The 72,089-nt window shown below is 39.6% G+C and overlaps 1 non-coding gene across 1 annotated transcript; it reads left to right on the top strand.

The window, feature by feature from the left end:
* Positions 1 to 28,511: 28,511 nt before the first annotated feature.
* LOC141636557 (small nucleolar RNA R71) lies at positions 28,512 to 28,617 on the top strand. The gene has a single exon (XR_012541163.1). It is a non-coding gene; the product is annotated as a small nucleolar RNA R71 (small nucleolar RNA).
* The last annotated feature ends 43,472 nt before the right edge of the window (positions 28,618 to 72,089 follow it).

Raw genomic sequence — 72,089 nt, 5'->3', positions numbered from 1 at the left:
AAAGAAAAGTCGACTTGGGCTTCCTCTTATACAAGTATCATTAAGAAAGAGGGACCACCAGTGCACAACACCAAGCATTATCATTGTATCTGGAACCATCGATTCTATATCCTCATGATTCAGGTAACTGGCCTCACCCCAAGTGACAAGATTATCCCTTCAAAACCGAATAAACAGGCAAAATAAGAGTCACATGAATATATTTTTGAAGAACAAAAAGCAGTATAATATATTAAACAGAAAGCCCAAATTTTTTACAAAAAAAACAACAAGCTCTTACCCTTGCGAAAAATTATGATCATTCAAGAAGCGATGAGTCGCAACCTCTTTCCGCTTCAATAGCATTGGGTTGAAAACATGTCCCATCGTTATCATTGATTTTGACAGACAACTAGCTCGGGAGCCACGGGACCACAATCATAGCCGCATCCTAAATTTCGAGGCACTGACAGACAAAAGTAGCTCCTCATGTGCGCGAGTGCGCAAATAACTTGTACGAGATAGTAGGAGCATTCAACCCAAAGCAACGCCATTGTCCTCCGGGACAGCCTCACCAACAACGAAGTACCGGCCTCGACACAACCTCGAATCCTGTTTATCGATTTATCTATCTCGACGCGTGCCCCAAGCAACAAGTCGCATGACAAGACATCACCACATCCGCTACCTCCTCTTCTGCAGTCACGAATGCTTCACTTTGCCAATTTGATTGGAATGCGAGTGTCATTACGCAATGGAATGTCGGCACGGTACGTGCCGTCACCTCCGTCTCGGGCAAACAAGCATCGAGTCTTTGGAATTTGATTTTTGAACCTCTACCGGTGGACACTCAACAGTATTAGCCACCTCCTCTGGCGGATTATCAACAAGATAGTCTTCAACTTGAATGTTAACGTCCTCCACATCATTGTTAACATCCTCCACGTCAATGGTAATATCCCCAACATCAACTACTTTCTCACCGACATCAGCTGGCTCTCCATAACGAAACTGAATGTCAGCACAGATATCCGTCGTAATAGAATCTAAACCGAGTGGTGACAATTGTGGAGTCCCCACCTTTGCACTTTGTTGAATGACGGGACTATGTTCAACACCCTTCTTTTCAGCTACACCCTTCTTTTCAGATATAGTCGGCTGCACATCCAAATGACCCGACACTCCTCATAGAATTGAGAAAACAGGTTAAATGATGGGGTTCAATGATGACATCTTCATGTCTAGCTTTTTTGGAAAATTTGGTTCTTGAGAACAGTTGATCGCGATTTATTGGCCGCTTGCATAGCCAATACATGCTTTACCCGTTCGTCACGGATAACTTGATCCGTGAAGAAAGATGGGGTGGCAACCAAATTCTCTGACCCTTCACAACCAACTTTTTCTGAGTGTTTGTTTGTGCTTTCTTTAGCAGCTCGTCGGGTTACTTGGCTGGGCAACTTAGCAGAAGGTGCTTGACCCATAGCCTGCTGGGTCTTCTTCATCATCTTCGACTTTATAAGTTCCGCCCGTTCCAAGTATCGGCGGCATAAAATCTGAGAGTCCCTCTCATTAAGCAGTATAAGATGATGAACATCCTGTGAACATAAAATCCCAAAATTTTACTTAAAACAGTACAATAATAGTAGAATAACAGAAGAATAATAGTACACCAACAGCAGAATACATAACAGTGGATTAATAGTAGAATGACAGTGCAGTAATAAAATAACAAAGGAATAACAGTACACTAACAACAGAATAAATAACAGTGAAGTAGTAGTAGAATAACAGTAGAATAACAGTGGAGTAACACTTGGAATGAAAATTAGAATAACAGTGGAATGACAGTAGGAAAACTGAGGAATAACAGTGGAATAATGGTAAAATAATAGCAGTATGACAACTAATGCTTGAGGACAATAACAGAATAACATTTTAGAATGATTCGTTTTAAAACAATCAAACAGGTGCTTACGTCGACCGCTGCGGACTGTACTTGCTCATCCGAAAGAATATCATCAGGTAGATCCAGAACAAGACATCGACGTTGAGTACGTTGACCAGAGCCAACGATGTTTGGGCGAGACAATGGGAAAGCAACGTCACGAACGCTCCCCGTGCCCGAGCACCAACGGTGACTCACGCTGCAACCTCTCATTGAAAGACTTAAAATCCCAATGTTTAATGAGCGCGCTCATTATTCACCCGATCACCGCTAAAGAAGTAACGGTGAAAATAGGTGATAGCCAATGACACTACACTACAACGAATATTTTTCCTCCCGATAAGGGCTTCACGCATAGAAGTCACCAAGTCCGATAAGACAAATGACACCAATTAAGTTCCTTGATCCTAGAAACATCTTCCACAACGCTTAGAAGTCTAAGATCAAGCACATAACCCGACACGGGAGCAAGGAAACACGACATGGCAAGCAGAACAAAAGTCTTCTTAAACTCATCGTCTGCAACCAAAGACTCTAGCAGGGTCTCCTGAACTTTGTTAAGTGGTATCCCACTTTTGTTATTGGCGATACCATACTTCTTACGCCAAGCACGCTTCAAAGCTTCTCCTTCAGCGTCGTAGAACCAGGAAACCCAAGTAATAACCAAATCCACTTTCGCACGAATTTGGTAAACCAAACACATCGTGCACATCATCTGCAGTCAACTCGAACTTCTCTGTTTTGAGATATTTCAAAATACTTCCCACTCCTAAAAGCATATATAAACTCCTGGAACATGGTATGGGGGAGGGAAGAAAGCTTCAACTCAAGTAAACCCCTGAATCCCATTTCCCTAATGCCTCCTTCTGCTCCTCGGTGAGGGCTTCAATAACTTTGTAAAGAAAAGGGCCCGGACAGCGACTAGTAAATGGATCGGCATGCGCACAAAAGGGGAAAAAATATACAATGCATTAAAACATTTAAGATAACATGAGCAAAAGCAGCAGAATAATAGCAAAATAACAGGAGAGCATCAAAAAATAACACGAAAAGTAACATATTAATAGCTAAATAACAGCAAAATAAAAGTAGAATAACAGTAGTACATACAGTGGGATATTTCCTGCAGCAACTCCAGGCTGAGGTTGGTTGCTACTTACCACAATTCCCTTCTCATGCTTAACTTTGCCGGCCAACTTACTACTAGTCTTGGGTGGACTAGACGACAACTTCGCAAGTTGGGTCTCGGCCTTTCGTTTGGTTTTTTTTTGTGGGTGGTTCGGTTGTACATATTTCTTGACTACGAGTACTCCTTCTCTGAGAAGCAGTGCTCTTTGATGGAGATGTGACACGGGATTTGGATGGAGACGGACCCGGAGAATTTGATGATGACGGTTGAGTAGACTTTGATGAAGCGGTGGATTTGATTCTTAACTTCATTTTCTGCTTGACTATCCAGAAAATAAAGATAAGGATCACTTTCAATGATAAATAGGTATTCAGCTAGACTTTTTTAATAATGACGCCAGAATGAGAGTACCGTAACAGCAGAATAACAGAACACTAACAATTAGCAAAATAAATAACAGCAGCGAAAACACAAAAAGAACATGATGGATGTGTAAACAAAAACACGAAAGAGAATCAAAAGAAAAGCCTCTTTGAATAAAGAGTCAAACACAGTTTCAAAATTACATACGGCCTACATAAGCCTTCATAAAAACAAAATAACGTACTAAATTACATCCAGGGAAGGTTTCGAATTACATAAAACCCAAAATACATTCTAACCGAGGAAGAACCAAAATGTACTTCCAAAAATACAGGATTATAACGTAAAAAGTCACTCAACGTCAACAACATCGACTGACTTGTAATACAATTCGTGAGCAAGATCATAAGCAGAAGGATAATCCCTGAGTGAGTCAAAGTACTCGTGAATTAGCCTGATCCGTTCAGATACAGGTCCATTAAGGATCTTGTCATAATCGTATATATACTGGCAAGCATGCAACACCGCCTTTCCTGGCTCACTTGCAAGCATATAGCACTTGCATCGTTTGGAAACTACTGTCGAGCCCCTTGACAAAATCTTAAAACCTTGACTGTGACTTGTTGTTAGAACTTTCATATATTCGGCGTGAACACCGGGCGTACTTTTATGAAATAGGAACATTTGTGACCATTTCTTACAAACAAGAGACATATTGCTCTTGTCCAAATTAGTCTCTACAAAATCGAAAACTCTTTCCATTAGGTCCTGGCTATTTAAAACTGCCGACATTGATTGATTACGACGACGAACTCGTACATTAACTTCAAAGCACTTCTCACTCCCATCTTCCAAAGACCATCCCAATTTTTTTTTTCTTTTCAGTAGCGAACTCTCTAGCAAATAACAATTTATCTTCATTCACTATATTTATTGCCCATCCCTCACAAACTAAGTCCATTAGTGATGCTGAAACCTACAAACAAACAAAGACAAACAAACAAAACCACTAGAATAACAAAGCAGAATAACGGGAAAGCAATAACAGAAAATTAAACACGGGGAAAAACACTACAATGATGAAGAAGAGTAGCGCCGCAATGACACCATAGGACCGATATAACGAGCGGAATAAGGAAATCTTGAAAAAGCGAAGACAACACGAACAAACACAAAAACCCTAGAAAAACACATTAAACAATTAAACACATGACAAATAACTTGACATCAAACTAAGCGATAGAATAACAGCGGAGTAACACAAAAACTAAAGTCTGTAGAGAACAATAGTAAAGTTCTCAACACAACGCGTCACATAGAATATGCGAATGACTTCAAAACTATAGAAAACTGCAGAAACGACTAAGAACATGCAAATCGTTCGGGGAAAAAATCAGAAACTCAAAAATGCAAAGCATAATATTACAATGAAAAAACTGCATAAACGCAATAACGACATAAGTACTCGATTAAGTAAACCTAGCGATAATTACACTGAAAAACGAATAAAAAACCATACAAAAGCATGAAATAAAACAAAATAACAAAATAAAAGAGGAAAATGACATGAAATTACCTTCAATAGAAAGGAAGATGATGAACGGCGAAGATAAAACAGGAGAAAAACGCGAAGAAGACGAAGCGGTTGAAGAAGAATAACACAATAATAATAGCGAGATAGAGAAACGCTGCGGTTGTGATGATTATATAAACGGTTTGCAGTAATGTCGATAATTAATTAGAGAGAGAAATCGTTAGAGAGTAAATGAGGGAAAGAAGAGAGAGAGAGAAAAAGGAAAAAAAAAGAGAAAACAAACTAAATAACAATGCTTTTATATGACAACTAAGATTAATCTTGGCCACTCATCTCTAATTTAAACTAATGGCTGAGATTCACCCAACTCACAACTCACCATAAGAACCAAAAACACCAAATCCAATCTCTCTCTCTCTCTCTCTCTATATATATATATATATATATATATATATATATATATATATATATATATATATATATATATATATATATATATATATATATATATATAGTGCTAGTATTGGTGCTCGGCCCCGCCCGGGCTACCTCTATTTAGCATTAAAATTTATTTTTAATTAAATAAAACTACGTTAAAGTTGCATAACTTATAAATTTATCATTAATATATTTTTCTATGACATATCTTAAAATTACGATAAAATAAATTTTGAGACAAATTCGCTACTTCCGTTATTAATATTTTACTTAAATCGATTGATTAGCTAATTTTTCATATATAATTTCTTTTTTATTAGTATTGTTACTTTTATTACATTCGTTATTACTACTGTTACTTTCACAACTCCCATCGTAATTATTGTTACTTTCACTACTGTCGCAATATTATTGATAATTTCACTACTCGTGTTGTTACTTCTATTACTTTCACTACTCCCGCTCGCTGCTAATATTGTTACTTTGACTATTCAAATGAGTGATTACTATCATATTACTTTAGCCAATGTTACTAAAATTCTTTTCACTACTAACAGAATTACTTATACTATTTAAGGCATGCAATTGTTGGAATATGTGTCCTCCGACAATAATGCGTTCACAACTGTTGATCATGATGATCACATGTTTAAATCTCATTTTAAGAATACATGTGGGATGTAATATTTTACAGTCAACTGGTCCACACATATCGGTAATGATTGGCTGACTAGAGTTTGACATTACTGTCGTGCGACGGTGGTGATCAGTTGATCCCCTTAGGTCATACCTAAAGGGTGACACTCTTAATTGATTATTTAATTGATCGTATGTCGATACGGGTTAATTAAATTGCTTAAAATTGACGGACGATTTTGTGAGTATTATTGACGTGTCTTATTATAATTCGATTAAATAAGATACGGTCTAAGTAATCAAATTGTTTTATTACTTAGATAAAATTATTGTTTATGAAACAACTGAAACTGAAACTGAATGAATAATTTATTATAAATACAAGACGTTGTGATTTATAATTGATAAACCGTTTTGGCACAAGTAATTATGAATTACTAAGTCGATTTTGTACATGACGTATTTTTATTAATACGTTGATTTTTAATATGTTAAAAATACATTACAATTACACATGACTAGTAACATGTGACAATTGACAAATGACAAATATAAAATGGACCTCCCATTTTATATAAGTGCCGAAAATGGAGGGAGTATTAGGTTTAAATTGTGTTAATTATTTTTAAGTGGAAAACATGATGATTTCAACCTAATATAGTCATGCATACCTATTCTTTCTTGGGTAGAATAACAAGCTCATGCATTGGCTCTACTCTCCCTATGCCAACCAGTTTTTGGAGGTGTAAAATGCCAATGGTTTTTCTCTTAATTATTCACTACTTCACAATATAATTTCTAGTGTAAGAAATTATTTATACTCTCTCTACATCTTATGAAAAATTAGAGAAATAAAATCTCCAAAATCTTCCTCTCTTGGCCGAATAACAAGAGATCAAAACAAATATTTTGGGTCATTTTTAGTAAGATTAATATTGTTCTAGATCTAATAATATTAGTCTTTTAAGAGGTTACCTTGGGTATAAACTTTTGGGAGGGATTCTAGTTTGGATCCTTTTGTTCATCCATTATTAGGAAAGCTCAAGAACAAGTGAGAAGGAGAACTCATTTGTGCCCTAATATCCGAAACCTCAATGTAAGAACTGAAAATTTCTTCTCTACTCTTGTTTAAGTTTGCATGCATAAGATCTAGTTTTAATTTTATGACTAAATTAAAGTGTGACATATATGAATATGTAAATTAATGAGATTAATGATTTCTAACAAGTGGTATCAGAGCGTCTTAGGTTGTTTGCATGCAAATCGGTTTATAGTTTTTCCGAGTTATATGATTAACATACAAAACTAATTAATTTGGTTTTATGAAGATAAACCTAAAAATAACCTTGCATGTTAAAAGTTTCTGGTCCTAAGTGATTTTTAGGACATTTTGGTTTATTTATGGATTTTATTGTTCAATTTATATAATATTGACATTAAAATGTGATTCATATGATAAAAATGTCATTTTTGGACGAAAAATAGCTAAACTTCGATTTTTTCAGTGGTTTTTGGATATGTTTTCACATATATTATCCACTGATGGCCTGTAAATTTTCATTATAAAATGAGTTGTTTTGCTCATAATATGGATTTTTCAAGTTAAAATCGTATTTAAATGGGTAAATAGGTTAATATGAGTTATATTTCGAATCTGGTCATGGAAATTTAGTATGTTGTCACATGCAATTTTACAAGATGTGTGTAAAATATTTCGCTATAATGAAGTCTTTATTCATGATTTATGAATTTTTGATGAAAAATCACATAAATAGTGACTAAAATTAGTAATAATGCTAAAACATACTTCATGACTAAAGGAAAAACGTCACATGTTCCATTTTATCATATATTTCAGATCTAAAAGTGAAAAGTTGGTGAATATAATTTTTCTCATATTTTTTTAGGGTCAAACTTGTTAAAACCGATAAACCGCAACATTGTTTTTCTCGATAAATTTTCGAAATTTTTAACCTAAGTTTTGAACATTATGAGTGTCATGATAATTTTTTCCAGAATGTTCATGAGTTTAAATTTCAAATTTCAAATTTATTTGAAATTTTTATAATTTAATTTGAAGTTTATAGCATTTTTGGTATTTTTAGGTCCATTTATGAACAATATTAAGAAATCAAGTTCAATTATTGTCAAATGTTAGTGGAGACTAATTTTGAGTCCTAAGATATTTAGGGTAATTAACTTGTACATAAATATGAATTTATGTAATTATTGTGATTTTAAAAGGTTAAATCACGCAAATCCGTAAAAAGCGATTAATATACGATATTGGCTCTTAAAGGCGATTTAGCATAAAATTTGTCATGCTCATACATATTATAATGCCGCATTTTATTTATGATTGTCATATTTTAATTTTATGTAATTTTTGAATTATGTAATTTTACTTAGTATGGCCTTAGTTTTAATTGATATTGCCCGAAATGTATGTGAATATCGATTCGGTTGTAATTATTGTGATCTCGTATCACCGTTTTGTAATTTAGTAGATTTATTTTTATTTTTAGTTACAAATGTATAATAGGAAATTATGTAATTTATTATGTAATTTATTTATTCCGGCGTACCTTGAAGACGGTGCCACTCGAGAAGGCGATCCATCAAAGAAAGTGTTGCCTTGAAATGTGTGACAAGACCGAAGCTCAAGGGACCAAAGGAGTTGGTTTCCAAATTTGTAATAGTTTATTAGATTTACTATTTTAGGAAGGCCATACTAGGATTTTATTTTTATGCTTTGCATTTTATTTATATGTTGCATGCATTGCTAAATCGCCATAACTAAACATGCATTTTAAATCGAGTTTATCGACCGTGTCAATTACAATTATCGTAGTTTACCGATTTAGTTCACTTAAAACGTGATAGATAATAAATTGACATGACCTCTCGCTTAAATAAACAGTTGAGACTTAGCCTTACCAAAAAGTAGAAACCATGAAAACCTATTTCGTGAGGGAGTGCACTCGGCCTTACCGGGGTACAAACCTTGCTACGTAGGGGAAGTGGGTGATAAATGTCTATCCACCGAATTTATGTTAATAAAGTGTATTTCGGTACACCGTGCCCTAAGTTAATATGAATTTGGATCATGGACACATTTATTCGAAATTTGAATTGAACTTAACGAAAGTATTCACGACGATTTCCGGATGTGTTTCGGGCTAGAGATAAATATTAATGTAATTTTATCGACCAAGAGTTCTAAAAGTAGAATCGATTAAAGAGTTAATCCACCGAGTTATGTTAATAAAGGGTATTTCGGCACACCGTACCTCAAGTTAATATGAATTTGGATCTTGGAATCATTTATCAAGTTGGGTAGAGGTCACTTGATAAATGCAATAAAACTTGTTTAAATTAAAAAAATTTACGAGTGTTATTATTATTTTAAAACGACAAATGTTTTATTCCTTCTATTTTTGTTTTGTAGACCACTTTTATTTCTCATAACAAATGGCCGCACCAAACACCAACGCCGCACCTCTCACTAATGTTTCATGGCTCCGATCCTTCATGGATCGTTGTAAACTTGAAAAGAATGGGTCAAATTTCTCTGATTGGGATGCCCAACTCAAATTAGCCGCCCAAGGTGACGACAAGCTTCGTTACCTCACCGAGGCCTCTCCACCCGAACCTAATGCTAGGTCGAGTGCCGCCACTAGGGAAGCATATGAGGCTTACTACAAAGAGTCCACTGCTATGAAAAATGTGTTGATTTTGGCTATGGAGGCGGATCTCCAAAGGCTCGCCTTCAAAATGGGCACCGCTTATGAAATCTATTCCAAACTTCTGACAATGTTTTCGCAAGCACCGAGGATCGTCCAATATGAGGCGGCTTCGGCATTCTTTGATCTCGATTTTGAGGAGGGCCAAAAGGTTAGCCCTCACGTGCTCAAATTGTTGGAGCTAGTCGAGACATTGAAACTTCAAAAGGTTGAAATCCCCAAAGAGCTCATTGTAGATAGGATTCTACACTCCTTATCCAAAGTCAAAGCGTATGTTCAATTCCGGGTGAATTTTAACATGCAAGACAAGGACGTGTCTCTTGAAGAGTTGCACAAGTTACTTGTGCAAGCCGAAAGAGACATGGGGCTAAATGTTAACCCACCTAAGGATGTGCTTAATATAAGCACTAAGTGCAAGGGGAAGTTCAAGAAGAATGGGAAAAAGGGTAAGAGGCAACCTCCCATGTCCACCAAGGATAAGACTTTTGAAGCTAGCACTTCCAAGACCAAGAAGGGTCCTCTTGATAAATGCCATTATTGTAATGGTGTTGGACATTGGAAGAGGAATTGTTCCAAGTATCTTGGTGACATAAAAGCTGGAAAGATCACTCCAGTAGGTAAATAACTATCCTTTCTTTTATGTTTCTAATTCAACTATGGTATTTTGATACAAAGTTGTGATAATGTATCCCCTTTTTATTTTAAATAGGGCCTCCTCCAAGCAAAGACAAGGGAAAGGAGAAGCAAGCTTGAGAAATCATGAAGGAGTTAGGAGTAGCTACCGATGAAGCTTGGCTTTTATTATTGTCTTTATTTTAATATGAATTTTAGAACTATTTTGATTTCCGTGTTCGACATGGAAATGGTTGATCCTTTCTAAACAATGGTTGTATTTTGGATTATGGTGGCTTGACTTGCAACCCAAGTCACCCCTTTTATCGTATTTGTTTGTTCTAAAATTCGTCTTTATATGCTTGCATATAGAAACATATGATCATCTACTTAAAGTGATCTAATAGACAACTATAATGATGAGATTCATTATATGTACACAAGCTTAAGGCTTGTGTATGATCAATCATAAAGTAATGTTGGGTTGATGAACTCTCCTAAAGGAATTTAAATTACCAAGTACACTCATCAAATCTAAAATCTATTAGTCAATCTATGAGATAGTCCTCCTTCTACTTTAAAATCATCACTTGTGTCTCATAAGCTATCTTTGAATATCTAGTGTATTTATTCTAAAGATAGAGTGGGAGAAAAATGAGACACATAGGATACAAAGAATAATTTGTATGCTTGAGTAAATGAGATCTACGAAAGAAAGAATGATTTGTATACCTAAATAGATAGTATACATGAATAGATGAGATCTATGGTCTCGAATAGATGAGATCTACATGACAAAAGAGACCAAGTGAAGTAATCAAAAGAATATGTTCTTAAGATAACTACACGAGGAGACCAAAAGAAAGTTTTGATAGAAAATGACTAAAGAAGATAGAAAATGAGTAAAGAAAAGTCTCAACAAGACATTTTAAGTTGGGCTATGACCTACATATAAATAAGAATTTCAATATTGATATTTACTTAAAAGCCTAAATGAATCAAAGCTGCATCATTGAAAATAAATGAGATTTATGATTAAAAGTTGCAAAGAAAGATATGCCGATGTCTACAAGAGCTAAGTTAATCGTTAACCACGCTAGTGTCATTACTTAACCTCATTATGAAAATGAAATGGTTAAACCTCCTTCCGGAAAAGGGTATTTTGAGAAGGACGTGTATTAAATGGGATTTCACATATAAATAATGACATTGCTACGCATCATTATAAAAATGAATGAGTTAGAGATTAAAATCTCTTTCCATAAGTTTAAGATTGAAATCTCTTCAAAATAGGTATTTTGAAAGGATATGTTGGGAACATATATGGTTTTAATCTTAATAACTTGGCAAAGCAAAATGTATTTCAATTCTTGAATTGTTTCGATTGAGTAGTCAATTACAAAACATGTGGAATTGAGTGGGAGTTTGAAATTATCATGTGAAGACATGAAATTTAGTGGGAGCAATCATCTTGTAAAATTTATAACTCATTACTCATTGAGAATGACGAGCTAGTACTATCTTCACAAAGAAGTGTTTCAATTCTGTATGAAAATGGACTAAGATGAATCCAATCACATCATGGGATGTTGGATAGGTATTGAGATATACACATTAAATCAACGAGAAACATAGGTTATTCATATCAATGGAAATGGAATTACCATAAGCAGTCATGGTCATTCATTGAACCTAAGAATGGTTGATCACATGATTAAAGATTACTAATGTTTCCGCCATTAGAATAATCATGCACATGTCCAATAATGAATCATATGCTTAAGAGCATGATGAGTCATTGGTAAGCCATAAAAGAATCATCATGAATTCTCGAGAAGAACTAATGAGCTATTCTAGTGTTTGACAGAACACTCTGTTATGTGACAAGAAGTTGCATATATTGAAGTTCGAAAAAGCGTAAGGATTTATGAAATACCTAAGCTATTTAAGCTAAAAGGAGAAATAAGAAGTTTGAAAAGATACTTGGTTATAGTAAGAAGTTACTCAAAACTAGTATTTTCAAAATTTGCTAGGACTTATGAGAAGTGCTAGGCTAATCATCTTGACAATTGTTGCAAGATCCTACAAAACATATACCTGGTACATTATGAGTTGGATGAACACTTGACTAGTGTGAGTTATGCCGTCCACCATAATTCGTTTGTTATGTGATAAACAAGAAGAGAGTTCTCTCAAAGTAAAGAACCTGAACCTAGTCTGGGAAACTAGATATATACTTGGTAAGATTTATGCTATGTAAGACAAACATGAAAATAATGGAAAATGCAATTCAAGAGTTTGAACACATGGACACATGGTATGTTAAACTCATGTTGCAAAAGACTAGTGTTTACACACTTACGATATACATCACAAGGTTGTAATATGGTATTGACTACCCGAATATGATGTCCGCATTTGTCGTTTGTGTTATTATTAACTCATCTTATACCTTGTTACATCCAAACGGGTTGTAAAGACAATTGAACCCCGTTAAAGTGAACATGGATTAGCATTGTATTCGCCCATAGGCACTTATATGAGGTGACGTCTCGAAGTGACTAGAGTGTGATGCGATTGATGGCAAGTTCAAGTGCCATGGAGCCATGTGAGATGACTAATCGATCACATAGGCAGACTGTTAGGAACATTTTGTCGGGCTAATGACCGCTTATAGAGTTCTGGCAAATTTATATAGCCTGGTCGTGGCAAGAGCTACTATAGTATTCTAATGAGTCGATTCTTTTGACTAAAGACTGTTCGCCTAAGGTGGCACAGTTTCAGATTAGCTTTGATTTATGTTACTACGACCTTCGTAAATGGGGTCAAATGGGCATATTTTGGGTTATGATGGCTGTGGCTAGTCGAAGGGAATAAGTGCGATAGGAATTGTCCACCCCTTGTCAGGGTTATAGCAATATCTCAGGGCCACTCGAGGAGTAATGAACTGGAAATGCGTGGCCACGCTCGGAAGGTATCAATGGTAGATAATTCCGGTCAACCAGTTATTCTCCAGATCGAGGAAACCACTCTCGATATGATCACTTGCAAGTACGACCTGAAAGACACCTTGCATTAAGTGGGAGATAGTAATAGGACAAGAGAATTGGTGACGCACACTTGTCGAGGACAAGTGGGAGATTGTTGGAATATGTGTCCTCCGACAATAATGCGATCACAACTGTTGATCATGATGATCACATGTTTAAATCTCATTTTAAGAATACATGTGGGATGTAATATTTTACAGTCAACTGGTCCACACATATCGGTAATCATTGGCTGACTAGAGTTTGACATTACTGTCGTGCGACGGTGGTGATCAGTTGATCCCCTTAGGTCATACCTAAAGGATGGCACTCTTAATTGATTATTTAATTGATCGTATGTCGATACGGGTTAATTAAATTGCTTAAAATTGACGGACGATTTTGTGAGTATTATTGACGTGTCTTATTGTAATTCGATTAAATAAGATACGGTCTAAGTAATCAAATTGTTTTATTACTTAGATAAAATTATTGTTTATGAAACAATTGAAATTGAATGAATAATTTATTATAAATACAAGACGTTGTGAATTATAATTGATAAACCGTTTTGGTACAAGTAATTATGAATTACTAAGTCGATTTTGTATATGACATATTTTTATTAATACGTTGATTTTTAATATGTTAAAAATACATTACAATTACACATGACTAGTAACATGTGACAATTGACAAATATAAAATGGACCTCCCATTTTATATAAGTGCCGAAAATGAAGGTAGTATTAGGTTTAAATTGTGTTAATTATTTTTAAGTGGAAAACGTGATGATTGCAACCTAATATAGCCATGCATACCTATTCTTTCTTGGGTAGAATAACAAGCTCATGCATTGGCTCTACTCTCCCTATGCCAACCGGTTTTTGGAGTTGTAAAATGCCAATGGTTTTTCTCTTAATTATTCACTACTTCACAATATAATTTCTAGTGTAAGAAATTATTAATACTCTCTCTACATCTTATGAAAAATTAGAGAAATAAAATCTCCAAAATCTTCCTCTCTTGGCCGAATAACAAGAGACCAAAACAAATATTTTGGGTCATTTTTAGTAAGATTAATATTGTTCTAGATCTAATAATATTAGTGTTTTAAGAGGTTACCTTGGGTATAAACTTTTGGGAGGGATTCTAGTGTGGATCCTTTTGTTCATCCATTATTAGGAAAGCTCAAGAACAAGTGAGAAGGAGAACTCATTTGTGCCCTAATATCCGAAACCTCAATGTAAGAATTGAAAATTTCTTCTCTACTCTTGTTTAAATTTGCATGCATAAGATCTAGTTTTAATTTTATGACTAAATTAAAGTGTGACATATATGAATATGTAAATTAATGAGATTAATGATTTCTAACAATAATAACTGTATTTTATAATAGCAATAATAATATGATAATTATATAGTTTCCTAATTGCTTCCTTATACCCTATGACCTAACTATATAAATAGACCTTATCATCATAAAACACAAATAATTCACATTCACATAAGAGAAAAGAGAAGGAAGAAATAATTCACATAAAGAGAAAAGAGAACGAAGAACTAGCTAGGAGATCGTCACAAGGTAATTTTCTAATCGTCTCATAACATAATCACCTTAAGATTTATATAACTAATTAATTAGACCGCCGTTGGCTGACCCGAGACCGTGACCATGACCGGGAAACATCAGGGAATGGCCGGACCCACCGTTGACCACCATTGACCGACGGAAAAGGGGTGTTCGAAGAGTGTTTTCGAGGGTGGTTTAAGGGAGTACCGAATTTATTGAACACGGGTTTCGAACCCTTATCTGGACTCGACTTGATCTGGGCATGGTTGGGTTGAGACCAGGGTGAGATTCGACCTCAGGGGTGGCGTCGTGGTGACCGTAGAAGGTGGTTTGTGGTGGTGGTGGTCGGATTTCGCGAAAACAGAGGAAAATAGGGGGGGTTTTGATGTCTCGTTGTGACCATATTAAACTGTAACCGTGACTATAATTGACCATGGGTATGGGTTGTAGTCATCACCGGAGTTCTACCATGGGTCACTGGTGACCACGGTGGTGGCCTGGTGGCGGTTGGGTGGTGCTTGGATGTGTAAATCGTATAGCTTGTATAGGATTATCGAGTGGTTGTTGTGGTGTTTGGGTGCATAGCTGAGGACCACCGTGGCTGGGTAAAGTGCGGTGGTGGCCACGGTGGTGAGGTGGGTACTGGGCTGCGGTGGCTAAGAGGGTTAGTCTTGGGTGTCGGGTTCGGTCGTTGTATGTGTAGCATTGTTGTTGTGTCGTGCATCATCGTTGTTGTTGGCATTGGTGGTTGCTGTTGTAGCGGGAGTTAGGGCTCGGAGGTAGGTGGTTCATGTTAGTGGCAGGACCATGGTATGGTCGTGGGCAGAGGTGGCTCACGGTGAGGGTTAGTGTTGGAGGTGTTGGATGTCGGGCGTGGTGGTAGTCGTAGTAAGTTGTGTTGTTTGTCGGGTGTGTTAGCTTTAGTGTAGTCTAGTTATTAATTTATTGATTAATAATAATAATAATAATAATATTATTATTGTTAGTTGTTTTAGGTTTTGTTGGACGGGTTGAAGAAGGGTTAAAGACGGGTTTAATTAGGTTTTGACACGGGTTTAACCACGAGTTTAGAACAATTAAATTACGTAATTGTTTTATATATTTAAGTTAGTAATTATATTTATTGTAATTGTTATTATTATTATCTAGGTGACGAATTTGTAAAGAGTTTGTAATCAGATTTGTCTGCTTTATTATTTGGACTGCGTAAATGGAATATTGCTTGCCAGGTAGGATAATCTACTCATTTAACTGTGTCTGATTGAATTGGCTTGAGCATGAGTTATGATAATTGTTGATAATTCTGTTGTTGAGTTTTGGCATAATGTTATGAGACGGATTATTAATAATGAATGACAGGCTAATCGTATACCTACTAAAAATAACCAACTAGTCTCTAACTAATATAGCTAGGGAAGTCGGGATCGTATCCACAGGGAGGCCGCTTGCAAATCTAAGTGTCAATTCAAGTCTGTCTGAGTCACCAAATTGGGGGTTTTGAATTGGGTTTGTCTAATAACTAAGATAGCAAACAAAAGAAAATAAAATGATAGACGACTTCAAATAAGAGAGAAACAGCTAGGATGGTCGGTTCACCGCGGTCTACAACGATCTAAGTTAAGGTCAACGGCCAGCAATAAACGGTCTGAAGGGTACTGAACAGGTCCTCTCGGTCCACTGTTTGCCCTAGAATTCTAATGTAGCTCTCGCCCTAATTAGAGTATCCTATTGTTCATAGCAAGTCTTCGCCTTTTCCAATCTCTCGATCCAGTTCAAGGTTTAACAAGATGGCCAACTAATTACGTGCACTTAATTAATCAAACCGCTATCAGATGCCACGATTAACAATTCAGACGGAGTAAACAGCTAGACCTAAAACCCTTACATATTATATCATAGAACCACGGATCCTCTAAGTCGTAGCATAAGAAGTTTAGCTACACATAATTAAATGAAGAACAACAATTAAAGTAGAGAAGAAAACTAAGATTTGCATGATGGAACTAAATAGAGATTCAACTAGCATAAAACGAAATCAATAAGAACGATAAAAGAACAATAATAGAAATAAAGAACGAAGAACGATTGAAATTACCGAATTGAAAGTGAGGAATTACAAGTTTAGATTCGAAAAACTGAAGGAGCAAAGTAACGTAAAACAATATTTTTGCAAAAGTAAAAGGTGCCCTAATAAAGTTCTCAGCTTTGCTTTATATAGGAATAGCTGATAATTATTGAATAAACAACTAATGGGCCGAAAAACTAACTAAGCAAACACGACCTGGCAAGTAAAATAGTCGATCGACCAAAATTCCAGTCGATCGACTAAATAGAACAAGCGTCAGGTCTCCAGTTAGCAAAAAGTCGATCGACTACAGAGACCAGTCGATCGACTTTTTTTCAGCGCACATTTCCTGCAACGCGTACTGAATTTCAAACGGCCGCCATTTCTTCGTTACTTGGGCAAATAAACTGTTTTCAGTGGTGTGGGAAAGCTAAGAGGATAAGATTTAATCTCCAATTAGAATCACCTGATTATCATTTGTAGAACTCGAGTTATGGCTCTTCAAAATAGGCACTAGTAATATGAAGCCTTTCTTTTGCTCGCTAAGCTTCTTTACTTCACTAAGTACTCCAAAAGGATGGTTTCCAAGCTCATTTCCATCAAGACCAAGATTTCAAGCTTTCGTGATGGGTTTTAGCTTATTTGCACATATTCGAGCCTATAACATGCATAAAACACAACACGGCCCAAAGTAGCTAAAACAAGGGAGAATAGTAGCTTACGCTACTCAATAATGCATAGAAATGCGTGCAAAAGAATAGAATAATTGTATGAAATAGGCACGCATCAATGAACTATTATTGTGAATTGGTTGAGTATACTTATATTATATATTGTATGTTGAGATTTGGATTAAGAGGATATTGGATGACCCTAGGCTGGTTCTACAAGCGATGTCTCTGGTGGATAATGTGGTTGAGTTATTGGACTGCCGTAGGCTTAGTCTCTGGTGGATCATGTGAGTGAATAATTGGAAGGCCCCAGGCTTAGTCTCTGGTAGATAACGTGGACAGTTGATGTTGAGATGTGACATATTGACAGTTGCGAGTTTGTATTGTTGCTTTGTTATTATGAAGTATTTTATCCTACTCAACCTCGTGGTTGACAGTGTATTCATGAACACCTGTGATGAACCGTAACTGGGGAGGAGATTTGACAGGTACTTGAATTAGCTGACTTGGGAGCTTATGGGGATGCGTGAGGACTCGGCCAATCTACCTAGAAGTCTAGATCATATAGATTATTAATCACTTTATTTTATTCCGCTGCGAGTTATAATTAATTTTATATTGAGTTTTTAGTTTGGTTAATTTGTAATAAACATGTAATCATTAAATTTTATCTAAAGTACTTTGGTTTGTTGTATTTTGTTATTCACTACCTCGGGAAACGAGATGGTAACAGTCCTATTTATTTGGGAATGTCTTGCTAAAGGCTCCTAAATAAATTGGGGTGTTACAAAGTGGTATCAGAGAAAACGATCCTCAGGCCTAACCAATGAATTTAATAATGAATTTAGGATGTGTCTAATAAAATGAACCCCGGGTAGGAACTGTTAGGTGCCCCTCTTAGTGCGGTTAAGAAGCTAGCCTTAATTTGTACCATGGCCCTCTCAGTTTTGAACCGGTTACCTTGAGCAATATTGAAGAGTGGGGTAATTTAAAAAGAACGTGGTTATTTTCTTCAGGAAAATTGGTTGTTTTACGCTAATTCTTATCTTTAATGTTGCCTAAGGTTACGAGGACGTAACTTTGATTCTTAAGGAGGATAGAATGTGAGATAATTGCTAAAAAAAGTTGGGAGATTATGACCCAAGTTGGGTGATTAGATGGAGTATTTGATGAAAAAAAAAATCATGATTGTTAAATATTACTCAACAAGGATGGGAACGTTTTGAGATTATTTGACTATTACTTAATCAAATGTTGAATGTTGGATGGAATAGTAGTATCATGTCTAGTGATATGCGGTTATGTGATCCCTGAACCATGTTAATTACTGTGTTTAGAAATAGAGGTATGTGGAGTGTGATGTCAAGTTATGATAGTTTAGCATGGGTAGATTAGCTGTGAGGGCATATGACTTAGTCGGGAGTGTACTAGTGCTGAAAATTGGAATTCTCAGAATTTTAGCCTTGTTTGTTTTAGTTACCATTTATTGTCTGTAAATCATCTATAGACGAAATAATTCCGAGGAATAGCCTTGTGAGTTAGCTTTTGTTTAGCGTTGATTTCATGCTTATAGGATATACGGTTTAGGAGTAATAAATATTTTAGTGGACATTGGTCAGGAAGTTCCTGTGCAGTTATGTTTTTGACCAATGGTTTTTTAAAATTTCTTATTTAATTTGTATTTATAATTTTTGCATAATTCCAACTCCACTGATTAGAATACTCATATATGTTTTCAAATTGATAAGCCATGTTAATTCATGATGTTTCAATATTTAATGGTGATTTTTACGAATTGACCCAAGTTTCTGACAAATTGCTGTTATGTTTCTGTTTAGACCAATTGAGTTGTAAAAACCTTTAAAAATCTAATTTTTAAGCTTTGGACCTCATTCTTTTTCTCATGCATTTTTAACTTTCTGTATTTTCTAAAAAGCATAATAACTCAACATTTAGCTGAACGATTATTTATTCGTGATTTTTGGAAGTTATAACATGTTTTCTAACCTTGTAAATGCAAGTTTAAGTTCTAATAATTTTTTTTCATTGTATGTTGTTACAAGTGATCGCAATAAATATTGTACTCGAATACGTTGATATTTAATATGTTATGATAACTATACTATATGCTTAAGTTGTTGTTATTTATTTCCTTTGTGGTGGAAATAGTTGTGTCAAGTAATTGGTTATAGTTGGTGTAGTAGTGGGTTCAGTAATGATGGGTTAAACTTCGGGACGAAGTTTATTTTTAGGAGGGTAGAATGTGACACCTCATGTTTTGAGTTTATTTTGAGATACATTTCCGTGTTTTGACTTTATTTTGTGATGCATTTTGATACGTTGATATAGCTTGATAATAATAGATGGTTAATCATGTTGCAATGATCATAAGCTGGAATGGGTAATTATTTATAGAGAATTTTGTAGTATTCCTGGGCGAACTTCGGGATGAAGTTCATTTTAAGGGAGGAAGACTGTAATATCTCGTAATTTGATAAGGAGTTATATTAATATGGTACGCATTTTAAATAATTAAATTATAGTATTTATAATTAATAAAATGTGAATAAGACGGAATAATATAATAAAATAATAATTTAAGCCGGGAATGTGTTATGGGCCATGTGGACCTAGGGACGTGTGCTCGGAATTTCCGAGTAGTGCTAATAATAATAATAATAGTAATAATAATAATAATAATTAATCTCCTCTTCCTTAATTCTGAAGCAATGGTCTCCTTCCTTCTTGTTTGAAATGGAAAGGGTCTCCTGATATCGTCGTTAGGTACCAAAAATAAATACTTAAGTACAACTAACAGAAGCTAGCGGTAAGTAAGGTCGATCTCCACAGGGAGGGTAAGTATCTATCTGCTAAGCACGTCTGTCAGGTCACGATTGGGGGGTTTTAAATTTGTTTTCTAAACTACTGAAGATATAAAGCAAGAGAAATAAAGTGGAGAGCAATAAAGGCGAGAAAAAGCTAAAATTGATCAGATAAAGAGAGATATGTCAGGATTTCGGTTCACCATGGCAGTTCACTAACTTAGTCATAAATAGTCTAGACAATCTACTGTGAGAAGGGCAAGGGAAAGGTCCTTCTGGTCCGCTATCCACCCTAGATTACAACTAACTTAACTTCCGTCCTCATTAGGGTAGTCTGCTATTCATAGCAGGCCTGTTCATTCCAATCTTCCGATCTAGGAGCGAATTTAACTAGATTAAAGTCGTTTAGAAGCGTGCACTCAACTAAACATATTACAATTATATTGCTATGGTCACAGGTTCTCACAATTAATCATGTAGCCTATTCACAACATCGTCACATTACTACCATGGCTCCCCTAATCCTAACATAAAAGCATTTAGCTACTCATGCTGTCAGATTTAACAACAATAACGATGAATACGCTAATAAGAGACATGATAAATAGATTAAGAAGATGAAGCATACACTAACAATGATAACAAAAAGAATTGAAGGACAAAAGACAAAGTAGAGCAATAATTAAAAGCAAGCAATGAATTAGATTGAGATTAAGGGTAAAGAAATATTACAAAAGAGTGAATCCAGCTTAAAGAACAAAGTAGCAGCCGTAATTAAGAGAAATAAAGAGAGTCTTAAGTGTAAAGTATGAGATGTTTATGACCTAATCTCGACTTCTTTTATATAGGAAAGTGATTATTAACACAAATAAACCTAAACACGGATTAAGAAGCTCGTGTAAAATAGCTAGTCACTCGATCGAATCCTTTCAAACTACTCGATCGAGTGAATCTTCAGCAAAACCGTTCGATCGAGCATATATGCCTCTCGATCGAACACTTCCAAATTAGCCCATTTCGATCGAGTTCAAGAACCACTCGACCGAACTATAAAAGCTCTCGATCGAGTAAATATTCACTGAAACAGTCTTGACTTCGTTTGGTTAGTCTTCGAAGGACTCCTTCGTGCTTCCCGAGGTACAACTTTATGCTCTAAAACCTCCATCTCCTCAGAATGCATGCTAAGACGGACGAAAAAGGCACGGTTCCGCTACTTTGAGGTCTATTTCTGCAATTAAGACAAAACAATCCAAAGTAGCCAATTCGGGACATTTTGCAAAATAAAGAAATGAAAATGGCATAGAAATGCGTGTAATAAGAGGCTAAAAAGACTATATAAATTGCACGTATCAAATCTCCCCAAACCGAACCTTTACTCATTCTCGAGTAAACTAAATGCAAACTAATGGAACGGATACAAAAACTCAGAGCTTCCTATAACTTCTCCACTTAACCCTATTAACGCAATCAAATCTAATAGTTATAGCTACAACAGTCAAGCGCAAACGAGTTGTATGATGTCTATAAATAAGCTGACTTGTCGACCTTGCAAGACCTTTAAAATCGGACTCTCACGGGCCACTCTTCTCTCATGAAGCAAGGGGTGAATATAATTGTGTAAGAGAAGAAGAGAAAAACAGTCACTTACCTAAACTGCGACCCACATAACATGCATACAATCAAAAATGATAGACGATTCTAGTTACCAAACATATATTCCAACCAACAATGTCTGTCACAACCGAGGGCTTACAATAGTTATGGTAAAGTGAGGGAACAGGTAAGAAATGGCAAAACAGTTATGGGATATGTGGAGGTAGAGCGTCAAGCTAGCACCCAAACAAGACCATATAAGAACATCCAATTCTCAGCTGATTACGAGATCAAAACACAAGGGCCCTTCTTTAGCACAAAACTCACTAACCAAGACACAATATCCTCAAAAAAATATAAATAAAAACGGAGGAGTAAGACCGTCACAAATTTCCCTTTTTTAAATGGTCTATCTTTCTCATTTTCCAACTTTTTTTTTTCTTTTCTTTCTTTTTCTGTCTTTCACACATTTTTTTTTTCATTTCATTTTTGTTCATGCTTTTCTCATTTTCCTGCCCACATTTCTTTCTTTTATGCAAAATCCATATGAATTAGAACAGACCAACTCGCATAAATGAGAAGTATACCACAAAAACACACTAAACTAGCTTGACATGCAGGCTTAATTTGGGTGTAGTTAATGGGTCAAAAGGCTAAGTTTGGCTAATGTGGAGCTAAATGGGTGAAAATGAAAGAAAGGGAGAAATTGTAAGCACCTCTCTGCATATGACACCGACCACAAACCCGAAGGTATGCAAGCAAAAAGCAATCGAATTTCATAAAAGTGCAAAAGTGATGAACATGTTATGCAAGGAGTACTACTCTCAAATTCTTACATGAACTGGTCATGAATGACACCAGTTATATGGCTCTAATAACTTAGAAAATAAAAAGTAGTTTGCCAATTTTATTAGGTCAAGTCTATTTGATTAGCTGTATTTGTTGACATTAACTCGTAGATTATGCGCATGACAAAGCTAATAACCGCCAATTAGATGCAAGGCTTAAGTGAAAATGACAAGTTACAGTGCAATATCATCATGGAAATATACCGTTCCAACTCAACCTATATGCTAAATGAAACATGATTTTTTTAATTTTTTCGAAATTATCTAATTTTTTTGTGATTTTGTGATTTTTTTTTTTAAAAATAAAAGTACGATGCAAACAAAAAAAGTAAACGTGAATGCAAGACAAATGCAAATGCAGACTCAAAGGATGCAATACACTCCCCAAACCAAAACGAACAACGCCCTCGTTGTCCTCCAGCATACACCAGCAGTATATATGGGGAACGGGATAAAACAACCAATAAATGAATGAATACAATAAAGAAATAAGGAGATGAAAATAAAAAGAAAGAGCAGAAATACATACAAAATGACAAACTTCCCCAAACCAGCCAGAAAACTGGGGAAGTGAGTAGGCCAGCAGCTACTCATCAACAGCCTCCTGCTCCTCTTCTACCACCATATAGTCAGGATCCCTCTCCTGCTCCCGTCTCCTACCCTCCTCAGCTCGAACTCTCTCCTCCTGCTCTGCTGTGTCCACCTCGCTCTCTGGCTGCGGGTACCCCTCCGTCGGGTACCGGTAGAAAGAAGGGTGTGGCCAGCCGTCAGGAACGGGACGTCCTCTCCTCACGTGATACTCGTATAGAGGGAACAAGGCATAGTCTCGCTCCATACGAGCTACTCTAGTACACATCTCAAGCAGCAAACTGTCATGACGCCCTTGGTCCATGACCTCAGGCGCCACGAAAGGAGTAGGAGGAACAAAATTAGCTGGAAAGATCGGCTGTGTAACAGAAGGTGTAGGGATAGGGGTCGGTGTAGGCGTGGGTGTGGACGTGGACGTCCGCCCAGCATGAGTCGGCGTGGACCCCTCTCTAGTCTCAGGTCTCTTCCGCTTTTTAGAAGCGGAAGTAGTGGGAGCAAAAAGTGGAAGGTGGTAAGAAGGTAGAGGTGGAGGCAACCCACCCGTCACAGTGGTCAAAGGTGTAAGACGGGGTAGGTCGGGAAATGGAAGGGTCACGAACCTGGAACTACAAATCTTCCAGGTCCGCTGGTCTGAAGCTAACCAAAACATCGCCAGCATGGCGTTAATATCTAAGTCCGCTTCCCTATCTATGTGTCTCAGGCCTCTGGGGAAGTCATTAAAAAGGGAACGGGTGAGAAAAGAGGCTATGCCTCCACAGCAAATCGTGCCCGTCACCTTCTGCCCCACAGCATTAAAATACTGAGCTGTCAAGTAAGCAATGTTAAAAACAAAGGGGCCAGCACTATCAATGTTTAAATAGCCCCCTAAAATCGACAACTCAACATTGTTAATGTTGTTAGGCTCTTTACGGCCAAAAATCGTCCCGCCGATGAGACGCAAAAAGTAACGGGTCGGGGGAAGGTGAATGTGAGCCAACTATCGCTGGCTGAAGGGAGTCTGTGCCAAAGTGGGCCAAAGTAAAGCCATGACCTTCCGAGGAGGGTCCTGATGGCCGTGAGAAGACAAACCTAATCTCCTCCCAAACTCAGCTAAGGTCCAAGTGGTGGTCCGGTTAAACAGTCTAAAGGAGACACAAGAGCTCTCCGGGTCAGTGTCGTAGGCTGAAAAACTCAAGTGTGAGCTGCTCGTAGGTCAGTGTATGCATTGTGGTCAACTCGGTCATCCCCGTCCCGTTTAACAACTTAGCAACAGGCTCGTAAATCCCCAGTTTCTCAAGTGAAGCCCGACATAAAAATTTAGTAGAAGTGATGTCACAGTGCATTAAATTTTTAAAGCGTTTACGGTGAATATAATTCACGAAACGTACCTCAGAAAAGTCGGGAAGTGGGTCCAAGGAGTCATCTGCTCGGAACGTGGCAACAGTGCGTCCAGTAGTAGGAGGACCTCATCCTCGACCCCTCGCTTGTCCAACAGTACCCGAAGAAGAAGAAGCCTGCCCAGAAGCGCGGCCCGGGACAGGGCGAGGCACTAAGGCTAACGAGTAAGTATCTGTGACAGCAGGTGACGACGCAGCAGGGGTCGTCATCGAGGAAGAGACCGTGGCTGCAGTAGTGGTAGCAGCAGTAAAAGCAGTAACAACAGCAGGGCTAGTGATGGTGGCAGCAACAGGGACCACCGTCTTAGAAAGGGATGGGGTAACAGTAGAACTAATAGAGGGCATGGTGTTACTATCCATCCTAACAATCACGTAAGTACATTAATGCGGCAATTAATCAATTACACACGATTTTCCCCAAATTGAATCGAAATTTCAAAAACCTAGCCCTAAATTGGGTCGAAAAACAGCAATTAAACAACAAGGAAGAGGAGAAGAAGACTTACTTGATTGATTACTCACAAAAGATGCAAAGAAATTAACAAAAAACGCAAGAAACAGGCGGATTAAAACCCGACTCGAGCAAACCCTAATTCCCCAAGTAAACCGTAAACAAGACGAATTTGAAGGTGAAGGGTGAGGGATTTTGTCGAAATACAAGTAAGGAATGCAATGTGGGTGGTGATTTTGGCCAAAGGGAAGAAAAAATGGAGATTTGGGGGGTTTTTTAGGAGGTTTATCTCACAAAAGCAAAGAAGAGAAAGAATTAGAATGAAATAGAAGAAGGAAGAAAAGAGCTCCCTGTGTGATATAAGGCGTAGTCACTCGAACGAGTGATTTGAAACCACTCGATCGAGGACTTCTTCATCCATTCCACTAGATCAAGTAAAATGCCTCTCGATCGAGAACTCTCCTTTTTTAACCATTCGTTCGAATGACATAAACAACTCGATCGAACTCTTTGTATGGGCAATCCTCTTGATCGAGTACAAAAAGTACTCGATTGAGTTGTTTTCCTTTAGCATGCGTCCCAATGCAATAAATCTTCCCCAAACCTGCATAAAAACACATAAAAATACTTCCCGCAAATACCACATTCACAAAATACGCAGTCTATATTCGGTTTTATGCTAAAACTAACGACGCTATTGTCTAACAGTCTAAACGCAAATAAAGTATCTAAACGGAAATTCAAATTACAAAGTTTTACAACGGGGTATTCCCCGCTCATCTTCCAGAACATTGAGACAGCCCAAAAGAGGGCTTCTGACTGGAGGAGGTCCCTTCAGCATCGCGGACCGTCCTCTTGGATCGCCATGAGCTTGAACTCGAACTGATAGAAGAAGAATAGTTTGCGTCCACATACGCCTTCACTTTCTTCTTTCCTCTGGCTTCCTTACTGGCAGTGGCATTATCATTTGCAGCATTCCCATCACTTAACTTGACTTTTACTGCACCATGACCGACAGCATCTCCAGTATCCACTCTGTGTGTGTCTGCAGCAAGGAAAACAACAGAATGGTCCTCCTTTTTGCTCTCAGTGTGAGGCGGAGGTGTCACTATAGCAGCACAATATTCATATTTTCAGTTGGAGAGTCTATGTCTGGGTCTATAGAGGGTAAGGCATTGCCAGGTTGAGCTTGCATAGGGGCCCTATGAACCTTGGACTGATAAAATGTCAGTTCCTCGTCACCTACCTGAAAAGTAAGGGTCTTCCCCCCGACATCAATTACCGCGCGAGCAGTAAATAGGAATGGTCGTCCTAAAATAATAGGAGTATAAGAGTCTTCGGGTATGTCTAAGACCACAAAATCAACGGGAATAAAGAATCTCCCGATTTTCACAGGTATGTCCTCTAAGACACCTAGTGGCCATGATATAGTATGGTCGGCCATCTGAACAGTCATATTGGTGTAATTAAATTTGGTCAAAACCAATCTCTTAGAGAGAGACAAAGGTAGGACACTTACGCTAGCTCCTAAGTCACATAGCGCATTGTCAATTAAGTGGGTCCCTATATGGCATGGAATCGAAAAGCTACCCGGGTCAGATTGTTTGGGTGGTATCTTATTCTGAACTAAGGCGGGCCCTATTTTAGTCAAAGCCACCGTTTCATGGTCACTAATATGCCTCTTACGAGTAAAAATTTCTTTCATAAACTTCATGTAAGAGGGTACCTGGGTAAGCAGTTCAGCGAAAGGAACGTTGACATGAAGGCTCTTCAGGATATCAACAAATTTCCCGAACTGTTGTTCGACCTTCTTGTTCTGCAATTGCCTCGGAAAGGGAACCGTGATAGGAATTTCCAGCCCTTTGTTTCTTTCTTCCAACGTCTCAATACGATTTTCATCATTTCTATTCGATCGATTCCTTTTTCTTCTTGATCGAGGTCTTTCATCAGCAATATCATCCGATCGAGCACCATCAACAACTCGATCGAAGTCCCCTTTTTCAGCATCACTTGATCGAGATATGAATTCACTCGATCGAGCAGTTTTCTCAGCAATTTCCTTCGATCGAGGAGTTTCCTCCACTCGATCGAAGTCTTCAAAATCAGCCTTACTCGATCGAACATCAGCTCCACTCGATCGAGTAATATTCCAAGCATTTTCTTTCGATCGACCTCCAGAAATGAGTCGATCGAGGATCTTCCTTTGATCCAGAATAGATTCGTCCATTGACGACTGTTCACTCTCAGCAACAACAGGTCTCGGGTATGATATGTCCTCATCAGTTGACATTTTAGGTCCTTTATAAGAAAGACTACTTTGCAAATTTATCAGATTAATCGTCTCATGTTGGTTCTTGTCGGGTTGAGACGGTAAATGACCCGGCTTCCTTGAAGATTGGTTAGCCGCGAGTTGAGCTATCTGGCACTCGAGTGACTTGATGGACGCATCTTTTTGTTGGTCACTCTTCTGCAACTGAATAGTCAATGCTTGTATCATTGACTTTAACTCGGTCATCTAACTAACACCACTTGAGGAAGCGCCTGGTTGCGGTGGTGGAAAGGATAGAGGCTTTTGAAAGCCTTGTTGAGCTTTGTGAGGAGGGATGTAAGGTTGTTCCTGCTGCGATGGAGGTGTAGGATTCAACACATTCTGACTAGTCCATCTCAAATTAGGATGGACTATACTCTGATTATTGTAATAAGAGCCACCTTGCCTGTATTGCTGAAAGGCAAAAACCTGCTCTTTCTCAGTTAAACAGTCAACAGCAGTGTGACCGTCATTACTACCGCACCTCTCATAAGAAACGGTCTCTTGTCTAGTCAACAAGTGAACCGTCTGTTGATCACCAGCATTCTGCAACTCTAACTTGTCAAAACGGGCATTCATGGCTTCCAGCTGAGCCACAACTGCACTATCAACAAAATTAACTGTCCGAATACCTCCTTTCGGGTTCCCATACTCAGCACAATGGGTAGCCATTTCCTCTATGATACCCCATCCCTTGTCTGCAGCATCATTATTCTTCTGAAATCGCCCATTTGATGTGGCATCCAAAATAGCACGGTGGTCATCATACAACCCATTATAAAATTGGTTGCATAAGAACCACTGATCGAACCCATGATGAGGAAGAGACCGTACCAACCTCTTAAACCGGCACCATGCTTCATACAAGTTTTCATCTGGTGTCTGCTTGAAACTTGTAATTTTTCCTCTCAGCTGATTGGTTCGTTGTGGAGGAAAATACCTTTTATAAAAAGCAAGGGCCAGGGTCTCCCAGTTAGTAATACCGGCTGCAGTTCTGTCGAGATCTGTGAGCTATTCACGGGCTCCATCAGTCAAAGAAAAAGGAAATAAGATCTCCTTAATCTTGTCCTGGGTCACTCCCTTAGTAGCGGGAATAGTTGAGCAATAGTCTGTGAAATCTTCCATATGTTTACGCGGATCCTCACCAGCTACTCCACTGTATAAATTCCGTTCGACCAGATTGATATAAGAAGGTCGAATGTCAAATGTGTTCCCATCTTCGGTCGTAAGTTTGAAACCTTTAGGGATTGAGGCAGCTGTAGGCTTGGAGTGACTTGCGATATTAGGCATTTTCACTGGACTAACGGCAGAAATAAAACTATCTTCTTCAAAAGACTGGTCTTCTGCAAATAAAAAGTGTTCTAGCTCGGGTTCAAAAGTACTCAAGGCTTCCTTTTGAATCTTCCTCTGCAGTCTCTGTCTATAATGAAAGGTCCTTTCTGGTTCAGGATCAGCTGACACTAACTCTGACCTGTTAGACCTGGGCATAAACAGCACTGGAGAAAATAAATAAGAATTGTCTCAAGGAATTAAAAATGTCTCAAGGAATTAAAAATTCCCTGAGACTGAGAGATACAAACAAAACAAAAACAGACAAATAGGCTAATTGCCTCCCCGGCAACGGCGCCAAAATTTGATACCGTCGTTAGGTACCAAAAATAAATACCTAAGTACAACTAATAGAAGCTAGCGGTAAGTAGGGTCGATCTCCACAGGAAGGCTAAGTATCTATCTGCCAAGCACGTCTGTCAGGTCACGACTGGGGGGTTTTAAATTTGTTTTCTAAACTGCTGAAGATATAAAGAAAGAGAAATAAAGTGGAGAGCAATAAAGGCGAGAAAAAGCTAAGATTGATAAGATAAAGAGAGATATGTCAGGATTTCGGTTCACCATGGCAGTTCACTAACTCAGTCATAAATAGTCTAGACAATCAATTGTGAGAAGGGCAAGGGAAAGGTCCTTCCGGTCCGCTATCCACCCTATATTACAACTAACTTAACTTCCGTCCTCATTAGGGTAGTCTACGTTTCATAGCAGGTCTGTTCATTCCAATCTTCCAATCTAGGAGCGAATTTAACCATATTAAAGTCATTTAGAAGCGTGCACTCAACTAAACATATTACAGTTATATTGCTATGGTCACAGGTTCTCACAGTTAATCGCCTTGCCTATTCACAACATCGTCACATTACTACCATGGCTCCGCTAATCCTAACATAAAAGGATTTAGCTACTCATGCTGTCAAATTAAACAACAATAACGATGAATGCGCTAATAAGAGACATGATAAATAGATTAAGAAGATGAAGCCTACACTAACAATGATAACTGTTGGGATAAGTGTCCTCCGACAATAATGCGATCACAACTGTCGATCATGATGATCACATGTTTAAATCTCATTTTAAGAATACATGTGGGATGTAATATTTTTTGATCATTTGGTCCACACATATCGGTAATGATTGGTTGACTAGAGTTTGACATTATTGTCGTATGACGGTGGTGATCGGTTGATCCCCTTAGGTCATACCTATAGGGAAATACTCTTAATTGATTATTTAATTAATCGTATGCCGATACGAGTTAATTAAATTGCTTAAAATTGACGGATGGTCTTGTGAGTAAAATTAACGTGTCTTACTGTAATTCGATTATATTAGATACGGTCTAAGTAATTAAATTGTTTTATTACTTGGATAAAATTATTGTTTACGAAACAATTGAAATAGAAATTGAATGAATAATTTATTATAAATACAAGACGTTGTAATTTATAATTTGATAAACCGTTTTGGTACAAGTAATTACGAATTACTAGTCAATTTTGTAAATGACATATTTTATGAGTATGTTTATTTTTAATATGTTAAAAATACATTACATTGTGACATGTCATGTAACATGTTACATGTGATAAAATTGACAAATGACAAAATAAAATGGACTACCCATTTTATTTTAAGTATGCCGAAATAATGAAGGGAGTGTAAGATTTATATTGTGTTTTTATCTTAAGTGGAAAACACAATGATTATATCTAACTATTAGCGATGCAAACCTAGCTTTTGAGAAGAGCAAAAATAAAAGGCATTGGGCATGCTACCCAAGGCCAATTATTTCGGCCACCATAGGAAAAAGAAAAGAGTTTTTCTTTTCATTTTTTATTCATTAATCATTTTATAAAAATTTCTAGTGTAAGAAATGATACTCTCTCTATCTTTTGTGAAAATCCTAGAGAAATAAAAACTCACTCATCTATTCTCTCTCAACCGAAAACAAGAGAGAACAAGTATATATTTTGTGTCAAAATTTTAAGTAAGACTAATCCTAATACTAGATCATATTATTTTAGTCTTTAAGAGTATTCCTTGGGTATTCACTTTTGGGAGAGATTCTATACTTGAATCTTTGTTCATCCGTTATTTGGAATGCTCCAGAACTAAAAAGAAGGAGATCTTGTTGGTGCCTGATACGGTCGTTATGTACCAAAAATAAAATACCTAGATATTACTAACAGAAGTCAGCGGCAAGTAGGGTCAATCTCCTCAGGGAGGCAAGATATATTTAGAAGTCCTTCTATTTGGTCACAAATGGGGGGTTGTTTGAATATGATTTCTAAACTACGAGGTTTAAAGGAAGAGAAATAAGGATAAGAGCAGTAAAAGCAAGGAAATAAGTTTAAACTATCAGATAGAGAGGGACATGTCGGGAATTCGGTTCACCACGGTAGTCCAATGACTCAGCTGTAAATGATTCAGACGAATTAATGTAAGACGGATGTTGAAAGGTCCTTTCGGTCCACTTTCTATCCTAAAATACCGCTAACTTAACTTTCATTCTCGTCAGGGTAGTCTACTGTTCATAGCAGGCCTATTTAGTCCAATCTTTCGATCTAGGATTAATTTTAGCCAGATTAAAGAAATAACTCAGAAGCGTGCACTCAACTAAGTCGGTAAATACAATTAACTTGCTATGGTGGCAGAGTCTCGTAATTAATTCATATGTTTCATTTACTACATCGTCACATTCCTACCGCGGATCCCCTAATCCCAACATGAAAGGGGTTTAGCTACTCATAACGCTAATTAAACTATCAATACTAACAACAGATAAATTCCCAGCAGTAAACATTATGAAATAACAAATAAATTGCATAAAAAGTAAATTAGGGCAGAAATTAAATGTAACGAAACGAAGGATTAAAGCAAACAAAGGTTAATTATTATTAAGAGAAGAGAAAAGAATTACAATCAAGAGAATCTGGCGTAAAGAACAATCGAATCCGAGCAATAATAACCCCAAAGGTAAAGTTACAGTGAAGAAGAATGTTTAACGCAGTAAAGTTTGATAAAAGCTAAGTAGTGAATAAAATCTCCTCCTAATGACCTAACTAAAGCTTGCTTAAATAGAAAATAACTAAGTTTTGCGGAATAAAACATAACACGGGCTAAATAAAAGCCCATAACAGCGAAACCACTCGATCGAGTGGAATAAAACCACTCGATCGAGCAAAACCTCAGTAGCATCTACTCGATCGAGCAAATAGTTACTCGATCGAGTAACTCGTCTTTCAGCAACTTAAGGATCGAGTAGAAAACTACTCGATCGAGCAATAGAGGACGTAAAAACCACTCGATCGAGTGGTAAACCGCTTTCGATCGAGTCCTTTATCTTCATTTCACTCAAGTCCGTGCCTGAATGCCTCGTAATCCGTGCCAACACGCTTCCCAGTGCAGATCTCACGGGAAAATCCCGTCTCCTCTAAATGCATGCAAAAAAGGACGAAAAAGAGTACGATTCCACTACTTTCGCGTCCATTTCTACAAAATGGACAAAACGAACCAAAGTAGCCAATTCGGGGCAAAATACCATAAAAACAGTATAAAAATGCATAGAAATACGTGCTGAAATAGGCTAAAAAGACTATACACAATGCACGTATCAGTGCCCATAAAACCGAAATCACATAGTAAGGAACATGATTTCTTCTTTACTTCTATTTATGTTTGCATGCATAAGATTTGTAATTATTTTATGACTAAATAATTTCTCACATATATGAATATAAAAATTAATGAGATTAATTATTTTTTAACAAGCGGTATCATGAGCCTTAGGTTGTTTGCATGTGTGGTCATGGGCCACGTCTCGGTCTGTGGATTTGGGGCCACCTACCGGTCCGCGGTCGCGGGCCACCTGCACGCCAGGCCAATCGGTGGACATGCATCGGTCTTTTGAAAGCCACGCTCGGCGGCGTAAAGATGCTTTCGACCAGATCGTTTTAGATCGGTCGGTTTCGTCTCGGTAAGGGTCTCGAAACGATTAAAGATGTTCGGAGTCGCCACCAATCATTTGTGGGATGCCTGGAACCCGTTCGAATTCCACTTTATACCTCGGTCAAATCGAAGCACAAAGCAGCGTTTGACATAGGTACTAAAGATAAGGAAATCATCCCTCTTTAGTATCCTATCTCTAGAATGACTCTCGTACGCCCTGGATAAGGGTGTCCACTATCCAAAGTTTCTGAGTAAGAGGTGAAGGTACGTATTGGGAAGCCCTTTAATCAGACACCCAATCCCGCCCGCGTTTAGCGGCCTCTACTGATCAATCTTGGTTGGTTGAATGCAAAAGTTGATAAAACGGTTTAAATGCATGAATGCACATTCAATGATTTAAACCTAACATGTGAGAGCTTTCTAAGTCGGTTGATTTAATCCAAGTATCAAGTATAATATGTCGAGTTGGATTAATGGTTGATTTGCATGCAAGACGGAAATTAAACATCCATTTACCGTATTAGGTTTAGGGTGCATAACATGATCCATTTGTCTTAGTAAGGCATTTTGCAAATATGGGTTTGAATAAATGAATAGTCATCTGATCCGTCCTATATCCGGGTTAGCCGGAGTCGGGATCGTCCTAGACTAATGCTGGAAGGGAACAGGCCCTGTACCATTCAGCTATAAGAGGCGCGAGCCAGCCGGCGGTGTAAGGAGCCTCCCTCTGGTTTTGAAAATGAGAAAGAAAAGGCCTGCTTGAGGCGCGGGTTAGCCAACGGTTGTATGCCGTGTTCTGACCTTTTAGAAAACGTTATAAAACGTGTTGAAAATGGGTATTTGAACTCGGTTTGATTTTGAAAGGGTCGTTTAGACCGCATTTGTTGATTTGACAAACTTGACATGAATAGTTTTGGAAAATGATTATGGACTAATTGTTTTAAGTCCATTTTGAATGTAATTAGTCGATACTCATCATCGTACCCGGGTTAAAATCCGGCATGGTATGTAGAACCAAGGATGATTTTGTGTTGGTGACTAATATGTTTATTTGGAAATGTAAAGAAATGAAATAAAAGGCTTTAAAATACCTTCTAAATGTCATTAACCAAATATTATCACCGAAACATGGATTTAACCGTCATGGTATGAAGTACCAAGGGTGAAAAATGCTTTATGGTTAAAACATGTGAAACGAAACAAAAAGGTTTCGAAAATACTTGAAATGGTAAAAACCGATTACAAATATGAAAAATGGATTAAGGGAAATGACGAGAACAAACACGGTTGATTTCATGTCTGAATACCCCATTTAGGCGCGAGCCAGTTGGCGACCTAAGGGGCTTCTGCCTCAGACCAAAAATCAGTTTTGGCTCGTTTGTTCCATATTTTGGTTCATGTTATGCATGTTTTAGCATGTTAGAGTCATGAAACAAATGGAAACATAATAAAAGAGGATTTTTACACCCTCATACTTACATGTTTGGTTATGGCGAGTGACCGACATAAGTGTAACAACTCGTTTAATCAGAAAAAACTCAGTTTAAAACCGTTTTGGTAAGTAAAAGAGTGTTTTAAAAGTTTAGTGATGGCGTTGTGGTCGAAGTGGTAGGTCAAGTGGTTTAATGCACGATGACGGTACCAAACAATGTGTAAGGCTCGTGTTCACGATCGGTAGGTCGTAAATACGCGTCGGATTGTGACTTTAAAAGTCGAGTCGAGAATTTTAAGGGAGAAAAGAGGGGGCGGACACTCGCGTAACTCTCAAATGGGTGGCATTTGAGGGGTATTTATAGGAGAATGAGTGGTTGTATGAGTTTTGAGCTAAGTGGCCACCTGGGCTGCTCAAAGAGGCGCGAGCCACGTCGCGGGCCTTCGAGCTGTGTTGTCCCTTTCACAACAAACGCAATCATGATTTGTTCTATCCTAGGTTTTGTAGTCACATGTTTGGTACTTGACCAACATGAATCCGGGAAAACTTAGCATAGAAGGCTTTGAGATATTTTGTTTTTGTGGTTGACTCGGTTTGACTCGTTGTTGGAGTCGGGATTTGAATTTTTGAGTCGGTTTTTGGTTCGGTGTCGATTTTGACTCTAGTTAGTGTCATTGCGACCCCGTCGCTTTGCATTAAACACTCCAGGTATTTTTGAAATGTTTTGAAATATTTTATTTTCGAAATCGTTTTAAGTTTTCCGACGTAAAGTTGTACACAAACTGTCAATCAAACGCCGCGATTCCAAATTATGTTGTAGTCCGATAATCATCGGGTGTTTGTTGGAGTCTCAGCAGATACTGAGTATCTACAGCATGCAAATCGGTTATTGTTTTTCCGAGTTATACGATTAACAAACAAAACTTATAAATTTGTGTTTATTATGATATATCAAGAAATTTATTATGCATGTTAAAGTTTCTGGTCCTAAAATATATTTAGGATATGTTAGTTAATTTATAGATTTTTATTGTCCATTTTATATTATAATGGCATTAAAATGTGATTTTATGATAAAAATGTCATGTTTGGACTAAAATTAGCTAAACTTTGTTTTTTACGGTGTTTTTTGGATATGTTTTCACATATATTTTATTTTGATGGCCTGTAAATGTTCATAATTTTATGAGTTTTTATGCTCGAAATATGGATTTTTCAAGATAAAATCGAATTTAAATGGAAAAATAGGTTAATATGAGTTATATTTCGAATCTGATCATTGAAATTTGGTATGTTGTCACATGAAATTTTACAAGATGTGTGTAAAATAATTGGCTATAATGAAGTCCTTATGCATGATTTATGAATTTTTGGTGAAAAATCACATAAATAGTGACTTTAATTAGTATAAATTGATAAGACACACTTCATGACTAAGGAAAAACGTCACATTTTGCATTTTATCACAAATTTCAGGTCTAAAATTCAAAAGTTGATAAAAATAATTTTTCTCATATTTTTATGGTTTTAATTGATAAATTCGATAAACCACAACATTGTTTTTCTCGATAAATTTCGAAATTTTTAACCTAAGTTTTTGAATATTATGAGTGTCATGGTATTTTTCCAGAATGTTCATGAGTTTAAAATTTTAAATTTTGAATTTATTTGAAATTTTTATGATTTATTTGAAGTTTATGGCATTATATTGTAATTTTAAGTCTTTTATGAACAACATTAAGAAATATAAGTTAATTATTGTCAATATGTTAGTGGACACTAATTTTGAGTCCTACGATGGTTAGGGTAATTAACTAGTACATAAATATGATTTTATGTAATTATTGTGATTTTAAAAGGTTGAATCACGCAAATCCGTAAAAACCGATTAATATACGATATTGGCTCCTTAAAGGCGATTTAGCATAAAATTGGGCATGTTCATACATATTATAATGCTTCATTTTATTTATGATTGTCATAATTTTATTTTATGTAATTTTTGAATTATGTAATTTTACTTAGTATGGCCTTATTTTTAATCGATATTACCCGAAATGTATGGGAATATCGATTCGGTTGTAATTTATTGTGATCTCGTATCACCGTTTTGTAATTTAATAGATTTATTTTTATTTTAATTACAAATGTATAATAGGAAATTATGTAATTTGTTATGTAATTTATTTATTCCGGAGATCCTTGAAGACGGTGCCACTCAAGAAGGCGATCCATTAAAGACGGTGTTACCTCGAGATGCGTGCCAAAACCGAAGTTCAAGGGACCAATGGAGTTGGTTTCCGAATTTGTAATAGTTTATTAGGTTTACTATTTTAGGAAGGCCATGCTAGGATTTAATTTATGCTTTGCATTTTATTTATATGTCGCATGCATCGCTAAATCGCCATAACTAAAACATGCATTATCATTTTTATCGAGTTTATCGACCGTGTCAATTACAATTATCGTAGTTCACCACTTTAGTTCACTTAAAACGTGATCGATAATAAATTGACATGACCTCTCGCTAAAAATAAACAATTGAGACATAGCTTTACCAAAAAGTAGAAACCATGAAAACCTATTTCGCGAGGGAGTGCACTCGGCCACCCCGGGGTACAAACCTTATTACGTAGGGGAAGTGGGTGATAAATGTCTATCCACTGAATTCATGTTGATGAGGGTTTCATCGGCTACCCCGTGCCCAAGTTAATGTGAATTTGGATCATGGACACATTTATTCGAAATTTGGATTGACCTCAACGGAAGTATTCGTGACCGTAGTCGCATGTGTTCCGGGCTATAGATAAATATTAGAGTAATTTTATCGACCAAGAGTTCTAAAAGTAGAATCGATTAAAGATTTAATTCACCGAGTTATATTGATAAGGGTTCCATCGGCTACCCTGTGCCCAAGTTAATATGAATTTGCATCTTGGAATCATTTATCATAGTTGGGTAGAGGTCACTATGTAAATGCTTTACTTGTTATTTACAAGTATTAATAAAACGATAAATGTTAAGTTTTTCACTATTCCGTTATGATATTGTTCTATTTCTTTACCGCAATTCATATACGATATCATTTCGATTTTTGATTCAAATCTCCATTAAAACATCGTAACGAAAGACAAAATTTGAATTTTTCTTCTAAAAACCTCGTATTATCCATTGTAAGGATCTCTTGTGAAGAGTATAGATAAAAGTTATTCGTGATCAAAAGGGTTTTTGATTCTTGACTAACATATCTACTTACAATGAATTGTTTCTCTTATGCTTAATTGAGTTAAGTACTTTAAAACGTCACATCATTTTGGTAACTAGATTTGTTTGAAATCAAAACTGACCAAAATAACGCAACCACTTCAATGAAAGTTTTAAGACTAAACGAATAAATTGAAGAGTAGTCTTCATAAATTTCAATTTTGCTTCTCTTAGCAAAGACTCATTGAATTGAGTGGGAGCATTCTCTTAAACCGTTAAGAAAAGGATAAGGTTTTAGAGAAGTAAAATTAGAATGGAATTGAATTGAGTGGGAGCATTCTCTTAAACTGGGTATCTACAGAGCCCCCACTTTGACTGAGGCTTGGACAGGGCGAAAGTCAAAGTAGAGCCCCCAGGTCAATCGAAGATTACAACCTGGAGACCCAAGCGACGTTGAGGCGGCTCGAAAGAATTCGGGCCAAGAACCTATCGTCGGGAAGGGCGACGCCAAGGTGACTCGAGGGTACGAGTCAAGGGCCTGTCGTCGGGAACAGTTTAGAGTCTGTCGACTGTCTGCGCGGGTTGTTTAAAGTCTGTTAGACTACGTACAAAGGCTCGCCAGCCATAAGAAGGAGTCATACCTGAGGCATCTTCGGATTTGTTTTCGCATGTTTGCGGATAAAGGCTCGCCAGCCATTGGCAAGGAAATGTACCCGAGGCATCTTTGGGATCTGTCCTTGATGTGTTGCGGACAAAGGCTCGCCAACCGATGGTAAGGAAATGTACCCGAGGCATCTTCGGGATGTATCCTTGAAAGGTTGCGGACAAAGGCTCACCAACCAATGGTAAGGAAATGTACCCGAGGCATCTTCGGGATGTATCCTTGATGTGTTGCGAACAAAGGCTCGCCAGCCAATGGTAAGGAAATGTACCCGAGGCATCTTCGGGATGTATCCTTGAAAGGTTGCGGACAAAGGCTCGCCAGCCAATGGTAAGGAAATGTACCCGAGGCATCTTCGGGATGTATCCTTGATGTGTTGCGGACAAAGGCTCGCTAACCAATGGTAACGGTCGGTTAATGGACCATGGGAATAGCCGCGTCAAATGGGCTTGTCTTGAAAGTAGGGAACTCGTGATGTCGCTGGGGAAATAGTGAGTACGGATTCTCCATATCACCATTTTTGGAATAAGTGGGTTCCGCGAGGAAGCCCCCTGCTGGTATTTGAAGGAATAGTGAATTTGGAATCTTCACCATTCGTTGGCTTGAATTTGAAGTGGCGGTTTTGATCGCCGTTTGTTTTAGTTTTGAAGGAAAATAGCGAATTTGAGTTTGCTATAGCATTTGAAGTGACGGTTTATGTGCCGTCGTTGACATTTGACATAAATAGTGAATTTGGAATCTTCACTATTGATCGAAGTGACGGTTTATGTGCCGCCGTTGACATGTGATGGAAATAGTGAATTTGGAATCTTCACTATTGATCGAAGTGACGGTTTATGTGCCGCCGTTGCTTGAAATTTGGAGAAATAGCGGTTTTGAATTTTTGCTATTATTTTTGGAATTGACGGTTCTAATTGCCGTCGTTCGGATTTTGAGGAAATAGCGATTTTGAATTTTCGCTATTATTTTTGAAGTTGGCGGTTTTGATCGCCGTTTGCTTGAAATTTTGAAAATAGCGAATTTGAATTTTCACTATTTGGTTTTGTTTGTTTTTGAGGATATGACGACATTCAATATCGTCAACGAAAATCCGAATTTGTTGATTGGAAATTGGGCCAAAGCCCAAATTTCGCTGAAAAGGCAAGGGAGAGGCCTGGTTTAGGCGCGAGCCATCTGGCGATGGAAGCCGGCTTCCCTATTTTCTGTTAAAAAGACGCGAGGTTGAGCTGCGGATGTTTATTCATCTTCAACCTCAAAATCTCGCAAAATCGCCATTAAAGGACCTGCTAGCTTGCTTTCACTTGTGCCATTGTCAACAAATGTCATCTCAAGGTAAGTATTTCCTCTTGAATCCATTCAAATTTGTCCATTTTTAGCTTGATTGAATTAGGGCGAAATTTTGCCCTAAAAATCGAATTGGGTGTTTTTGATTGAGCCAATTTCGAGTGAAATTGACGTTTGCATTAGGTTAGAAACCTGTTTAGGAGCATATGGGTGCTTTTAGTTTGCATTTTGGTCCCCATTCCCGCTCCCTATGTTCGAAAAACGTGAATGAGGCGAGAAACCGTCTCATTTCACAATGCCAAGTTTATTTGCTTGGGTAGTGTGTCCCACTAGGTTGCATTGTAGTTGGGAAAACCCGTGTTTGCCATCTAAGGACCTTCGTTGGATGTTTGTGGGCAAAATTGGATTTTTGCCTTTCCGAATGATCTTACTACCGACAAAATAAGCGCCTGTTTGGGCTTGAATTGAGTCAGTTTGCCTTGAAATGGACCTTATTGGTATTTTAGGTCACCTTGAGGCGTGATAAAATCACGTTTTGCCTTTTGCGGCCGTTTTTGAATTTTTGACCGGTTTGGGCTCAAATTAGCGTATAAATTGCCTTTTTGAACCGTAGAAAAATCCCCATTCTGTCGGGAATGTATTTTGGGGTTGTTGGCGGACCTTGTATGGGTCTTGAAATGCCTTTTTTATGATTTTGACTCGTCTTTTGCTTGAAAAGAGGGGCGAGTCGTTTTTGTGTTTTTTTGTGAATGGTTTGGGGCGGAATTGCCCCTTGTTTTTGTATTGCAGGTTGTTTTTTTTTGTTTTTGGATTTATCCATTTCATGCCGTCGTAATGCCGAAATTTCGGCTGACGTTTTTTTGTTTATTTTTTTGATCGCAGGGTATCGTCTGGGACCTATGAGGTCCGTCGTTGAGGCTTTGGAGGAGGAAGTCGACCCCGGAGGGGCTGTAGCGGCCGAGGAGGCTGCCGTATTCGAGGCGGTGGTGGAGGATGCTTCCGTAGAGGAGGATAGGCGGCTGATATGGCTGGTTTGTCCTTTTCGTTGTGGCTCATAGACAGGGTGGTTGATGAGTGGGGTTCAGTATCGGAATGGTACATCGCATCATGGTTCTTGGCCTCCTCATCATCCGAAGTCTGCAAGACACTGTCTTCTTTTATGTCATGGAGCAGGAGCGGAGGGTTATCGTCATGGTAACCTCCTTTGCTTTCGCTATTGCTCCTCTGTTTCCCCTGTTGCTCTCTTTCTTTTTCGTTTGAGAGGATAGAGAGTGCTTAGTTCGGTAGGTGGCGGATAGCCCCCAGTTCGTTGTCTGAGGCCAGTGTCTGTATGATAGACGTTTGTTTTAGGCCAGTGTCTGTATGATAGACTTTGTTTTAGGCCAGTGTCTGTATGATAGAAGTTTGTTTTAGGTCAGTGTCTGTACGATAGACGTTTGTCGATATATGTATTTTTGGATTGTGGTTTATTTTGTGACTTTCGGCTTTTTGTGTTGTGTTTCGGAGGAGCGCTGTCGGCTGTTGATTCTCCTTTTGCTTTGCACCAGTTCCTGCATCGTTAGCTATAGAAAACAGGCAACAGATAGCACATACGCAAGAAACGTAAACACGTAGAAGCATTTGGTTGAAACCACGTAAACCATTTGCTTGAAAATCAAAATTAACCAAGATAACTTGAAGTTAAAATTGAAATTTTGAAAATTCCGTGACAAGTCGTCGCGTTTGGAATTCAAAAGGAATTGATTTGAGAATTTGAGCAATTAACTCGTGTCGTGAATTAAATTGCACCGAATTTTTTTTGAAAATTGACTCGAAAAAATATTAAACTCAAACCGTCAGGAAAGAATTTTAGAAAAGGATTTTTGCGAGTATATTTGGCTTTTGATGTCAAGACTCGAATTTGTGAGTGCTTGAATTTTGAGGAAAATTGATGTCGTGTTATCAATTTTCGATTTTGATTTTTGCCGGAAAATTGCGAAAAAGCGAAAAATTTTCGGCATTTCGACTGACATGGAAACGATCCATCGCGGATCGGGGCGACTAGCCCTTCCCCCTTGTAAAAAAAGAAGAAAAAATCCTTATGTTTAAAGCTGCGTCATGGAAACCGTGTCGGATTTCGTAAAACGCGAAAACAAGGAAATGTGAGTGTGAGGAAACACAAAATTTCCTGAATCATCCCGAAGAGGCGCGAGGTTCCCGGCGGGAGGTTTGAGGTGTCAGGAGAAGACACATGTTGAAAGAGACGAGTCAACAACGGGAATCCTGGAGGAGCCTCAAATAGGCGCAAACAGCTTGGCGATGGAAGCCAACTCTCCCCTTTTTCTGAAAAATGCGCTGATCATTTTGTATAAATCTGGACGTTTGCGGTTCATTGTTTCATCATCCGAAACACAAAAACATCTCTACAAAACCTCTTTTTCTTCCACAAAAATATTTCATGGATGCTTTTGAGAACGCATTGCGACAATGGTGTCGGGATTTGTCGCCTCCCGAAAAGCATCAACTCATTTGCATGGGAGTTGGTCAATTGTTGGTGCTTCGTCAAGTCAAGGTGCAACCTTCGTTTCTTGAAGCATGTTCTCGGTTTTGGGATTTGAAACATCATGTTTTCGTTTTCCCGAAAGGCGAGCTTTGTCCTCTTGCCGAAGAAGTTGGAGCCATTGGTGGGTGGCCGGGTTGTGTTCTGGTGCTTCCTCCGACTCGGTTGTGCTACAAGGAGAAATTCCGTTCCATGTTGGGCTTGTCAACAAGCCAAATCAACTTTCTTCTTGCCCCACATGGTGTGGATATGTTGGCTCTTATCAACATCTTTTCAAACCGATTAGATGTTAACGTCTCGGAGGTGGCTAGGAGAAGGGATCTTGCATTTTGCCTTGTCCATGTGTACCTCTTTGTTGATGTCTTGAAGAAGGAGGGGCCAAGATGCCATGGTAGCATGACCCTCATCCATGTGATTGAGCAAATGGAGCATGGTAGAGATCCATCATGGTTGGTGCTTGGAGAGATTATCCAAGCTTTGGACAAGGAAGGCTCTTGTGGAGAAGCTCCCTCTTTTGGATCGCCAAGGATCCTCCAAGTGTGGCTATTGGAGAGGCTAAGGTATGTAGAGCCTCCGGTTAATCCTTCTTCTTATTCCTTCCTTCATCTTACCATGAGGAAGAAGTTGTACCCAGATAGTTTTGCTTCCACCGAGGCCTATTGGGCCGCAAGGTTAGCGGAGGAGGGTGGTCCTCATATCCGTTGGGTGGTGCCATGGTGGCACTTGAGGTCTTTCACGGGGTTGCCCGCTTCGGGTGCTAGTCCTTGTTCTTTGATGGTGGTGGGTTTGAAGGTTATTTCCTTCATATATCCCGAAAGTCTCATGAGGCAAATGGGGCATCAACAAAAGGTGCCTGCTCAAGATACTCTTGTTCAAGAGAATGTGTTCTGGAACTCTGAGCTGGTGGAATTCTTTGAAAGGTGGTGGGCCACTCGGCCACTTTGGGAGGTGCCAAACCCCGCTGCCACGACATGGGTGACTCCCGCTTATGTCAAGTGGTCACGTACTCCGTCCTTGGAAGAGAGATCCAAATTTCGTAAGGACGAGGTTGTCGACTTGAAGTATCGAGAGGTTGGCAAGGCCAACCGCGCCTTCTTCGAGGAGTATGTTGATGGAGCTACCCCCGATGTGATGAGACCACCGAAGAGTAGGAGTTCCGACCCCAAGAGTATGGTGGGCCGTGCATTGGCTTGTCTTGGGTCGAATATGGGGTCTTGTGCTAGACCGGAGGCCGCTGCCGTCTTAGACCCGTTGAGGATCCGTTCCGAGGAGGAAATCCATGCTAGGCGGGCCAACAAGAAGAACAAGGGGAAGATGTACCCCGAGGGAAAAGGCAAGGGTAGAATGGAAGAGTGAAGACCTCCATTGCCCGCTTTATTATTATGTTGTAGTATTGTTGTGAGTTTTTATTATGTTGTACTAGCTAGTTATTGTGCGTTTTGTGCTAGTTTTATTATGTGAGGTGTGTTAGTGGACACCTTAGCTTTGACAAGTTGTAGACTCGTCGAGCTTTATTTGTTGTTGAAACTGTAATCCCTCCCATTATTAATTAAATAAGAGGATTGCTCGTGTCGAAAATTGTGAACGCTTGTTTCTTCCATCCGTTTGGTGAAGGCAAATCAATTTGAATCGTCCTAAACATTTGCACTTGGGAAAGTGGTATTTTGTGGGAAGGGAGAAAGGCTCATTTTTTGTATTTTTGTGGGAAAGGGAATGGTTTTACCTTTCTCTTTTTTGATAGGGTTTTTATATGGGAATGATTGTATTTGATTGTGGGAATAGTTGTATCCTTCTTGTGTAAGAAAGGCCTGCCTACGTATTCACCGGGAGAGGTGAAATCAAACCATGATCGTAGTTCGAAATGTTTTGTGAATTTGATTGGGTTTTGTGGTTGTATCCCTCAGGCATAAGAGGGACTGCCTACGTATCCACCTGAAAAGGTGAAATCAAACAATGCTCGTAGTTCAGGGGGTTTGTTTTTGTAGTGCAAATAGACGTTGCCTTTGACGGATCAAAGGACATTCGAAACGGGCAAGGGGCCGTAGCTTAGACTCGATAAAACATGCAATTTCAAATCAGAACATATTGAGGAACTTGACTTGAAAAGGGTTGAGGTCGATGCTAGTTGTAAAACTAGGCTAGGTTGTTGGTTGATAGGGTTCAAGGGTAGTATTTCTTGAGTTGGTCCAGGTTGGTCGGGTTTGTAAAGTCCTCCTCGTCTAGGTCACTCAGTCTCACTGCGCCCCTCGAAAGTATTTTCTTGACCAGGTATGGCCCGGCCCAGTTGGGTTTGAATTTTCCCCTCGGATCGACGGGTAATGGTGCTCGAACTGACTTGAGGACCAAGTCGCCCTCCCGGATGTTTCGGGGTTTAACCTTCTTGTTGAATGCCCGTTGTATACGTCGTTGGTATAGCTGGACGTTGTGCAAGGCGTTGAGTCGCCGTTCGTCTAGAAGAGTGAGTTGTTCGTACCTTCGACGGGTCCATTCTGCCTCAGGGACTTGACTCTCCAGTAGGATGCGTAGAGATGAGACCTCTAACTCTACCGGTTGAACCGCCTCTATACCGTATGCTAGGTAGAAGGGTGTGGCGCCTGTCGGTGTTCGAATGGAGGTTCAGTATCCCCAGAGTGCGAATGGGAGTTTGCTCGGCCAATCGCGGTAGTTGTCTTGCATTTTCTTGATAATGGTAACAAGAGTTTTGTTCGCTGCCTCCACCGCTCCGTTAGTTTGGGGACGGTAGGGGGAAGATCGATGTCGTTTGATCTTGTATTTGTCCAGCAAAGCTTGAGTTTCCGCCCGGAAGTGAGAGCCTTGATCGCTGATGATTTCATGGGGTACCCCATATCGGCAGATGATGTTATTTTGAATGAACTTGGCCACTTGCTTGGCGGTCAAGACTGCATACGACTGCGCTTCCACCCATTTGGTGAAGTAGTCGATGGCGATGAGGACGAAGTGTTGGAATATGTGTCCTCCGACAATAATGCGATCACGACTGTTGATCATGATGATCACATGTTTAAATCTCATTATAAAGAATACAATTGGGAAGTAATATTGTTACTGTCAACTGGTCAACATATATCGGTAATGATTGGTCGACTAGAGTTCGACATTCGCCGTGTGACGGTGGTGATCGTTGACCCCCTAGGTCATACCTAAAGGGCAATACTCTTAATTGATTATTTAATTAATCGTATAATGTTGCGAGTTAATTAAATTACTTGAAAATTGACGGACGATTTTGGAAGTAAAATTTACGTATCAAATTGAAATGTGATTAAATGAGATACGGTCTGAGTAATTGAATTGTATCATTACTCGGATAAAATAATTGTTTAATGTAACAATTAAATTTGAATGAATTGTTATAAATACAAACTGTTGTGATTTATAAATTGGTAAAATTTTTGGTACAAGTAATTATGATATTACTAAGTCGATTTTTGTATGTGACGTATTTTTGATAATACGTTGATTTTTAATATGTTAAAAATACATAACAAATTTATGTGACATGTGACATGTGACATATTGACAATTGACAAAAATAATATGGAATCCATATTACACAATGTGCCGAAATTAGGGGAAGAAATGAGCTAATATTGTGTTTGATTAAGATAATGGTAAACACAATGATTACCTTATTTCCTAGCCATGCAAGCCTATTGTGTATTGTAAAGAACAACACTTTCATGCATTGGCTCACCCATAAAGCCCCTTCCACCCGGTTTTTGATGAAAAAAAACTATTATGGTTTTTCATCTAATTTTTACCTAATATTACACTAAAATGTGTTAGTGATTATTCATTTTTTCAATCATCCAAAATTGGTATTCTAGAGAGATTAAAAGCTCTCTACTTCTCCCTCCATAATACCGAAATATATAAGTGTTTTATAAATATTTTGGTTCAATTTTCTACCTAATTAATATTATACTAGTTCTAGTAATATTAATTAAATTAAGAGAAAGCCTTGGGTATAAAGTTTAGGAAGAGATCCTATACTTGGATCTTTGTTCTTCCATAAGGGAAAGCTCAAGAACAAGAGAGAAAGGTGATCTCTCTTGTGCCCAATATAACCGAAATCCACAATGTAAGGACATGATTTCTCCTCTATTTATATTTTGTTTGCATGCATAAAATCCGTATTTAATTTTATGACAAATTAATTTACACATATATGAGTATGTTAGTATGTATATGAATCTACATTTCCTTCAATTGGTATCATGAGCCACGGTTGTTTGCATGCAAATTGGTTAAAAGTTTTTCCGAGTTATAAGAATAACAAATAAAACTTGTAAAATTTGTGTTATTATGATATATCACGAAATTATTACATGCATGTCAATATTTCTGGTCCTAAAATGTTTTAGGACATTTTGGTTAATTTTTCGGATTTTTATTGTTCATATTTTACAATAATGGCATTTAAATATGATTTTATGAGTAAAAATGTCATTTTTGGTCTAAAATTAGCTATACTTAGAATTTTAAGTTGATTTTTGGATATGTTGTCACATATATTATTTTGAGATAACCTGTAAATTTTCATAATTTTTGGACTAGTTATGCTCGAAAAATGATTTTTTCATTATTAAATTCGGATTTAAGTGAAAAATAGGTTAATATGAGTTAAATTTCGAATCTGGTCATAGAAAATTAATATGTTGTCAAATGCAATTTTACCAGATGTGTGTAAAATAATTTACTATAAAGAAGTCTTTTTGCATGATTTATGAATTTTTGAAGAAAAATAGCATAAATAGTGACATTATTAGTGGAAAATTAATAAAACATAATCTATGACTTAGGAAAAACGTCTAATGTTGCATTTTATTATATGTTTCAGATCAAAAATTGAAAATTTAATGAAAATATTTTTTCCATGTTTTTATGATTATTTTATTATTTATCGATAAACCGCAACATTGTTTTTCCGGAAAAATTTCGAAATTTTTAACCTAAGATTTTGAACATTATGAGTGTCATGGATTTTTTCCAGAATGTTCATGAATTTAAATTTCAAATTTTGAATTTATTTGAAATTTTGTGATTTATTTGAAGTTTAATAGCTTATTTTTGTAATTTTGGTCCATTTATGAACAATTTTGTAAATTAAGGTTAATTATGGTCAAATTATTAGTGAAGACTATATTTTGAGTCCTAAGAGGTTAGGGTAATTAACTTATGCATGAATATGAGTTTATGTATTTTTGTGATTATAAAATGTTGAAATCACGCAAATCCGTAAAAACCAAGTAATATACGATATTGGCTATATAAAGGCGATTTAGCATAAAAATTGAGCATGTTCATACATATTATAATGCTGCATTTTCTTTATGATTGTCATAAATTTTAATTTATGTAATTTTGAATTATGTAATTTTACTTAGTATGGCCTTAGATTTTAATTGGTATTTCCCGAAATGTATGAGAATATCGATTCGGTTGTAATTTTTATTGTGATCTCGTATCACCGTTTTGTAATTTAATAGATTTATTTTATTTTAGTTACAAATGTATAATAGGAAATTATGTAATTTATTATGTAATTTTATTCATTCCGGAGTTCCAAAAGACGGATTTCTTCAAGAATGGCGATACATAAAGACGGTGTTACCTCGAGATGCGTGCCACAACCGAAGTTCAAGGGACCAATGGAGTTGGTTTCCGAATATGTAATAGTTAAATAGTTTTTTCTATTTTAGGAAAGGCCATACTAGGATTTATTTATCTTTATGCTTGCATTTTATTTTATGTCACATGCATCGCTAAATCGCCATAACTAAACATGCATTGTCTTTTTATCGAGTTTATCGACCGTGTCAATTAGAATTATCGTAGTTCACCGCTTTAGTTCACTTAAAACGTGATAGATAATAAATTGACATGACCTCTCGCTAAAACTATCAATTGAGACATAGCCTTACCAAATAGTAGAAACCATGAAAACCTATTTCGTGAGGGAGTGCACTCGGCCACACCGGGGTACAAACCTTGTTACGTAGGGGAAGTGGGTGATGAATGTTAATCCACCGAATTCATGTTGATGAGGGATGTATCGGCCCCACCGTGCCCAAGTTAATGTGGGTTTGGATCATGGACACATTTATTCGAAATTTGGATTGAACTCAACAAAAGTATTTGATAAGGGATGTATCGGCCCCACCGTGCCCTTGTCGATGTGTTTTGGGCTATAGATAATTGTTAATGTAATATTATCGACCAAGAGTTCTAAAAGTAGAATCGATTAAACGTTAATCCACCGAGTTATATTGATAAAGGATGTATCGGCCCCACCGTGCCTAAGTCGATATGAATTTGGGTCTTGGAATCATTTATCTAGTTGGGTAGAGGTCACTAGAAAAATGCATAAAACTTGTTTAAATCATACATTTTTACGAGTATTATTAAAACGACAATTGTTTTACTCCTTATATTTTGTTTTGTAGACCACTTCTTTTTCATAACAAATGGCAACACCAACACCAACTCCTAATGCTACACCACTCGCTAGTTCGTCTTGGCTCCGATCCTTTATGGATCGATGTAAACTTGAAAAGAATGGGTCAAATTTCTCCGATTGGGATGCCCAACTCAAATTAGCCGCCGAAGGTGACGACAAGCTTCGTTACCTCACCGAGGCCTCTCCACCCGAACCCTCCACTAGGTCCACCGCGGCCACTAGGGAAGCATATGAGGCTTACCAAAAGGAGTCCGCCGCAATGAAAAATGTCTTAATATTTGCGATGGAGGCGGACCTCCAAAGGAGAGCCTTCAAAATGGGCAATGCTAATGAGATTTACTCCAAACTTGTGACCATGTTTTCACAAACTCCGCGGATCGTCCAATATGAGGCGGCCGCGGCATTCTTTGATCTCGACTTCAAAGAGGGCCAAAAGGTTAGCCCTCATGTGCTCAAACTCATGGAGCTTGTCGAGACCTTGAAGATTCAAAAGGTTGAAATCCCCAAAGAACTCATCGTAGATAGGATTCTACACTCCTTGTCTAAAGTCAAGGCATATGTGCAATTCCGGGTGAATTTCAATATGCAAGACAAGGATGTGTCTCTTGAGGAGTTGCACAAGTTACTTGTGCAAGCCGAAAGGGACATGGGGTTAAATGTGAACCCTCCCAAAGATGTGCTTAACATAAGCACCAAGAGTAAAGGGAAATTCAAGAAGAGTGGAAGGAAGGGTAAAAAGCAAGCTCCCACATTCACCAAAGCTAAGTCTTGTGAAGCTAGCACATCCAAAGTCAAGAAGGGTCCTCTTGATAAATGCCATTATTGTAATGGCATGGGACATTGGAAAAGAAATTGTTCCAAATACCTTGGTGATATCAAAGCTGGAAAGATCACTCCAGTAGGTAAATGACTAACCTTCTTTTTATGTATCTAAATTCAACTATGGTAATATGATGCAAAGTTGTGATAATGTATCTCCCCTTTTTATTGTAAATAGGGCCTCCACCAAGCAAAGACAAAGGAAACGAAAAGCAAGCATAAGAAACCATGGAGAAGCTAAGGATAGCTTTTAATGGAGCTTTGCTTTTCATTGTCTTATTTAAAGTTATGTTTTGGATTTTAGAACTTTAAGTTTCCGTGTTCGACATGGAAAAGTATTTTGGATAATGGTTTGTATTTTGGATGATGGTGACTTGGTTTGCAACCCAAGTCACCCGTTTTATCATTTATCCTTTATGTTCTAAATTTTCATCTTTAAATGCTTGCTCTTAGGAACATAAGATTATTCACTTAAAGTGATCTAATAGACAAATATAATGACGGGTTTCATTATATGTCCACATGCTTAAGGCTTGTGTATGATCATTTATGAAGCGATTTTGAGTTTATGAACTCTCTTAAAGGAATGTCAATCACCAAGAACACATATGAAATCAATAACTATTAGTCTATCTATGAGATAGTTCTCCTTATACTTCAACATCATTAATTTGTGTCTCATATGCTATCTTTGATTGTTTAGTGTATTTATTGTAAAGATAGAGTGGGAGAAAAATGAGGACACAACACACAAGGCAAGATAAAATTGTGTACTTGTGTAAATGAAGATCTACGCAAGAGAAAATGATTTGAATGAAGGTATATCTATTTGCATAGTATGCCGAATAGATGAGATCTATGGTCTCAAGTTAATTCTATATGACTAAAGAGACCAAGTGTAGTTAACATAAGAGTATATTCTCAAGATAACTACACGAGGAGACCAAAAAAAAGTTTTGGAAGAAAATGACTAATGTAAAGTCTAAACAAGTTTTTGACTAAGTTTATGAAGCATTTGACCAATAGTTTCAACCTTGAGATTTACTTAAGAGCCTAAATAAATCAAAGTAACATACTAGTTATGATCGAGTTGCAAAGATTGATATACCGATATCTTCAATGACCGAAGTTTTAACCACGCAAATGTCATTGTTTAACCTCACTATGAAATGGTTAAACCTCCTTCCAAAAGGGTATTTGCGAAGGACGTATTCTAAATATTGTTTATATTTGAAAATGACATTACTACACATCATTATGACATGAGTGTGTTGGAGATTTAAAATCTCTTTCCGTAAGGTTAAGATGAGACCACTACAAAATAGGTATTTTGAAGGGATATGATGGGAACATATATGGTTTTATCCTAATAACTTGGCAATGCAATTTATATTACAATTCTTGATAAATTTCGATTGAGAAGTCAATTTCGAAATGTGTAGAATTGAGTGGGAGTTAGGAAATTCTCATGTGAAGACATGGAATTTAGTGGGAGTTATCATCTTTTGAATTTTACGACTCATCACTCATTAAAGAATGACGAGCTAATACCTTCTTTCATAAAGAAGCTTTTGAGTTTTCAATTCTGGATGAAAATGGACTGTGATGAATCCAATTACATCAAGGGATGTTGGATTAGTATTAAGAGATATACATCATATCAACATATACATAGGTTATTCATATGAATGCAAATGGGATTACCATTAGCAGTCATGGTAGTTCATTGAACCTAAAAACGGTTGATCTCATGATTATTAGTAACTAATGTTTCCGCCATTAGAATAATCATGTACATGTCCAATTATGAATCATATGCATAAGAGCATGATGATTGATTAGTGAGCCATAATAGAAACGTCATGCATTCTCAAGTAGAATCCGATGAGCGATTTCAGTGTTTGACGGAATGTTCTATTGTGTGTCAAGAGGTTGCACATATTGTAGAAAATCCGAGCACATATGAGGATTTATGAGAATCCCAAATCTTTCAAGCCTAGAAAGAGAAATAAGAAGTTTTGGAAAGATGCTTGGTTGAATAAGAGGTTATTCAAAAACAATCTTTCCTAGTAAAGCTAGGACTTGTGAGAAGTGCTAAGCTAAATAATCTTGTCAATTGTTACAAGATTCTACAAAACATATACCTAGTGCATTGTGTGTGGATGAAATACTTGATCGGTACAAGTTGTATTATTCATCGCAAATTCGTTCGTTATGAAATGATCGATAAGAAAGTTCTTTCAAGTTAAAGAACCAAAACCAAGGTCGGGAACCTTAAAGTGTACTTGGTAAGATTCATGCTGTGAGAGAGAACATGAATATGAAGAAGATTGCAAGTATAAGAAGTTTGAACACATGGACACATGGGATGTTAAACTTCTATTGCAGTCAATAAGTGTTTACACTTATGATAAACATCACAAGGTTGTAATAAGATATTGACTACCCGAGTGTGATGTCGACATTTGTCGTTAGAGTTATTATTAACTCACCTTGTACATTGTTATATCCAAACGGGTTGTAAAGACAATTGAACCCCGTTAAAGTGAACATGGATTAACATTGTTTTTGCCCATAGTTACTTATATGAGGTGACGTCTCGAAGTGACTAGAGTGTGATGCGATTGATGGCAAGTTCAAGTGCCATAGAGTCATGTGAGATGACTAGTCGATCACATAAGCAGACTGTTAGGAACATTTTGTCGGGCCTAATGACCGCTTATAGAGTTCTGGCAAATTTATATAGCCTGGTCGTGGCGAGAGCTACTATAGTATTCAAATGAGTCGATTCTTTTGACTAAAGACTATTCTCCTAAGATGGCACAGTTTCAGATTAACTTTGATTTGTGTTACTACGACCTTCGTAAATGGGGTCAAATGGGCATATTTTGGGTTATGATGGCTGTGGCTAGTCGAAGGGAATGAGTGCGATAGGAATTGTCCACCCCTAGTCAGGGTTATAACAATATCTCAGGGCCACTCGAGGAGTAATGAACTGGAAATGCGTGGCCACGCTCGGAAAGTATCTATGATAGATAAGTCCGGTCAATCAGTTATTCTCCAGATCGAGTAAACCACTCTCGATATGATCACTTGCAAGTACGACCTGAAAGACACCTTGCATTGAGTGGGAGATAGTAATAGGACAAGAGAATTGGTGACGCACACTTGTCGAGGACAAGTGGGAGATTGTTGGAATATGTGTCCTCCGACAATAATGCGATCACGACTGTTGATCATGATGATCACATGTTTAAATCTCATTATAAAGAATACAATTGGGAAGTAATATTGTTCTTGTCAATGGTCAACATATATCGGTAATGATTGGTGACTAGAGTTTGACATTCTTTGTCGTGTGACGGTGGTGATCGAGTTGACCCCTAGGTCATACCTAAAGGGCAATACTCTTAATTGATTATTTAATTAATCGTATAATGTTGCGAGTTAATTAAATTACTTGAAAATTGACGGACGATTTTGGAAGTAAAATTTACGTATCAAATTGAAATGTGATTAAATGAGATACGGTCTGAGTAATTGAATTGTATCATTACTCGGATAAAATAATTGTTTAATGTAACAATTAAATTTGAATGAATTGTTATAAATACAAACTGTTGTGATTTATAAATTGGTAAAATTTTTGGTACAAGTAATTATGATATTACTAAGTCGATTTTTGTATGTGACGTATTTTTGATAATACGTTGATTTTTAATATGTTAAAAATACATAACAAATTTATGTGACATGTGACATGTGACATATTGACAATTGACAAAAATAATATGGAATCCATATTACACAATGTGCCGAAATTAGGGGAAGAAATGAGCTAATATTGTGTTTGATTAAGATAATGGTAAACACAATGATTACCTTATTTCCTAGCCATGCAAGCCTATTGTGTATTGTAAAGAACAACACTTTCATGCATTGGCTCACCCATAAAGCCCCTTCCACCCGGTTTTGATGAAAAAAACTATTATGGTTTTTCATCTAATTTTTACCTAATATTACACTAAAATGTGTTAGTGATTATTCATTTTTTCAATCATCCAAAATTGGTATTCTAGAGAGATTATAAGCTCTCTACTTCTCCCTCCATAATACCGAAATATATAAGTGTTTTATAAATATTTTGGTTCAATTTTCTACCTAATTAATATTATACTAGTTCTAGTAATATTAATTAAATTAAGAGAAAGCCTTGGGTATAAAGTTTAGGGAGAGATCCTATACTTGGATCTTTGTTCTTCCATAAGGGAAAGCTCAAGAACAAGAGAGAAAGGCGATCTCTCTTGTGCCCAATATAACCGAAATCCACAATGTAAGGACATGATTTCTCCTCTATTTATATTTTGTTTGCATGCATAAAATCCGTATTTAATTTTATGACAAATTAATTTCCACATATATGAGTATGTTAGTATGTATATGAATCTACATTTCCTTCACGAAGCAATGCCCCTTGTTGCCTATCGGGTTGACTTTCCCGATGATGTCGATGCCCCAGGTTGAGAAAGGCCAGGGTGATGTCATTGTGTACAAAAGGGATGGTGGTATGTATTGTATGTTGGCGAAGATTTGGCAATTGTGGCAATGTTTGACGTAGTTACGGCAATCAGCTTCCATGGTGGTCCAGTAGTAACCTAGCCGCGTGATTTTCCGTGTAAGCATCATTGCACTCATGTGAGGGCCACATTCTCCGTCGTGAACCTCTCCTATGACTTTCTTGGCTTTGTGATGGTCAATGCAAAGGAGCAGAATTCCTTGGGGTGTTCTTTTGTAGAGTTGATTTTGGTTTATCACAAATTGTGATGCAAGTAAACGGATGGCTCTTTGTCCTCTTTGATCAGAGTTGGGAGGAAATTCGTTTTTGGTTTTGTAATTGAGGATGGCTTGGTACCAAGGTTCATCATGGCTTTCCTCGTCGTCGATAATGGCACAAATGTGAGCTGGTTCGCTCCGTCTTTCGACACATAGGGGCATCGATGTCATGTTGTCAGGTATGTTGACGAGCGCGACAAGTTTTGCCAGGGCATCAGCAAATTGATTTTCCTCTCGCGGTAAGTGGAAGTAGTCGACTTGGTCGAAGAATTCGGCCTCTTGATTGATCTTTGCTCGGTAGGGAGCTAAGCTATCAGATCGGATTTTCCATGATCCGGATACCTGATTGATGATGAGTGAGGAATCGCCATGGACCCTCAGTCTCTTGATGCCAAGTGTGATGGCTGCTTATAGGCCGATGAGACATGCTTCATATTCAGCGGCGTTGTTGGTGACGGCGAAGTCTAGCTTGACCGAGATCGGAACGTGTTCTCCCTCTGGCGATATTAGAAGGATTCCTACCCCGAAGCCTCTAAGATTAGATGCACCATCAAAGTATAGGTCCCATGCGTCGGAGTCGGCACAAAGGATGTCTTCGTCAGGAAGTGACCATGTGTCGGTCGTTGGATCCTCGTTGACAGGATTTTCTGCTAGGAAATCAGCAACTGCTCTTCTCTTGATAACCTTGAGGGGTACGAACTTGAGGTCAAATTCGGACAGCATGAGTGTCCATCTAGATAGCCTTCCGTTTAGTACGGTTTTTTCGAAGATGTATTTAACCGGGTCCATCTTGGAGTAGATGTGGACCGAGTAGTTGAGCATGTAATGCCGCAGCTTCTTTGTTGACCATACTAGGGCAAGGCATGTCTTTTCCAGTTGGGCATACCTCGTCTCGTACTCAATGAACTTTTTGCCGATGTAGTAGATGGCTCGCTCCTCGTTGCCAACTGTTTGTGCGAGCATTGCTCCCATGGCTGTGTCGGTAACAGTCAGGTATAGGGATAGAGGAATCCCTAGTTGAGGTGGCATGAGGACAGGAGGTTTGGATATGATTTCCTTTATCCTGTCGAACGCCTTTTGACAGTCGTCGTCCCAATCGGTGTGATCGGATGCACGAAGCTTCTTGAATATCGGTTCACAGATCATAGTGAGCTTGGCAATGAACCGGCTGATGTATTGGACCTGACCGAGAAATCCCCGAATCTCCTTCTCGTTCTTAGGCCGAGGCATTTGTTGAAGGGCTTTGATTTTGGTTGGATCAATCTCAATGCCTCTTTTGCTAACGACATGTCCCAAGAGTTTTCCGGAGGTGACCCTGAATGCACACTTCTGAGGATTTAGTCTCATGTTATATTTCCGCAGACGAGCGAAGAATTTCCGGAGGGCATTGATGTGGCCGTTCCGTTCTTTTGATTTGACGATCATGTCATCGACATATACCTCTACCTCCTTGTGCATCATATCATGTAGGAGAGTGGTAGCGGTTCTTTGATTGGTCGCTCCGGCGTTGATGAGGCCGAAAGGCATGACCGTGTAGCAATATGTACCCCCTTTGTGTGGTGAACGCGATTTTGTGCATGTCTTCTCTGCCATGTTAATCTGGTTGTACCCGGCATACCCGTCCATGAATGATAGGAGAGCATGTTCGGCAGTGTTGTCCACCAGAATGTCAACATGTGGCAAAGGGAAGTCGTCCTTTGGACTTGCCTTGTTCAGATCCCTGAAGTTGACGCAAACCCGAATTCTTCCGTCTTTCTTTGGTACCGGCACAATGTTGGTCACCCAATCCGAGTATTCAGACACTTTGATGAACCCAGCCTTGAACTGTTTGTCCACCTCTTCCTTGATTTTTAGGGCCCACTCAGAACGCATCCGGCGTAGCTTCTGTTTCACAGGTTTAGCCCCGGGTTTAATGGGTATCCGGTGCTCTGCGATTTCTCTGTCAATCCCAAGCATATCTCTGTAAGACCAGGCGAACACGTCCTTGTATTCGTGGAGGAGGTCAATGAACTGTTGTCTTTCCGATGGGTCCAGGGTTGTCCCTATCCTAAGTTCTTGAGGTGTGTTGGCGGTTCCTACGTTAATAAGCTCGGTTTCCTCAATGATGGGGGTTCTGGTTTCCCGTTTGTCAAGTTCTTTGGCTAAGTGAGGTGGGTAGTCACTCAAGTCAAATTCCTCATAATCATTCAGAATTGCATTGCAGTTAAATTGAGACGAGTCATAAGCAAACTTAGCGTTCATTAAGTTGACACGAGCGAAAAGCTCGGAAAGGACAGACATATCGTGGTCAGTCAGAGGTGACACGACAGAGGAAGTGGCCCCTGGAACAGGCTCCAGGTTGTCACGATTCATGGGAGTGGGGGTGACCCTAGTAGACTCAGCCTCTGAATAAGCCACGACTTTGTGATAAAACAGTGGGAAGGGGACCTTGACTGGGACATCAGGAGTGTTAGGAGTTATGACAGACTCTGACTCCGACTCCGACTCAGACTCAGATCCTTCTTCACCTCCCTTCTTGAACATAGGTGTAACACCCCCTCATACCAAGGTGCCTTACCAGGACCACCCTACCATGAAAGTGTGTTACCGTCTCGGTTGCCCGAGGTTAGTACATATCAAAAGCGTCTGAACTGAGCACATTTATTAAAGTACTGTAAAGTATAAAGTTTACAACATCCAAATCCAAATACTGATTCAACAAAATACAACTCCAATGTCTGACAATAAAGGAAATCAAACTAAGACTCAGACGGTGATGCTATGACTGGTGATGACAACACTACCATGATTGTCCCCAAGCTCACACTAGCAATACCTGCGAAGCCTGCTCACCATCCCCGAATGGATCACCGCAGATTCCACAAACAACAACGGGGTCAGTATTACTCAATCAATATAAGACAACAAACGAAGTAATCAACTGATCATCGTCCAATCCCAATCTTCCGTTCTCACATCAGAATCGACTACACACCGAAGTGTGTAGCCCCCAGATTACCCATCGCAACGGGTAATCCTCGCCGCCAGTGGGTGACCGCAGCCGATCCCACCTAGTCCAGCTCCTCAACGAGCGACAAACAATCTCTGTCCCTTAATGTGCACATCCCCTCCCGTGGCGGGTTCCACGGAGGGCGAACTAGGGTATGAAGCCACTCCCGCAAGTGACTCCACCACAATCACAATCACACGACATCACAGCCGTCACAACACCTTCACACCAACATCGTCACGACAATCTCCATACTCCGATGATCAACAGATAACAATAATCACACAGCAAACATGTCTTAACAAAGAACAGTAACTGAGTAGGGAAACCTTACTTTGGCAATCAACAGTGGAATGAACTCGAACAATCAGAAAGGCTCTTCTACGAAGTCTTCTCCTATACCATAATCATATAACACAATTACACATTGCATAACCCCCATATTCCCAATTCCGCAAATGTACACAGTAACCCCAACGAATACGAATAACATAGAAATAGAACTTACCAACAGTAGAATGAGGAATTATACGCAAGAACTCCGAAGATTACACATACAACAATGCTATGGGATGATTAGGGAGTGATTAGGTAGAGATTAGGGTTAACGTAGAAATGATGAAGTTGAAATGATGTTTTAAAAACTGACGCGGGATATAAAAATAATCTTAAACACTCCCTAATCAAACCGTCAAAATAACACTCGCCAGACCGAATACTAGGTCGAGTAAAGTTATACTCGGCCGAGTATCCTCTACTCGGTCGAGTATTCACTATACTCGGCCGAGTATTCATCGGCAGAACCAAAACAACCCAAAACAACAGCACTACTCGGCCGAGTAGGCTCTACTCGGTCGAGTAGTCACCAAAGAAAATCCGTAGTATTACAGTCTTCCCCCTTTAAAAAGAACTTCGTCCCGAAGTTCACACTCCACTCTAAAACACGGCACAACACATCGCAACAAGACTATACTAACCACATGTAACAACGCCAAAGAACTACACAAGTCACCATAAAATTCTCTACCCCGACTCAAAACAAAACAACAAAACAAGACAACACACGACCGCGACCATCTCCTACCCCCCTAAAAAGACAACGGTTATGTCCCTGTAACCAAACATACCTGATCAAAAAGGGTAGGAAAACGTTCTCGCATAGCTTCCTCGGGTTCCCATGTGGCTCCCTCCACATTATGATTAGACCAAAGGACCTTGAGTAAGACCGTCTCACCATTCCGGGTCTTACGAACCTTGCGATCAAGAACCTCCTTAGGAATCTCGGCGTAGGACAAGGATTCATCAAGCTCGATGTTCTCCATCTCAAGGATATGTGACGGATCGCTCACATACTTCGAAGTTGAGATACATGAAAAACATTGTGTACCCTATCCAAAGCTGGTGGTAACGCTAACCTGTAAGCTACCTCGCCAACACGGTCCAAAATCTCATACGGACCTATAAACTTTTGGCTTAGCTTACCCTTTTTTTCCAAACCTCATAACACCTCGCATAGGTGACACTTTCAAAAGGACCTTGTCACCTACTGCAAACTCAATGTCCCTGCGGTGTAAATCGGCATAGCTCTTCTGACGATCTTGAGCTACTCTCATCTTTTGCCGAATTAACTGGACTTGCTCAACCATATCTTGTACCAGCTGTGGCCCTAAAACCACTGTCTCAGAACTATCATCCCAACAAACTAGACTTAGGCATTTCCGGCCATACAAAGCTTCAAAAGGTGCCATCCCGATGCTCGTATGATAACTGTTATTGTATGAAAACTCGATCAGATCAAGCCTGTCTTCCCAACTGCCCCCAAACTCCATAATACATGCCCTCAACATGTCCTCTAAGGTCTTGATGGTCCGTTCTGTCTGACCAACGGTTGCTGGATGAAAGGCTGTACTCATCTTCAAAGTTGGACCCATCAACTCTTGCAGTTCTTGCCAAAACTTGGATATGAACCTCGCATCACGATCAGAAACGATATCTTTAGGTATACCATGTAACCGAACCACATGCCTCATGTAACCCAATGCCAGCAGCATCTTAAACCAAGTATCTTTCATGGTAACGAAATGGCCTGACTTGGTTAACCGATCAACAATCACCCAAATCATGTTGTTACCTTGCTGTGACCTAGGCAACCCCACAATGAAGTCCATGGAGATCGACTCCCACTTCCACTCGGGTACTTCCAAAGACTGTATCTTACCTTGTGGTCTCCTTTGTTCACCCTTGACCCTTTGACAGGTCAAACATCTGGCTACAAACTCAGCTACATCTCTCTTCATTTTTGGTCACCAAAAAGTCTTCTTAAGGTCTTTGTAAAGCTGTCACCACCCGGGTGAACTGAATAGGGAGTGCAATGAGCCTCTGTCAAGATCACTCTTCGCAACTCTGCATGCTCAGGAACACACCATCTCCCATCAAAACGAACACTCCCATCTGTATGGATAGAAAACCTGGAAACCGTTCCATTCTCTACCCTTGACTTCCACTCCTGAATCTTAGGATCAAGCTCTTGCTTACTCTTGATGTTCTCATACAACTCTGGATCGATCGTCAAATCTCCGATGGTATCTCCCTTTTGTATCATAAAGATCCCCATCCTAGACATCTCATCCCTCAACTTCAGCAAAGATATGGCTGTACATAGCGAATGGACGCTCTTCCTACTCAGTGCATCTGCAACAACATTAGCCTTACCCTCGTGATAGATGATCTCCATATCATAATCTCTGATCAGCTCCATCCACCATCTCTTTCGCATGTTAAGCTGCTTCTGAGTGTAGATATATTTTAGACTCCCTTAAAAGTTGCTCCATAAAGGTAGTGCCTCCAAATCTTAAGAGCGAAAACAACTGCACTCAGCTCCAGGTCATGAGTAGGGTAGTTCTCCTCATATTGCTTCAGCTGCCTCGAAGCATAAGTTATGACTTTCCCTTCCTGCATCAAAACACAACCAAGACCATTCTTTGAAGCATCGGTATATACCTCAAAGTTCTCACATCCCTCTGGCAAGGCTAGGATAGGGGTTGTGGTCAAGCGTTCCTTTAAGGTCTAAAACGCTGTCTCATAACTCTCATCCCAAACAAATCTGACTTCCTTCCTCATCAAAGATGTCATAGGCCGCGCTATGGTAGAGAAATCTTTCACGAATCTCCTGTAGTAGCCAGCAAGGCCTAAGAAATTCCGAATCTCAGCAACATTCTTCGGCGATTCCCACTTGGTTACGGCCTCAATCTTACTAGGATCCACAGAGACCCCCTTCTTAGATATCACATGGCCTAGAAAAGCCACTTCCTCTAACCAGAACTCGCACTTAGATAGCTTGGCATATAGTTGATTCTCTCTCAAAGTCTGCAAGACTATCCTCAAGTGCTCCTCATGCTCTTCCTTAGTCTTAGAATAGACTAAGATGTCATCGATGAAAACAACCACAAACCTGTCCAAAAACGGTGTAAAGATCCGATTCATCAAATCTATGAAAGCTGCTGGTGCATTGGTCAACCCAAAAGGCATCACCACGTACTCGTAATGACCATATCGAGATCGGAACGCTGTCTTCGGAATATCCTCATCTGCTATCCTCAGCTGGTGATATCCCGACCTCAGATCAATCTTGGAAAACACACCTGCTCCACTTAGCGGATCAAACAAATCATCAATCCTAGTCAACGGATACTTGTTCTTCACTGTGACACGATTGAGCTCTCTATAATCAATGCACAGTCTCATACTGCCATCTTTCTTCTTTACAAAAAGAACAGGAGCTCCCCACGGTGACACACTAGGCATGATGTAACCCTTGCCAAGCAACTCATGTATCTGCTTTTTCAACTCTGCCAACTCTTTAGGTGCCATACGGTAAGGTGCTTTAGATATAGGACCCGTTCCCGGCTTAAGCTCCATGCTAAATCAACATCCCTCTTGGGAGGCAAACTCGGTATCTCCTCAGGAAAAACATCTTCGAACTCTCTCACCACAGATATCTCAGAAGCTGTCGGTGGCTCTACTCGGTGGTCTCTCACATGACAGAGAATCAAGGGACACTTCTTCCTCAAACATGACTTTAAAGTCATCACAGCTATAAACCTACACTTAGGCTTTACCACAAACCCTCTATAGGACACCCTAACACCCTTGAGACCTTTTAAGAACACCCTCTTTTGCCGACAATCTATCCTGGCATCATACTTAGCCAGCCAATCCATCCCGACAATCACCTCGAACCCACCCATAAGAAACTCAAACAGGTCTACTGGTAAATCTACCCCTCCAACTACCATGGATACTCCCTTATACAACTTGAGACACGACACAGACTCCCCCGAAGGTATGAACACATCATCTTTTACTACCTCAAACCTTCCCAAACCCATAGACACAGCACGACTCTTAGACACAAAAGAGTGTGTAGCCCCTGAATCAAACAAAATAAAGGACGGTACGTTATGAACAAGAAAGGTACCGGTAACTACATGAGAATCATCCTGTGCTTCCTGCTTGTCCATCATGAAAAGCTTCCCACTGTTTTTCTGTCCTCCACCCTGAACTGAAGCATTAGAGGTACTTGGCTTGGCTGCCGAATCCTGGGTGGTGCTGTTCTTCTGGCGCTGATATGATCCACCACCACCACGGTTTTAACCGCCCTGGTTGCCCTGTCCACCTCTATTGCCCTATGAACCTCCCGGTCGGTTACTAGCAAAACTATGAGTCGGCTCCTGAGAAAAATTCCCTGACCGAGCTTCTGAACCAGTGTCGGGCTTGTAGCTCATGCATTCCCGTCTTTTGTGGCCTATCCCACCACAGTTGAAGCATGTAAGGTTAGAGTTGTCACTCACACTCCGACCTCCATTCTTTCCCCAGCCACGAGATCCTCCCGAGAAACCAGCTCCACCAGAAAAAGCCTTAGCATGGTTGAAGTTCCCCTTCTTGTTGGTCGACTGACTGTTGCTTCCACTGTCAGCCTTCCTCTTTTCCGCGACAGTCCTCTCAACGATCTCTCTTGAGAGATCTACCATTCTCTCAGCTTGACCCGCTCTCAGATATACTTCCTTGAGGTTAGTAGCAACCTCGGCTGGCATACGACTCACGATCTGAGCAGATAAACCCCTCTCAAAACGGAGAGCCAAACCTCTCTGTCCTAGCTGCATGTCCTCAACATAACGAGATATCTCCAGGAACCGATGATAGTAGTCAGTGACTGTCATCTCATCAGTCATGGTGAAGGAATCAAAGTCGGATCTCATCTTGTGTCGGATATGCTCCGGCACAAACTGCTCCCTCATAGCACTCTTCAACCCAGACCAAGGAATAGCTCCTTCAGCCTGGTAAAAAGCTCTAGCATCTTCCTTGACGTTTTGCCATCAAACTGCAGCTTCACCTCTTAGGTAGTACACTACCTGCTCGACGATCATGTCTTCGGGGCACTTAACCATTTCCATGAGAGCTTCGATCTAATGGTGCCACTTCTCGAGTAGCTTTGGTTCACCTACCCCATCATATGTGGGAGGGTTGAAGCGAGAATTGATGATGCTGAGCTGAGTAGCATCCATCGACTTCTCGTTCCCCTTTCCCACATTTTTGAGAGCTTCAAGGAGAGCCTCTTGTTGCTCAATCATGCGAGCAACCTCATCAAGAGTCATCTCAGAAGATTGGATCTGCGCGGGAGTTCTTTTGGGCGGCACTTTGAGCTGACAAGAAACAAGGAAACGTAAACACAAAAGTCTACGGCTCAAAATGTAACAACCTTCCGCCAAAGGAACACTCGGCCGAGTATACAACCATACTCGGTCGAGTATCCTAGATACTCGGTCGAGTATTCGACTCCAGAAGCAAATGTCAAAAACTCAGAAACAACACTCGGTCAAGTAAAACAACACTTGGCCGAGTAGTGACTACTCGGTCGAGTATACTTACTTACTCGGTCGAGTTATCACATACAGTAGCCACTGCTACTCACTGCCCAACAATACTCGGTCGAGTGCTTGGTTACTTGGCCGAGTGCTCCCTACTCGGTCGAGTCCCTGCCCTACTCACCGAGTCACGCAATAGATGGGTATACAGTACAAAGTCCTCTATCATGCTCACTATTCCCGCAGCAAACACATAACATCAAGAACTTAAATGCCACGTTATAATCATACCAACATACAATTCATGCATATTCTAAATCCAACAGAACAAAAATTCACAAACCCGTCACCTCCACCATTTCTCCAATCACCACACTTACAAATTTCAACACATACCCTTTCAATTATCAACTATTACCAGCATGCATCTTCACATACATGTACATATAAAACCCAACTCTCATCACACTTCCCCCATGTTAGCGGCTCGAGTTAATGAGGGTCAATTTGCGACTCCGGGACGTCTCTCGAGTCTTTGCGGTAGCTCCAAACAACTCTCCCCGGGTTCATTTTATGTAGACTCCCTAGGTTCATTAAATTCATTTGTTTAGGTGCCGGAATCTTCGGCTCTGATACGACTTTGTAACACCCCCTCATACCAAGGTGCGTTACCAGGACCACCCTACCATGAAAGTGTGTTACCGTCTCGGTTGCCCGAGGTTAGTACATATCAAAAGCGTCTGAACTGAGCACATTTATTAAAGTACTGTAAAGTATAAAGTTTACAACATCCAAATCCAAATACTGATTCAACAAAATACAACTCCAATGTCTGACAATAAAGGAAATCAAACTAAGACTCAGACGGTAATGCTATGATCGGTGATGACAACACTCCCATGATCTGTCCCCAAGCTCACATTAGCAATACTCGCAAGCCCGCTCACCATCCCCGAATGGATCACCGTAGATTCCACAAACAATAACGGGTCAGATATTCAATCAATATAAGACAACAAACGAAGTAATCAATCGATCGGCGTCAATCCCAATCTTCCGTTCTCACATCAGAATCGACTACACACCGAAGTGTGTAGCCCTGCCAGATTACCCATCGCAATAGGTAATCCTCGCCGCCAGTGGGTGATCGCAGCCGATCCCACCTAGTCCAGCTCCTCAACGAGCGACAAACAATCCCTGTCCCTTAATGTGCACATCCCCTCCCGTTGCGGGTTCCACGGAGGGCGAACTAGGGTGTGAAGCCACTCCCGCAAGTGACTCCACCACAATCACAATCACACGACATCACAGCCATCACAACACCCTCACACCAACATCGTCACGACAATCTCCATACTCCGATGATCAACAGATAACAATAATCACACAACAAACATGTCTTAACAAAGAACTGTAACTGAGTAGGGAAACCCTACCTTAGCAATCAACAGTGGAATGAACTCGAACAATAAAAAAGGCTCTTCTACGAAGTCTTCTCCTATACCATAATCATATAACACAATTACACATTGCACAACCCCCATATTACCAATTCTGCAAATGTACACAGTAACCCCAACGAATACGAATAACATAGAAATAGAACTTACGAACAGTAGAATGAGGAATTATACGCAAGAACTCCAAAGATTACACACACAACAATGCCATGGGATGATTAGGGAGTGATTAGGGAGATATTAGGGTTAACGTAGAAATGATGAAGTTGAAATGATGTTTTAAAAACTGACGCGGGATATAAAAATAATCTTAAACACTCCCTAATCAAACCGTCAAAATAACACTCGCCAGACCAAATACACGGTCGAGAAAAGTTATACTCGGCCGAGTATCCTCTACTCGGTCGAGTATCCACTATACTCGGCCGAGTATTCATCAGCAGAACCAAAACAACCCACAACAACAGCACTACTCGGCCGAGTAGGCTCTACTCAGTTGAGTAGTCACCAAATAAAATCCGTTGTATTACAATAGGGCCTTCTCCAGTTGTTATCTTGAGAATGCGGCCTTGGCGATCGGTCCATTTGATGGTTTTCCTCCAGCCCTGGGTAGCTTTCTCCGGGTCAGTATCGGAGATCAAGGCGGTTGGATCAAAATGGTTATCTTTCAAGGCGATGTTGATAATGCCCTCATAGTCGAGGTGTTTGATGTTATCTTCCCCGAAGAGGAGTGTGACAGCTTGTCCATCAAGGCATGGTGACGGTTTGGACTCAGTTGATGCAGCTTCGATGTTGTCGGGAATAAATTAGCAGTCTTGGAAGACTTCAACTCCCGGGTATCTAGCCCTTGCCATAGAGTCATAGATCGGCTCCGGAAAGCCGTGGTAGAGTTCAGACTCTCCCTCGGGGACAAAGTATCCGTTGAGAGTCAGGTGGTATGGACGGAGGATGACTCCGTGCTTCTTGCGTTTTCGGATTAGGAGGTTCATCTCCTGGATGTCTTCATTGGTAGGTTCGTATCCCAGCCCAGAGGGAATGTTGGGGACCTTAGCCTATTTCAAGGGAGGCAATGGGTCCTTCAGTGGATTGAGCGGCAAACCCGGGAAATAACCTTGACGCATCATGATACGGTTGATCGTGAGGTTGGTGAATGGGTCACACTCAGAGGTTGCCAATTCGTCAGTTATGGTGTTTACGGCTTGGAAACCCCACATTTTATTTTCGTCCTCCTCAATGGCTTGGGAGGCTACCCCTCTTCTCAAAACTGCTTTGATTGGGGAAGCGGAGATCGTGATCGTTTTCCCGTTGAAGGGGACCCTGATTTTTTGGCGGAGCGTTGATGTGACCGCCTTGACGGCATGAATCCAGGGACGTCCCAGGAGCATGTTGAAGGATGCGTCGATGTCGACCACTTGAAAACTGGTTTGTCTTTCCGAGGGTCCGGTTGCGACGGTCAAAGTGACTAGCCCAGCGACCTTGCGACGAGTGCCGTCGTAGGCGCGTACCCCTTGATTCGTTGGGATTAGATCAGATTCCTTGATACCCAGCCTGTGGGCAGTTTTGAGAGGAATGACATTCACGGCGGAACCGTCATCCACGAGGACCATTGGTATTTTCTTTTGGAGGCATTGTACGGTGATGTACAGGGCCAGGTTATGGTTGGCTCCGAACAGGGGAATATCCTCGTCGGAGAAGATGACCGGGTTGCTCAGATCAGGGGCGTCTTTCGTCATGTGCGCCAATATTTCTTCTGGGGAAGAGGTGGAGGGCACGGTTAATTTTCCCAAGGCCTGCAGCAAGGCTTGTCGATGGTCAAAAAACGTTGCGATCAGCTGCCAAATTGAGATTTCGGCTTTTGCTTTCTGGAGCTGTTTCAGTATTGAGTTCTCGGGGGCCTTTGGTTGAGTGTCCACCTCTGGGACGATTTGGTCATTCGTTGTTGGAACGGCCGTTGAGTTGCTCGGATTCTAATAGGGACGTCCGGACCGGGTGAGATGTCCGATTTCCTTCGTCCGCTTTTCCTTCCCTGGGAGGATATAGACATCCTCAACATCATCCCGCCATATGTCGTTAATTTCAGGGTCTCGAGGATACCTTGGAGGGGTATTCCTCGGTGGGTAGTTCTTGTGGGGGATATTTTTGTGAGGGGGATTTTTGTGGGGGTAGTTATTTTGAGGGTGATTTTCGTGAGGTCTATGCCAGAATGGTTGTGGGAGCAATCCATCCTGGGGTGGGTAGTTTTGAATGCTTGGGGAGTTCTCCCTCGGACGCGGTGTTGGGGGATTGAAGATGAGTCGACGGTAGGCGTCGTCGAGTCGGGTGATTCTCTCAGAGAGGCTGGCTATAGCCTCTTCCACTTGCTGAAATATAGTGAGCATGGTGGCAGCACTGAACATGGACACTCCGTCTGAAGGATCCTTTTCTAGAACATTCACCTCGTCGTCAATCGGCAAGATGAGATGAGAGCAGTCTAGGGTCGGCTCATCGTCAGAGATGGCGTGAATTCCCAGGGGATTATTTTTGTTGTTCGGTTTAGTTGGTGGGGGTATAGGCAAATCTCCCTTCTCAATCATGTCTTGAATGAGGTGTTTGAGTTTGAAGCAATTTTCGGTATCATGCCCTTTCCCTCGATGATACTGGCAGTAGGCGTTGGGGTTCCAAAATCGGGATTTCTTGGCGTCGACCGGGTCCGGGGTGGGCCCGATCGGTTGTAGCTTCCCTTGGTCCATGAGCCTTTTCAAGGCACTTGCATAAGTCGACCCTATGTTGGTGAACACTCTCTGGGGGCATTCAGTTTTCTTGGCAGATGGTTCGACGACGTTAACCTCATCAATCTTGTTTGTCTGACCGTAAGGGCGAGATCCGGTTGAGGTGGATCCTTGATAACCCCTACCAGTGGTCTTTGCTAAGACACCTTTTCGGAGGTCGCCCTCGATACGTGTCCCCAGAATCTGCAGATCTTGAAAAGTTTTGATATTATGATACCTTAGTAGGTTGGCATAAACCAGGCGGAGGTTGTTGACAAACTTCTCGACCAAAGTTGATTCACTCGGCTTACTGACCAACTGAGTGCTCACCCTCATCCAACGGGTTAGGAACTCAGTGAACCCTTCCTTGTCGTTTTGGTTTAGCACTTCGAGAGTACGGGTGTTGGCCTGGATCTCGACATTGTCGGCATACTGTTTGGCAAACTCAACTGTGATCTCATCCCAAGTAGTACGGTTTTTCGGATCCAAGGAGTAGTACCATTGGCGAGGAATTGGCTCCAGAGAGGATGGGAAGATCCGGGTAAAGAGCTCTTGTTTGACCCCTTTAATGGCCATGTAGTCTTTGAAAGCACAGATGTGGTTGAGTGGGTCCTCCACTCCCTTGAACTTGGGCACATCAGTCAGGGTGAAGTTGTCAGGTAACTGATCCCCAACAGGTTCGAACCTTCGGTTATTTTCAAGGTGGATATTGTTACCCCGGGCTAGGAGCTGTTCTTCCAAGAGTTTCAGCCTCTTCTCGGTTTCAGTCAGAGGTAGGGTAGTATGTTCCCCAATTTCCTTGTTCTCCAGGGCGTCGATACAGGTCTCGACGCGATCCAGAGTGACCTTAAGAGCGGTAAAGCGGTGGCTAGGCTAGCCGATCGTTGTGACATCTCTGTTGTTATCATTGTTGTTGTGGTTGACAGACGAAGTTGAAGACGGGGCCATGGCTCTGAGGCAGAAAAACAGCTCACATTACAACTCAATCCGACACGGTTCCAAGAATGAACGCAGACAACACAGAGGACGAGACAAATATCGACTCAACAAGACGGGGTGACCGTGTGTGGTCCCTCGGTGCTGACTCAATTTATGACGTGACGGTGTTTGACCGAACCTTTGACACGAGTCCAACATGACGATGTGACGCCATTGGACGGATCTCGTGATGAGACGACTCATAAGTAAAGACCCATAAGTACGTTTGCTTCGACTCGATAGACACGAGGCGGAATTAGAACGGTGGACTGAAGATTTCGAAAATAGAAATTTTCAAAAAGATTTATTTGTCGCTTTTATTGACGGCTTCCGAAGATAGAAATCTCCGCAAGTCGATCAGTTGAAAAGGGTTGTCTTAAATTTATTTGCAAAAGACGGTTTGAGTTCGAGTCGGCTCGGAAAACAGTGCAATGTTTCCCAAGACGGTTTTGAAATTCAAAATTGTATGTTTTGAAAATCGAGTTTGAAATGTTTGAAAAAGTCTCGGGGACGGTTCGTGGTCCTCGGGATCCGAAAGTGTCTCGAGAAAAGGGGTGTGTGCTTTTCTCGGGTTTTGAAAGAGAGCCATTGTCGGCGCGAAAAGGGTTAAAATCCGTGTCTAGACGCGGCGATTACAACGGCGTAAAAAGGTGATTTGAAATGGTTATACAAAACCGGGTTTGAAAATCGTCATTACGACGGCCTAGAAAGGCGTGTTGAAATGGTTATATAAAACCGGGTTTGAAATTCGTCATTACGATGGCCTAGAAAGGCGTGTTGAAATGGTTATATAAAACCGGGTTTGAAAATCGTCATTACGACGGCCTAGAAAGGCGTGCATCGGTCGGCGAAAGACCGAGTTTTGAAATGGCCATTATAACGGCGCAAAAAGGGTGTTTTTGAAAGTTTGAAAATGACACGGAAGGACTTATGATCAGATAGCACATAAGCACTCACAGTTCATTATATTATGCATCATGCTGACACGGGTTTTGGCTTAGAAGGGTGGGTTACACACCAAGCAATCAAACCCCGATTTGCGAGAGGGATACCAATCCAAACAAAATGTGCAAGGAGGGTGCCCTAGCCTCGTGCTCGAAAGTGATGAAAGCTCTTTGACGAAACAAAATGTGTAACGTCAATGGTATGCTTGACTCAATCGGGATTCGAAACGCGGGGATGAGAAAACTCACGCCGACGAAACTAGCCAATTGGTCGAAAAGATATGGGTTGTGGGCCCGGACGAGGAAACCCGACCGTGACCGTAATATCAATTAATGCATTCCAACCAAGACCTCTTTCGAGTCTCACCATCTAGGGATCACAAAGACGTAAGTGTCCTAGTCCTCCCCAGTGGAGTCGCCAATCTGTGGTCATGGGCCACGTCTTGGTCTGTGGAGTTGGGGCCACCTACCGGTCCGCGGTCGCGGGCCACCTGCACGCCAGGCTGATCGGTGGACATGCAGCGGTCTTTTGAAAGCCACACTCGGCGGCGTAAAGATGCTTTCGACCGGATCGTTTTAGATCGGTTGGTTTCGTCTCGGTAAGGGTCTCGAAACGATTAGAGATGTTCAGAGTCGCCACCAAGCATTTGTGGGATGCCTGGAACCCATTCGAATTCCACTTTATACCTCGGTCAAATCGAAGCACAAAGCAGCGTTTGACATAGGTACTAAAGATAAGGAAATCGTCCCTCTTTAGCATCCTATCTCTAGAATGACTCTCGTACGCCCTGGATAAGGTCGTCCACTATCCAAAGTTTCTGAGTAAGAGGTGAATGTACGTATTGGGAAGCCCTTTAATCAGACACCCAATCCCGCCCGCGTTTAGAGGCCTCTACTGATCGATCTTGGTTGGTTGAATGCAAAAGTTGATAAAATGGTTTAAATGCATGAATGCACATGATGCGTGTCTTTCATATGATGTTTTATATCCCATTTTACACGCATTTCAGAGCTCATTCATGTAGTTCATGCTACATTTCTCCCTTTTTCCATCTACTTCCGTATTTTTGTACATTATTGCAGAAATGTGAAGAATCCAGCGGAGATCGAGCTAAATCCGTCCCCGAGTATCCTGCATTGCATTTGATGTGAAGTATTTGCTTAAGGAATGAGCTTGGTGCGCAATCCAAGGCCCAAAAGACAAATCCACGAGATGATTAAAGTCAAGTAACAGCTAAAGCGGTCGATCGACCACTACCTTCAGTCGATCGACCAACTATCGGGTTCCAGAAACTACTGTACACTGCTAGTCAGTCGATCGACCACCATGCTCAGTCGATCGACCACCATGCTCAGTCGATCGACCACATCGCTGCTTCAGACGAGAATTAAAAGATCGAGGAACTTGAAGCCCATTATATTTAGGTTTTAGGAATTATGTTACGTATACTTTCTATATAACGTAACCTAGTTCGACAGATACAATCATCCAGTTTTTATTCCGAAATTTACATAAAGTTTTACATATAGTTCTTTAGAAATAATTAGGGTTCGAGATTACTTTTGGTATTGAATACAATTGGCTTTGTCATTCGGCTTTGTTCTTTTCCTTCGCAATTCACACGGTACTCTCTGGTTTTATTCTGTTACTTTCGTTCATAGTTGTCGAATTGCTAGATCAGTTCCCAAGCCGAATTGCCATCTTTTGTTAAATGTTTATTTTACCGTTTTAAGCATGAATTCCGTAGCTTTAATCCTTAATATTATTGTTGCCTTTAATTTCAGTATGAGTAGCTAATTTTTTCGTGCTAGGATGTAGAGGAATTGTAGTGTATCCGGCAATATAATGAACACGGCCTGCTCTGAGTGACTGGCAATGGTTGCTTCTTCAGCCATGACTGGAATTTCTGGAGAAGTGACTATCTCAGCTGAAGAAATTGAAGTAGGAGATGTAGGTGGATCTTCCTCGAACAGAACGTTCTCGTAGTAGCTTGACAGAGTACTCAGCTCTACCTCTGTTGGTAATACCCTTTGTGATCGTCTCAACACGCGCAAGGATTTCTCGATCTCAGGATTGAATGGTACTAGTTCACCACCCTGTGACCTGCGTATAAGAAGAGACTACAAAAAGAATATAAGAAAAGTTTAAGGAACGGAAGTCCCTTAAACTAAAGAAAGACTAAATAAAAAATAACTGAAAATTAGAACAATTGCCTCCCCGGCAACGGCGCCAAAATTTGATACCCGTCGTGAGGTGTCAAAAATTAATTTATAATCTCCAACTACAACTATAGCTAGCGGCAGTCGGGTCGAACCACAGAGAGGCAGACGTAATTTCTAGTTGTTTAAATTCGGTCTAAGGTAACAATAAAGTGGGGGGGTGATTGGATTTAGTCTACAACTAATAGCAGTAAAAGAAATGTAAGCTAATGAAATATATGAAATCAAGTATAAAAAGAGGTACTAGGATGGTCGGTTCGTTATAGTTTCGGCGGCAGCATACTAAACAGGTCTAAATCAAACACATGAGGCGAGAAATAAAGAGGTCCTCTCGGTCAACTCTTAACAAATAGCATCTTTCGATCTCGCTATAGGTCCCTAATATCACTAATACTAACTTTCGTCCTGAAAAGTGACTACGGTCTAAACTTTACCTATCTTTCGATCTCAGCATAGTTTATTCATTTTAATTGGTGATCTAACAACTGTCCCTATCTCTCGATCTAATGGGTCAGTCATATATTAAACATTCAACTAGTCGCGTGCACTCAATTCGTCAAAAATAACATTTAAATCAATTAAAACGAAGGTAAACCTCACGTGGTCGATCGACCAACCCGCGAGGTTTACCTTCGTTTTAATTGATTTAAA

Source organism: Silene latifolia, chromosome Y (genome assembly GCF_048544455.1).
Source record: "Silene latifolia isolate original U9 population chromosome Y, ASM4854445v1, whole genome shotgun sequence".
In the NCBI taxonomy this organism is placed as follows: Eukaryota; Viridiplantae; Streptophyta; class Magnoliopsida; order Caryophyllales; family Caryophyllaceae; genus Silene; species Silene latifolia.
The sequence above is the reverse complement of the archived record's forward strand: the minus strand, read 5'-3'. Positions and strand labels throughout refer to the sequence as shown.